The sequence below is a fragment of the Suncus etruscus genome, chromosome X, assembly GCF_024139225.1.
Source record: "Suncus etruscus isolate mSunEtr1 chromosome X, mSunEtr1.pri.cur, whole genome shotgun sequence".
Classification (NCBI taxonomy): domain Eukaryota; kingdom Metazoa; phylum Chordata; class Mammalia; order Eulipotyphla; family Soricidae; genus Suncus; species Suncus etruscus.
Window position 1 is genome coordinate 109,368,297 of NC_064868.1, and position 72,089 is coordinate 109,440,385.

General features: G+C 36.9%; 1 protein-coding gene across 1 annotated transcript; it reads left to right on the forward strand.

Moving 5' to 3' along the window:
* The first annotated feature begins 35,330 nt into the window (after positions 1-35,330).
* LOC125999003 (DDB1- and CUL4-associated factor 12-like protein 2) lies at positions 35,331-36,692 on the forward strand. The gene has a single exon (XM_049767011.1). It carries the CDS (start codon positions 35,331-35,333, stop codon positions 36,690-36,692), a length of 1,362 nt encoding a protein of 453 aa, XP_049622968.1.
* Positions 36,693-72,089: the final 35,397 nt, after the last annotated feature.

Genomic DNA, 72,089 nt, shown 5'->3' on the forward strand with positions numbered 1-72,089 from the left:
TAATCAATTCTAGAAAAAAGAAGAAGATAGAAAAAAGAATTTTCAACTTTAAATTATACTATAATGGTATAGTAATCAAGAAAACTTGCTAATGAAATAAAGAGAGACGCCCAGATCAATAGAATAGAATTAATAGTCTAGATGTAAACTATGGTGTCCCTGGGTTGACTTATGTGAAGTAGGGGGAGAGAGGCAATGGCCCACAGAAGGGAACTGATCACTTTCTATCAATCTCTGCCACCCTGGGGAGAACTGGGTAGATCTAGAGCTGATGAAATCTGTGATGCTCCTCATCATAGCGTAGGTACAAAGTACCACGATTCCAACTAGGCAATTTCAAGCCACACCTGAATTCAACTTATTATTCTTTTTGCTTGTCTCTTTTTTAATAATCTTTATTTAAACACCATGATTACAAACATGTCTATAGTTGGGTTTCAGTTATAAAAAAAAGAACACCCTCCCTTCACCAGTGCAACATTCCCATCATTAATGTCCCCCATCTCTCCCTCATCTCCCACCCTCTGCCTTAGTGCTGGTCTTAATCCTCATTGCGTGAGATATTTCCAGAGAACCAAGGATTCATGTTGAAGAGAGGAATTGCTATTTGCAGAAGGAAACTCCGACTAAAACTTACCCAGGTCTTTTAGGCCTAATGACTTGCCTTCTAGAAAAGAATTTCAGGAAAAGATGAGCAGAGAAGTAAAAATAGGTTTTATTCTGAGGTACTGAAAATGGGGAGGGGGAGGATAAGGAAGAGAGAGAAAGAATATAGCTCAAGAAAGACTGCAGGGTTCTCAGAAGAGAGAGAGTCCTGTACATGCCTGAGTTAAAGCATGAAATTGCACATCTCGAGAGAGGAGATGTAGGCAATATGTGCTTGCAGACACAATTTTCATGAGCTGACAACACTCATAAGCCCCACTCCTTTGTTTCAGTTTACTTTTTTAATTTATTTAAATACTGTGATTACAAATATGATTGTACTTGGGTTTCAGTCATGTAAAGAACACCCCCCCCCTTCACTGGTGCAACATTTCCACCATCAATGCCCCTTTTATAGAATTTCCCCCAACCATCTTACTTAGGTTGGCCTTCCCACCTAGGTAAGAATCCTGTCGCTAGAAGGGTTGCCAGGGTAGATGTAAGGTAGTTGATGCTCTTATTTGATATTTCTTTCTTGGCCTTTGTTCTTACTGGAGCTTCTCTCAGTAGGGGGTCCAGTCTTCTCTGGGTCTGTAAAGGTGCCCAGAAAGATCCTTATCAAAGATATGGTAACTTCTCCAAATGCTTTCTCTTGGTTTTATTACATCATAAGAATTCCTTGCCATAGGACAAAGTCCCTTCTCTACTTGTCTACCTTAGTATATTTTGGCAGTTTATCTTCAACAATATACATTAAAACTGAACTGAGATTCCTTTTGCATGTTATAAAACACAAATATTGATTAAAATTTGATTAATATGTTATAAACTATATTAAAAACATTTCATGGCATTAAACTAGAGGCATTTTCAAAGATGTAATGCCACTGTGTTTCAGACAGGAATATAGTGTAGCCCTGGTAAAAAGAATCAAAATGGAGGGGACAATCTCTGAATCTTGAAACACCCCGGAGGTCTTTGAGATAAAGAACCCATTTCAGGGACCTGTAAATGTATTGCGGAATTTCAAGCCAAGTAAAAATCACTTTCATAGACAGAGAACCTCTAGAGGTTCCTGCCATTGCTAAAAAGGAGAAACAAAAATTTTCAAAAGAAGACCATTGATAGCTCATAGCTCTCCCCAATGACAACCACCTTACCATCAATGGATGTGGGGCACGGGGTGACAATCTGGGAAAAGTGTATAAAACTAACTTGGCAGAAGGAAAGTACATATGTGTTACCAACATGCATGTTTCTGGTATCCATGCTGCTCACGCACATTGCCACTCTCACCTCTTCTCTCTCTCTCTTGTTTTTTCAGTTTTTTGGTCATACCTTACAGGGCTCAGGGGTTACTCCTGGCTCTGTATTCAAATTACTCATGGTAGACCATATGTGGTGCCTGGGATTGAACCCAGGTCAGTGGCATGCATGGCAAATGCCCTAATCACTGAGCTATCGCTTTGGCCTCTCATCTCCCCTCTAGAAATGTGTAATTTTATACTTTAATATTGGGATGAGTACTGGCACCCACTCTCACCTCTGGTGAAACCCATGATCTCTTTTGGGCTTGTATCTGAAGTTACCTCTTTCCTTCTCTTCCTTTATTTCACAATAAATAAATATATATTACTATATACTATTATATATATTATATATATTACTATATATAGTAATATATATTTACATATATATTACTAGTCCTGTCTGTCACCCTTTGCAATTCTATTCTGTGAAGGAAAAGCAATGAACACAAAATCCTGAGTCATATTAGACTTTCCTTTCTCAAAAACAATTCCTCCTCCAAGTCTGAGTCAGTGGCTTCCTGAGCAATCAGATGGCACAAGTGATCTTCTACTTATGCATAACAACTAAATTTTAGGGCAGCTTAGTGGCTGCCCTGTTGTACTGGTAGGACATGAGTCTTCATGGCATGTAGAGACTTAAAGGAGACCTTAATCAGTCCTAAATATTCCAGACACTTCCCTGAGTGTGAGGTGGTTAGAGGAAAGTACTAGATAACTTTTGGTGTCTCTGTCATCTCTGTCTTATCCACTTCTCAGGAGCCATAGGTTAACCTTACCAGGCAACAACTGGCAAAGCATAATAAATGTTAAATGTTTAACAAATGAACATATGGGACTAGAACAAATTAAGATGCTTCTACACACAAGAGAAATGATTATCAGAAAAAAATATATACACCACAGACTAGCAGAAGATCTTTACCCACCACTCATCCTTTGACAAAGGATTCATAACTAAGATATATAAAACACAGGTAAAAGTAGACAAGAGAAAAAGCTCTATACCCCATTAAATGGTGGAGAAAAGATGAATATAAACTTTATCAAAGAAGATAGAATTGGCTAATAATCCTCTTCATCTGTTATAATCATGGAATATGAAAGTAAAACAACATTGAGGTATTATCTCATGTTAGTGAAACAAATGCACATCACCAAAAAAGGCAAACTGTTAAGAGTATGAATACAGAAAAAGAACCCTCATCCATTAATGTAGATTAGATGAATGTTTAAAGACAATATTGACAATTTTCAAAATAATAAGATTTTAGCTTTCATATAACCCCTAAAATCAATTTTTGTCATAACTCACCTAAGAACTCAAACTTCTCTTTATGAAAAATGTCCTCACATTCATTGTAGTACTTGTCACCATAAGCAAAATCTGGAAACAAACTATTTCAAAGGACAGACAATTTTGATAAAGGATTTGTGTTATATATATATATATATATATATATATATATATATATATATATATATATATATATATATATATATATATATATATATATATATATATATATATATATCCAGTGGAATACTACGCAGCAATAAGAACAAAGTAAAGCATGGAATTTACTACTGGAGCACATGCTGAGTGAGGTCAGCAAGGATAGGCACAGACACAGAATGACTTTTTCTATGACTGTGATAAAAAGAAAATCACAGCAATAGACTTCCCTTAACACTAAGAAGACTTGACAATGACAACGACCTGCTTACAGGACAGGGTTCACTGCATTGCCCTTTAATTGTGAGGTGAAACGAGAGGACGCTCTGCACCATCCTGACTGCAATATAGGATATGCAGATTACAGGATCTTTAATACAGAAACATGATACCAACAACAGAGACTGTGTGAAAAATAAAAGTGTACTGGCACTACAGACCTGGATTGGACAAACTAGTTTGCCTGGAGCCTAGAGTTGGTCTTATGCCAGGAAACTTCAGGGGTAGGCTCTCCTAGTATTTAGGCCAAAGCTTTTCCATTCCATGTCCCTCATATTTTGGTGGGCCTATGCAAACAATAATTGCCACTCTAACACCATTTTACTGTGCTCCTTTGACTCTAATCCTTAAGAGAAACAAACCACAAAAACTTTTGAGCTTATCTTAAACTAATATACATGTGCATGGAAATGTAAAAAAGTACTTTGCCTTCAATGTTTAAGGAGTTACATAAGTGTTATGTTTTTAGATTGAGGGACAAAGAAATTGTACATAGGCTCTGTTTTATTTTTCCTAATGTTCTTTGGCTGAAAGTTCAAAGTTAAGATATCAGCAATAGGACTACTGAGAATTCTGTTTATGGGTGATTGTCCTTCCACTGTAACTTTACCTTGTCCTCTTTCTTTGCATCTTTTTTCTCATAATTAAAAATAAAAAATTAAAAAGAAGAATGCTCTAAAGGATACTTTTCTAAAAAAAGAAAATCATAGCAATAAACTTTAAGTTACATACAAAAGTATGTATACACAATACAAGAAGAGCAAATGTAAATTTTTAGTAAATAAGATAGCAAAATATTTTACCACATTGCTTTAAGTTACAGGTGCTTGATCAAATTGTTTGAAGATTGCTTTCTACTGTACCAGTTAAATGAAGAATGAAATATATCTAAAATTTCAGTCAACATTATTCCACAAATATATTTCTATAACTATTTCTATATATATATTATATATATAATTATTTCTATAACTATATGCAGTAAAGTGCATACTAAATTACCCTCAAGGAGTTTTCTTTCAATGATTTGATAGAAATATTCATTAAACAGAATATTGGACAATAATGGGAAATTTCATGAGTTGTAAATGCTGTCAAATAAAGTTACAAAGTTCTCCATGTAAAACTGTACCTTACCTTGGGAGATGGACTGTAATATCAAAGAGGGCTTCACTAAAAAAGTGACAGCTTACTAAAATATGAAATGTAAGGAGTGAACAAGGCTATACGTATTTAGGCACAAATGGAGGACAGATCCACAGCTAGAAAGCATTTCATGATAATAACAAACAAAATGCAAAAAATGGAAGCAGGAAGCATTATCTTTGGTATGTGTATTGGTGTGTTTTTGGTGTGAGGAGCATCTCACTTGTTAAGTAGTAAATTCAGGCTCTTCATTCAGGGATTATTCCTTGTACAGTTGGGAAGACCATATAAGATACTGGTAATTGAACCAAGGCCAGGTGTAAGTAAGGTAAGCACCTCACCTACTGTACTATCATCCCAGCCTCATATTGCTATATATTATAATTGAGTAAATTTTAAAAAGAAAAATTTTAAATTTTCTGGAGTAAAATGCCTGGAGTCAGTGGAACTGTGACATAATATGTGTTATATACAAATGAGTGAATATTTTACTCAAATATGCATTGCCAAGAAATAAAGGGAAGAGAAAAATTACTGAGACAAATTGTCAACTTCAGATCAGGAATTCCCACAAGGGAAGTAGGGTGGGAATTAAGGCAGAGTGATTCAATGGATAGTGGTATATTTTCAGTGCTTTTTCATGGTAAGTGTGGTAGGATAGCATGTATTTGATGACCAATTAATATTTAGTCCTAAAAAATTGTTTAAAACTTATATAAACATATATAACCTGATACTAATAGGATATGTTTTTTACCCCAATGCACAAGCATTTACTGATTTTAAAATTATAGATCATATATGTAAATATTTTATACTAGAAGTATAGCATTTAAGGCACTTGTCTTGCACACAGCCAACCCAAGTTTGTTCCTGGGTATCCTATATGGCTCCCCAAGCACTACCTGAGTACAGGTTGAGGAGTTTTCCCTTATCATTGCCAAGTGTGGTCTAAACACATATCAAAAATGATTTTGGACTTTATCCTAAGACAATAAATGTAAAGCACTTTTGTTTAATGCACTCTAGAAGCCTGGCCATATTTGTACTTTTAAATTATCATTCTGGCATCTGTGTGGGAAACAGTGAATAGAATGGAATGCAAGTATGGCTGTAGAAATATAAATTAGGACATGCCCAGAAAGGGGAAGTCGCTGAACTCTGCTGGAACTCAGCTGCCAGCACCGCTATCTGCCTGTCTTCTGTGCTGTGCTCCAATTTTGGCCTGATTTTATCCTGTGTGTGGCTCATCTGTGGACGGCTCACCTTCCCTGCCATCCCTGGAGGTGAGTTTACAAGCCCAGAAAGAGGAAGCCGCTGAACTCTGCTGGAACTCAGATGCCAGCACCCCTATCTGCCTGTCTTCTGTGCTGTGATCCATTTTTGGCCTGATTTTATCCAGAGTGTGAATCATCTGTGGACAGCTCGCCTGCCCTGGAGGTGAGCTTACATGCCCACAAAGGGGAAGCTGCTGAACTCTGCTGGAACTCAGATGACAGCACCCCTATCTGCCTGTCTTCTGTGCTGTGCTCCATTTTTGGCCTGATTTCATCCTGTGTGTGGCTCAACTGCGGACAGCTTGACTTCCCTGGAGCCTTCCCTGGAGGTGAGTTTACAAGCCCAGAAAGGGTGAGCCAGAGGAGCACTGCTGCTCCACTTTGCTTCCTGGCTGTGCTCATCATTTAGCCAATGAATACAACCACAACACGTAGAAAAACCCACAATACAAGTGTGACAATGAAGAAACAAAACAGGCCAGCGCCAGACATAGAGAATGATGATAGCAACTCTGATGCCATGAACATGACCAACCAACTAGTCAGTCTCTCAGATAAGGAGTTTAGAGTCGCAATATGGAAGATGTTCAAAGAAATCAAAGAAAATATAGAAGAGAACACTAATAAGAATCAAGAGAATATAAAGATAGAAATCAGAAAACTCCAAACTGAAATTTCAGGTCAAATAAAAGGTCTGAAAAACTCAGTAGATTAAATTGAAGAAAAACATGGTTGAGCTTTCCGACGGGTTAACAGCAGCTGAGGATAGAATTAGTACAATGGAAGATGAGATGAATAACAATTCCATACAGCAGAAGAAATTGGAAAAAAGGCTTAAAGCAAATGATCAAACAATTGAAATATTACTCAAAGAATGGGAACAGATGAAAATAAAAGTCTATGATAAGCTCAACAGAAACAACTTAAGAATCATTGGAGTCCCAGAGACCCAGGAAGAAAATCTCCAGGAAGAATCAACAGTCAAGAACATAATTAAAGAGAAACTACCAGAGGTAATGAATACATGCAATCAAATTCTGCATGCCCGAAGAATACCAACTAAAAGAGACCCCAGAAAAAACACCCCAAGACTCATCTAGTCACAATGACGAATCCCACAGATAGAGACAGAATTCTGAAAGCAGAAAGATCAAAAAGGGAGATTACATTCAAGGGAACATCCTTGAGATTTACAGAAGACCTGTTACCAGAAACACTCAAGGCCAGAAAGCAGTGGTGGGACATAGGGACAAAACTCAATGAAATAAATGCTTCGCCTAGAATACTACACCCAGCAAAACTCACTTTCAGGTTTAAAGGAACAATACATGGATTCACAGACAAACAATAGCTCAGAAACTTTATAGACTCAAAACCATTTTTTTCTTTTTTTTCTTTTTCTTTTTCTTTTTTTTTTTTTTTTTTTGGTTTTTGGGCCACACCCGGCGGTGCTCAGGGGTTACTCCTGGCTGTCTGCTCAGAAATAGCTCCTGGCAGGCACCATATGGGACACCGGGATTTGAACCAACCACCTTTGGTCCTGGATCAGCTGCTTGCAAGGCAAACGCCACTGTGCTATCTCTCTGGGCCCTCAAAACCATTCTTAAAAAAAAACTGAGATGTCCTGCGCGACTTGGGTGAGAGCTTTGCTCCCTTGTGCGGCTTGGGGGAAACTTTATGTCCTGCACGGCTTGGGTGAGAGTTTTGCTCCCTTGTGCGGCTTGGGGGAAACTTTGTTTCCTGCGCGGCTTGGGTGAGAGCTTTGCTCCCTTGTGCGGCTTGGGGGAAACTTTATGTCCTGTGCGGCTTGGGTGAGAGCTTTGTTCCCTTGTGCGGCTTGGGGGAAACTTTGTTTCCTGCGCGGCTTGGGTGAGAGCTTTGCTCCCCTGTGCGGCTTGGGGGAAACTTTGTTTCCTGCTCCCTTGTGCGGCTTGGGGGAAACTTTGTTTCCTGCGCGGCTTGGGTGAGAGCTTTGCTCCCTTGTGCGGCTTGGGGGAAACTTTATGTCCTGCGCGGCTTGGGTGAGAGCTTTGTTCCCCTGTGCGGCTTGGGGGAAACTTTGTTTCCTGCGCGGCTTGGGTGAGAGCTTTGCTCCCCTGTGCGGCTTGGGGGAAACTTTGTTTCCTGCGCGGCTTGGGTGAGAGTTTTGCTCCCTTGTGCGGCTTGGGGGAAACTTTGTTTCCTGCTCCCTTGTGCAGCTTGGGGGAAACTTTATTTCCTGTGCGGCTTGGGTGAGAGTTTTGCTCCCTTGTGCGGCTTGGGGGAAACTTTATTTCCTGCGCGGCTTGGGTGAGAGTTTTGCTCCCTTGTGCGGCTTGGGGGAAACTTTATTTCCTGCGCGGCTTGGGTGAGAGTTTTGCTCCCTTGTGCGGCTTGGGGGAAACTTTATTTCCTGCGCGGCTTGGGTGAGAGCTTTGCTCCCCTGTGCGGCTTGGGGGAAACTTTGTTTCCTGCGCGGCTTGGGTGAGAGTTTTGCTCCCTTGTGCGGCTTGGGGGAAACTTTGTTTCCTGCTCCCTTGTGCGGCTTGGGGGAAACTTTGTTTCCTGCGCGGCTTGGGTGAGAGCTTTGCTCCCTTGTGCGGCTTGGGGGAAACTTTGTTTCCTGCGCGGCTTGGGTGAGAGCTTTGCTCCCTTGTGCGGCTTGGGGGAAACTTTATGTCCTGCGCGGCTTGGGTGAGAGCTTTGTTCCCTTGTGCGGCTTGGGGGAAACTTTGTTTCCTGCGCGGCTTGGGTGAGAGCTTTGCTCCCTTGTGCAGCTTGGGGGAAACTTTGTTTCCTGCGCGGCTTGGGTGAGAGCTTTGCTCCCTTGTGCGGCTTGGGGGAAACTTTGTTTCCTGCGCGGCTTGGGTGAGAGCTTTGCTCCCCTGTGCGGCTTGGGGGAAACTTTGTTTCCTGCGCGGCTTGGGTGAGAGTTTTGCTCCCTTGTGCGGCTTGGGGGAAACTTTGTTTCCTGCTCCCTTGTGCAGCTTGGGGGAAACTTTATTTCCTGTGCGGCTTGGGTGAGAGTTTTGCTCCCTTGTGCGGCTTGGGGGAAACTTTATTTCCTGCGCGGCTTGGGTGAGAGCTTTGCTCCCCTGTGCGGCTTGGGGGAAACTTTGTTTCCTGCGTGGCTTGGGTGAGAGTTTTGCTCCCTTGTGCGACTTGGGGGAAACTTTGTTTCCTGCTCCCTTGTGCGGCTTGGGGGAAACTTTGTTTCCTGTGCGGCTTGGGTGAGAGTTTTGCTCCCTCCTGCGACTTGGGGGAGACTGTGTTTCCTGTGCGGCTTGGGTGAGAGTTTGCTCCCTTGTGCGGCTTGGGGGAAACTCTGTTTCCTGTGCGGCTTGGGTGAGAGTTTCCTCCCTAGTGCGGCCTTGGGGAGACTGTGTTTCCTGTGCGGCTTGGGGGAGACTTTGTTTCCTTGTCATCAGAGCCGGCTCCCCCCGCCCAAGTGAGTCCCTTCCCCCGGGTGGGCACCTGGAAAGGCAAGTTGAGCAACCCAAATAGTCGGGGGAGACAGGGCCAGCCATCTGGACTCTCAGGTGACCTAGAGCAGTCCAGCCCCTTGGGCCCTGGAGCGGACCAGGGACTCCCCAAGGGCGAGGGCAGAGCCTCAAGGGTTGGACTGAGGGAACTCCTTCAAGGGAGGCTTGGAGGGGGCGGAGCTCCATTGACTCCCAGAGAAAGGAGGGGGGATTGAGAGCTAGGCTCAACAGCGCCAGCAACCATTGTGGCCAGGAGTGGAACTGCACCGCTGACAGAAATAAGGAGTAGAAAAGCTAGAATAACCACTGCAGGAAGGCTGAACTCTAGGTAGCAAAGGGGAGGACAAAGAGCTAGGTTCAACAAGCCCACCCAAGAGCACCCTCTAGAAACACCTTCAGGAAGAGGACCAAAGCAGGCCGAAATTAGAAGCCACAGCACTCCAAAACACACCATTAAATACAAAGAATTATGCATAAATCAAGGAGATCCCTAATAACTGGAAACAACATGAAAAACCCTATCACGTTTCCAAGTCCACCAAAACGCACAGATCCACGGGAAGAAGACCTAAAAGCGGTCATGAGAAAGGAAATGCAAGAATTACTAAAAGAAATGAAAGAATCCCTAACAACCGAGTATAAGAAAACCATGGATGAATGAATCAGCCAAATTACAGAAGAAATGTCAAAGAACATGAGAGATTCCATACAAAAAGAAGTGAAGGACTTAAAAGACAAAGTAACAAGCCTTACGAGCAGAAACACAGAGTTGGAGAAGCACATCGAAGAACTCGAAGGAAAACTACAATCAAAAAATGATCAAGAAACCGGGGCCGGGCGGTGGCGCTGGAGGTAAGGTGCCTGCCTTACCTGCGCTAGCCTAGGAGACGGACCGCGGTTCGATCCCCCGGCGTCCCATATGGTCCCCCAAGCCAGGAGCGACTTCTGAGCACATAGCCAGGAGTAACCCCTGAGCGTTACCGGGTGTGGCCCAAAAACCAAAAAAAAAAAAAAAAATGATCAAGAAACCAACAAAGAAATAAAAGGCAAAGCACTAGAAGGAAAAATCCAATATCTAATGAACAAGGACAAAAGAAACAACCTAAGAATTGTGGGTATACCAGAAGGGGAGGAAATAGGGAAGGGGGAAGAACAGGTAGTCAGGGAGATAATAACAGAGAAATTCCCCACACTCTGGAAAGACACTTCAGGACAAATCCAGGAAGTCAAGAGAGTCCCTAATAAAATAGACCCTAATAAACCCACACCAAGACACATAATAATCCAAATGGCAAAAAACAAAGAGAAAGAGGAACTCCTGAAAGCAATAAGGGAGAAAAAAACCCTCAAGTACAAAGGAAAGGACATAAGAATCAAACCGGATCTTCCATTTGAAATAATTCAAGCAAGAAGACAGTGGAATGACATATTTACACGACTGAATGAAAGAAATTTCCAACCTAGGGTCCAATACCCAGCAAAACTATCATTCATATGGGAGGACAGACTAAAAACATTCTCAAACATGAACGAACTTGAACTATTTGTGCAAACTAAGCCGATCCTAAACGACTTACTCAGAGATGAATTACACAATCCAAACCCCCGATTGTAACAACAACCACTCCACACAATACAACTGCACACCAGTACTCTCTATCAATAATTTCCCTAAATGTGAACGGACTAAACTCTCCATTTAAAAGACACATAGTAGAGAACTGGGTTAGGAAAAATAAACCGGACTTCTGCTGTCTGCAAGAAACACACCTACAGTTACAGGATAAGCACAGGCTTAGAATAAAAGGATGGAAAGTAATTATTCAGGCCAATGGAAAACAAAAAAGAGCAGGGACAGCCATTCTTATATCAGACCAAATTGTATTCAACCTCAAGAAAGTGATCAGAGACAAAGAGGGACACTACTTACTAATCAGGGGAACATTAGATCAAGAAACACTAACCCTGGTCAATATCTATGCACCTAATGTAGAGTCAGCAAAATATGTGAGGCAACTACTGGCAAACCTGGAGAAACACATGAAGGGAAATGTGATAATAGTAGGGGACCTCAATACTCCACAATCACCACTGGACAGATCCACCAAACAGAAAAATAGCAAAGAAATAAGAGCTCTAAATGAAAAATTAGAAGATTTAGGGCTAATAGATTTATATAGAGCCCTCCATCCCCAGAAAGCAGAATACACATTCTTCTCAAACCCACATGGAACCTTCTCCAGAATAGACCATGTATTAGGATACAAAGCCAACCTATATAAGATCACAAAGGTAAGGATCATTAGAAGTACCCTTTCAGATCACTATGCAACAGAGGTTAAAATTGATGTCAAGAAGAAGCAATGGAGAAAAACTAGTACCTGGAGATTAAACAACATGCTGCTCAACAACAGCTGGATCAAAGAACAACTCAAGGAAGAAATAAAAAGATTCCTTGAGACAAATGACAATGATGAGACAACATGTCAAAATTTATGGGACACAGCAAAAGCAGTAATTAGGGGGAAACTCATAGCAATACAGGCCTATGTCAAGAAACAGGAAAATAACAAAACCAACAGTTTAAAAGATCACCTCAAATAATTGGAACAACAGCAACAGAGAAATCCAACCACAACCAGAAGGCAAGAAATAATAAAAACCAGAGCAGAAATAAACAACATTGAAACCAAGAAAACAATACAAAAAATCAATGAGACCAGGAGTTGGTTTTTCGAAAAAATAAACAAGATAGACAAACCATTGGCAAAACTCACCAAAAAAAAGAGGGAAAACACCCAAATCAGTAGGATCACAAATGAAAGGGGAGAGATTACAACAGAACCCCAAGAAATACAACATATCATGAGATCATACTATGAACAACTATACTCAACTAGGCTAGAGAACCCAGTAGAAATCGACAGATTCTTAGACAAACACCCTCTTCCAAGACTGGAAAAGGAAGATCTAGAAAGCCTAAACAGACCAATCACCTCAGAGGAAATTGAAGATGTAATTAAAAAACTCCCTAAGAATAAAAGCCCAGGCCCAGATGGATTTACAGGTGAATTCTATCAAACATTTCAAGAAGACTTACTACCACTTTTCCATAGGCTTCTCCAAACCATAGAAAAAACAGGAATCCTCCCCAACTCCTTTTATGAGGCTAATATCACACTCATTCCCAAAGAAGGCAAAGACACCACCAAAAAAGAAAACTACAGACCAATCTCACTAATGAACATAGATGCAAAGATACTTAACAAAATCTTAGCAAACCGAATCCAACACTTCATCAAAAAGAATCATACATCACGACCAAGTGGGATTCATACCAGGAATGCAAGGTTGGTTCAACATACGCAAATCAATCAATTTGATACATCACATCAACAACACGAAAGACAAAAACCACATGATCATATCAATCGATGCAGAGAAGGCGTTTGACAAAATCCAACATCCTTTCATGTTAAAGACACTCAGCAAAATAGGGTTAGAAGGAACTTTCCTCAAGATAGTTACAGCTATATATGAAAAGCCAACAGCCAACATTATACTTAATGGCGAGAAACTAGAAGCATTCCCACTAAGGTCAGGAACTAGGCAAGGCTGTCCACTCTCTCCACTCTTATTCAATATAACCTTAGAAGTTCTAGCAATAGCAATCCGACAAGAGAAGGGAATCAAAGGAATTCAAATAGGGAAAGAGGAACACAAGCTATCTCTATTTGCCGACGATATGATGATATACATTAAAAACCCTAAAGAGTCCACAGTAAAACTCCTAGAAACAATCAACCAATACAGCAAAGTGGCTGGATACAAAGTCAATACACAAAAGACAGTAGCGTTTCTATATACAAAAAATGAAGTTGAGGAGAGAGAGATTAAAAATACAATTCCATTTAAGATAGTATCAAAAAATATCAGGTATCTAGGAATCAACCTTACAAGAGAAGTGAAAGACCTATACCAGGGAAACTTCAAAACACTCCAGAAAGAAATTGAAGACGATCTAAAGAAATGGAAGAACATCCCATGCTCATGGATAGGTAGAATTAACATAATGAAAATGACTATCCTACCCAAACTCCTATATAGATTTAATGCAATCCCTATCCAAATCCAGACACAATTCTTTAAAGAATTAGAACAATCATTTACAAAATTCATCTGGAACCACAAAAGACCCAGGATAGCCAAACACATACTGAAAAACAAGAAGCTGGGTGGAATCTCCTTACCTAACTTGAAACTATACTATAAAGCCATAGTAATCAAAACAGCATGGTACTGGAACAGAGACAGGACCCCAGACCAGTGGGTCAGAACAGAATTCCCAGACATAAACCCCCAGATATACAGCCAACTAATATTTGATAAAAGAGGCAAGAATCTGAAATGGAACAAAGAAAGCCTATTCAACAAATGGTGTTGGCACAACTGGAAAACCACATGTACGAAAGTGAAAATCAACCCATACCTCACTCCTTATACAAAAGTCAACTCAAAATTGATCAAAGACCTTGAAATCAGACCCGAATCTATAAAGTTTATTGAGAATAAAATAGGGAGAACACTCGAAGACCTATATATCAAAAAGGTCTTCGAGAATGGAGCACCAATGGCAAGAACCTTAGCAGCAAACATAAACAAATGGGACTACATCAAACTAAAAAGCTTCTGCATGGCGAAAGAAACCTTACTTAATGCAAGAAGACAGTTAACAGAATGGGAAAAAATCTTTTCACTAGACATATCAGATAAAGGGCTGATATCTAGAACTTACAAAGCACTCAGAAAACTGAGCCCCTCAAAACCAAATAAAGCCATAAAAAATGGGGAGAAGAAATGAATAGACACTTCTCTGAGGATGACAGAAAGATGGCTAACAAACACATGAAAACATGCTCACCTTCACTCATCATCAGAGAGATCCAAATCAAGACAACAATGAGATACCACCTTACACCAGTGAGGATGGCTCACATCAAAAATACTGAGAACAATCTTTGTTGGCGGGGATGCGGTATGAAGGGAACTCTCATCCACTGCTGGTGGGAATGCCCCCTAGTCCAACATCTATGGAGAACAGTCTGGAGAGTACTCAAAGAACTCAGAATTGAGCTCCCTTTTGACCCAGCAATTGCACTCCTAGGTATATACCCCCAAGTTGGAAGAACATTCATTCCAAAATACGTGTGCACCCCACTATTTATCGCAGCACTCAGTATAATAGCCAAATCTTGGAACCAACTGTGATGTCCAACAACAGATGAATGGATCATTAAGATGTGGTATCTATACTCAATGGAATATTACATGGCAGTCAGAAATGATACAATCACAGATTTTGCAGCAACGTGGATGGACTTAGAGCATGTTATGTTAAACGAAGTAAGTCAGAAGACAAAAGATAAACACAGAATGGTAGCACTATTCTGAATCACATATAACATGCATCTCAATCACAACTAATACTTAACAATCAAATAACAGGGACTAACAGGGTAGAAACTCCAATCACTGTAATAGTCAACATATACCTGGGAACAATGCCCAAAACACATGAAAAAGGAACAACACAAACTCTCGACTACACATTATACCACAAAGAAAACAGCAACACCAGAACAGCAGCATAGAGAGAACAGGTACGTAATCAACCTCCCACAATAATGGCCCATAATAATCCTGTAGAGATTGTATACAGGAACACAGGTAAAGAATACCAAGGCAAACCACTGACTCCAATGGAAACATCCCATAAAACTACGTATTAATGCCTCTATCTTGCTATATTTAAAATAACCTCTCAGCTTTTCTGTCCACAGGCGTTCTTGGATACAAAGGGTGGACAAGCTAAGATGGCAACTCGGGATACCACACGAGATACCATACCCAGTTTGCACTACGAGATGGCCCTGAGAAAACTCTTTAACATACACTTTATCTCTAGGTTTACCTTCTTTTAGGGTTTCAAGCACGTGACCAGTCAGACCACCGAAGCAGTAACAGCGACGTACAGACCCAACCTACATGCTCTATTCACTGAACACATTCAAGCAAACCAGCATTCCCTTGCTATTTTCTCCTCTCTTCTCACCACTTTCTTGGTTATTTTTTCTTTTCTATTCTTTTCTTTACTTTCTATCCTTTCTCTTCTCCCTTTCTTTCTAAAGTATTTTTCTCTTTTCTCCCTCCCTACCCCTTCCATACACCTTACCCTTTCCCCCCTCTGGAAATCTAACTATCCCTCTACCCCTCAATCCCATCCAGACCTCCCTCTATATTAAAACACTTCACCCTCAGTCCTTAATCTATTAGGCAACAAGATCGACCTCCTACCCCAACGAACCAGTACCCAGCATCCAAGAGAAGGGACACCCAGTCAAACCCACACCTCGTCCTGGGCAAGAAAAGACAGCCAACTCCCCTGCGGACTCATGCGGCGAGGCACTCCCTACCAACTCCCCCTAACGTGGACTGTTTCTTGAAACTGGACCTAGGTCCAAAAGTATCCCCAATGCAAGAACTCTTCCAAGACCTCCCTGCCGCAAATTTTTACCTACCTGAAGAAGGTCAGGGGGTGTGATAGGAAGATGCCTGGGAACCCACACATCACAAGAAAAACCCAAAAGACAATGGGAAAAACTGTACTTCCAACATAGGCATAAGACCTGTAATACACCACCTCGTTACCTGCTCTCCCCCAAATGTAAGGTAGTCTTTTGCACCACTTTGGTCCTTTAAAAACTTCGCTAACTCATTTTAGTTCTTTTTTTTCCCTTCTCTTAAATTTATTTATTTATTTTTTTTAAATGTTGGTCCTATATATACATTTGCGAGCACATACATTTTTATTTATTTTATTTTATTTTATCATTATTATTTTTTTTAATTTTTATCATTTTCGGGTATGTGACCTGTGTCTATTATCCCCTCTGTCCACCCCCAACCACACCGACAATACAATGTAGCTCCACCTCCCCATGCAAAGACACACTAAATAATGGGGAAATCTTACATAAAAAAAAGAGCTCTTATCTACTAGAGATAGGAACTCATAGTTGTTTACAATACAGGGGTATCTCCTACCTTGAAAATATGTCATGTGGAATCACTTAGACCTCAGATGATTAGATGCCAGTCATCCAGCCTTGAACCCTGGATCCCAGACATAGAATCGGCACAGCTCTTCACAACAGCTGCAGGAAACAAACTCCATCCGGGACAGCCTTAATACTGCGGGGTCAACAACAAGGGCCAGCGCTAACATGATATCCTGACAAAGAGGAAAATGTGAACAACTTGACCTTAGAACAGATTAGCCTACCTTACCAGCTAACGACAGGACAAAACCAGAAGACTCGGCACCCTTTGGTAGGTCCAAAAGCCAAGATCGTGACTTACAGATGACTGTCTACTAGAACCACGACCAGACAGTATACATCTTGGGACCAATAAAAAAGCCCTAGTTTAGGGATTGAACTATGACTTGCACAATTAGCATGATCCCCAGTCCCAAAGGTCTGACAGAGACAACTGCAACAGAATGGGCCTTCTGGAAGCACAAAGAAAGACGCTAACCTAGGTGCCATCCTAGGTTCAGTGCAAAGACCAAGGTCACCGACCACAGAAGATGGACTAAAACGACACTGAGGTAACAGAACCTCTAGAACCACAAAGGCTGACTTCACCATAAGTCCTACCTCAGGATCTGTGCAGATACTGAGACCTCGAAACACAGAGCTCTGAGTGTATCACCCTGGATAGAACAGAAGTCTTCCACACACCAAAAAACACCACCGGGAGAATAAATGATCCTGAGCAAAGTCTAGAGCTGATCCCATGACAGTATACTCCAAGGACGGAGAAACCCCATATTTCTTAGGCCATGTGAATTCCTTTTCGAATGACCCCAATATTTACTGTGCCAGGGCAGGAGGGGAAAAAACAAAAATGCAAAAAGCACAAAACCTTGGTATTTTATGTATATATATACATATATATATCTTTTACCTTCATTTATTATTGTTATTATTATTTTTATTTACCTATCTATTTTGGTCGATTTCTCTGTTTGGGTGTGATTATTGAAATCGTTGTCCCCAATTATACTTACTTTTTTCTATTCTTTTCTTTTCCTTCGTTATGTGCTATGCCATGTTTCTTATTTCAAGACCATGGCGTGTTTTTGGTTTGTTTGTTTGTTTTTGTTTTGTTTTTTGTTTGTTTGTTTGTTTTGCTTTGTTTCTTGTCTGTTTTTTTGTGGTGCTTATCAATATAGCTGGAGTCCTCACTGGATAATTGACACTTTTTTTTTGGTACTGGTGGAGTGTTTCACCTTCTTTCTCTCCTTCATCTCCCCAATCGATGATGAGAGCCTCTAGAAGGATTCCACCCATTTTGGGAGTATTAGACTCTTACCCCAGTTTATTTATCTCCTCCTTTTCAGGCAAAACCACGGAAATTGAACTAGCTAGTCCTGCCTACAGTTTGAGGGGGAGATAAGGGAGGCATCAAGACCAAACAGGTGCAAGACTACTAAGTAGTGGTTTGGATACAGAGGGGACCACATATTCTAGCCGCCCTGGGGGTGAGGGAAGAGGAAATGGGAGGTAGGACAAAAACGGAGGGATAGGGAGGGCAATTTGGGGATGGGAATCCCCCCTGATTTTATGTAAATATGTACCTAAAATGTTATTGTCAACAATATGTAAGACACTATGATCAAAATAAAAATTATATTTAAAAAAAAAAGAATAAAAAAAACTGAACAGCCTATTTTAAGACAAGACTGACCAACAAACAAACCAAACTTTGATATAAAGATGGCACTAATTCCCAGGACAATTATTTCTCTTATTGTCAATGGACTAAATGCATCAGTTAAGAGACATAGACTGGCTAAATTTATCAAAAAAACTCAATCCAACCTTCTGCTTCCTACAAGAAATGCACCCGAATAGTCAGAACAAGTACAGACTCACAATAAAAGGCTGGAGGAAAATCATCCAAGCAAACAGCACCCATATAAAAGCTGGAGTGGCCATACTAATATCAGATGATGCAAACTTTATACTTAGGAAATTTGTAAAAGACAAAAATGGACACTTAGTATTAATAAGGGGATATGTACAGCAGGAAGAAATCACTCTCCTAAACATATATGCACCAAATGAGGGGCCAGCAAAATATTTAATACAATTGTTGACAAATCTGAAAAATAATATCAATAATAACACAATAATTGTGGGAGACCTCAAAACGGCATTGTCAATCCTTGACAGGTCAACCTGACTGAAACCCAACAAGAATATACTAGGCCTGAAAAGAGGAATGGAAGAAAGAGGCCTACTAGATATATACAGGACACTCCGCCCCCAGAAGCCTGGATACACATTCTTCTCTAATGTACATGGGACAATCTCCAGGATAGACTACATGATCACACATAAAACAAACCTCCATAATATCAAGAGGATAGAAATTTTGCAGGCTACCTTCACTGACCACAAGGCCCTGAAATTATATGTGAACTACAAAGGGACACAGAAGAAAAACTTTAATACCTGGAAGTTAAACAGCCTAATACCGAATAACCAGTGGGTCCGAGATGAAATCAAAGAGGAAATCAAAACCTTCCTAGAAACAAATGACAATGGAGACACAAACTATCAGAACCTGTGGGACACAGTAAAAGCAGTACTGAGAGGAAAATTTATAGCTTTTCAAGCACACATCAGGAACAAAAAAAGGGGCATACCTGAATAGCTTAATGATGCAGCTAATAGAATTAGACCAATTCTACCAATCCTGGCAAGACTCTTCATGAAATCGAAAAAACAGGAACAGTTCCAAATAACTTTTATGAAGCCAGCATCACCTTGATACCTAAACCAGACAGAGATGCTACCAAAAAAGAAAATTACAGACCAATATCCCTGATGAATACAGATACAAAGATCCTCACAAAATCCTGGTAAATAGGATTCAATGCCTCATTAAGAAGATCATCCACTACAATAAAGTAGGTTTCATCCCAGGAATGCAAGAATGGTTTAACATCCGTAAATCTATCAACATAATACACTACATCAACAAAAAAATCACATGATCATATCAATAGATGCAGAGAAAGCATTTGATAAGGTCCAACACCCATTCTTGATCAAAACTTTCAGCAAGACAAAATGGAAGGAATCTTTCTCAATATAGATAAGGCTATCTACCACAATCCAGAGGCAAATATCCTCAATTGAGAAAAACTGAAAGCCTTTCCTCTAAATTCTGGCACAAGACAAGACTGTCCTCTCTCACCACTCCTATTCAACATAGCACTGGAAGTACTTGCTGTAGCGATTAGGCAAGAAAAAGATATCAAGGGCATCCAGATAGGAAAGGAGAAGTCAAGCTCTCGCTGTTTGCAGATGACATGATCCTCTACCTAGAAAACCCTAAAGTCTCTACCAAATAGCTTCTAGAAACAATAGACTGATATAGCAAGGTGGCAGGCTACAAAATTAACACACAAAAATCAATGGCCTTTCTATACACCAATAGTAATAAGGAAGAAATGGACATTAAGAAAACAACCCCATTCACAATAGTGCCACACAAACTCAAATATCTTGGAATCAACTTGACTAAAAATGTGAAGAACCTATACAAAGAAACTATAAAACTCTGCTCCAAGAAATAAGAGAGGACACGCAGAAATGGAAGCACATACCCTGTTCATGGATTGGCAGGATTAAAATAAACAAAATGGCAATATCCCCAAAGCATTGTACAGATTTAATGTGATCCTTCTAAAGATACCCATGACATTCTTCAAAGAAGTGGATCAGGCACTTTTGAAATTCATTTGGAACAATAAACACCCTAGACTAGCTAATGCAATATTGGGAAAAAATATGGGAGAAATTATTTTCCCCAACTTTAAACTGTACTACAAAGCAATAGTTATCAAAACAGCATGATATTGGAATAAATACAGGCCCTCAGATCAGTGGAATAGGTGTGAATACTCAGAGAACATTCCCAAGACCTACAATCACTTAATTTTTGATAAAGGAGCAAGAAATCATAAATGGAGCAAAGAAAGCCTCTTCAACAAGTGGTGTTGGCACAACTGCCTAGCCACTTGAAAAAATTGAACTTAGACCCCCAGCTGACATAATTTATGAAGGTTAAATCCAAATGGGTGAAAGACCTCGATATCAGACCCTAAACCATAAGATATATAGAACAACATGTAGATAAAACACTCCAGGACATTGAGACTAAAGGCATCTTCAAGGAGGAAAGTGCACTCTTCAAGCAAGTGAAAGCAGAGATTAGCAGATGGGAATATAGTAAACTGAGAAGCTTCTGCACCTCAAAAGAAATAGCGCCCAGGATACAAGAGCCCCACACTGAGTGGGAGAAACTATTCACCCAATACCCATCAGACAAGGGGCTAATCTCTAAAATATACAAGGCACTGACAGAAATTTACAAGAAAAAACAACTAATCGCATCAAAAAATGGGGAGAAGAAATGGACAGACTTTGACAAAGAAGAAATACAAATGGCCAAAGACACATGAAAAAATGCTCCACATCAGTAATCATCAGGGAGATGCAAATCAAAACAACTATGAGGTACCACCTCACACCCCAGAGATTGGCACACATCACAAAGTATGAGAACAAGCAGTGTTGGCGGGGATGTGGTGGGAAAGGAACTCTTATCCACTGCTGGTGGGAATGCTGTCTAGTTAAACCTTTATGGAAAGCAATATGGAGATTCCTCCAAAAAGTGGAAATTGAGCTCCCATACGACCCAGCTATACCTCTCCTAGAAATTTACCCTAGGAACACAAAAATACAATACAAAAATCCCTTCCTTACACCTATATTCATTGCAGCACTATTTACCATAGCAAGACTCCGGAAACAGCCAAGTTACCCTTCAACAGACGAATGGCTAAAGAAACTGTGGTACATATACACAATGTAATATTATGCATCTGTCAGGAGAGATGAAGTCATGAAATTTTCCTATACATGGGTGTACATGGAATCTATTATGCTGAGTGAAATAAGTCAGAGAGAGAGAGAAAAAAAAACGCAGAATGGTCTCACTCATCTATGGGTTTTAAGAAAAATGAAAGACATTCTTGCAATAATAACTTTTAGACACAAAAGAGAAAAGAGCTAGAAGTTACAGCTCACCTCATGAAGCTCACCACAAACAGGGATGAGTTTAGAGAAATAACTACATTTTGAACTATCCTAATAATGAGAATGTATGAGGGGAAATAGAAAGCTTGTCTAGAGTGCAGGCGGGGGTTCGTTGGGGAGGAGGGAGATTTTGGACATTGGTGATGGGAATGTTGCACTGGTGATGGGTGGTGTTCTTTACATTATTGAAACCCAAACACAATCATGTATGTAATAAAGTTGTTTAAATAAAGAAATTTAAAAAATTTAAAAAAAGAACGAAATATAAATTAAGATTTTATTGCTATTTTCCTCAGCCAAGACAAAATGGTGACTTAGGAGACAATAGTAGCAGTAGACAGAATTTAATGGATTTTAAAATGTTAGAAATTTAATATTGATTCTAAAAATAAGGAGCATTGTGTAAAAAGTTATTCTTAGAACTATACTTGCCATTGGTGGCAAATAGTGATTCTATTCTTTAAGAAAAGAAACAAAAATTCATGTGTACAAGGGTCTATATGAAGACTGTGAGTGTATATGTTATATTGGAAATACTTTGCTTTATACAATAGCAAGTAAGAAGTTGGGTATATTATATTCCATGGAAACTGATATCATTAGCATATTTATTATAATTAAAGTTGAATTTAAGCGTCTACATTATGGAAAATAATAGCTAGTTATCTGTGCAATTTCAGACCATGCAATAGAATCAGTATACTTAATATACAGCATTGCATTTACAGAATTTGGGGGGGGGGATTTTGGGCTACACCCGATGACTCACAGGGGTTACTCCTGGTTATGCACTCAGAAATAGCCCCTGGCTTGGAGGACCATATGGGACGCCGCGGATTGAACCGCCATCCTCCTAGGCTGGCTGCATGCAAGGCAAATTCTTTACCACTTGCGCTACTTCTCTGGCACATAATTTATGTTTTATTGTACGTAGATAGCTAATATTATAACAATACATATATTGTGTCTATATAAAACATGGTTTTTTCTAGTGCATGTTAAATTTTTGATAGGTTTATGACAATCCCACAATGAATAATTCTATCAGGACCATTTCAAAGCATCATGTGCATGCAGAGTTTTTCTATCACATTCATTAGACATTCATTCATTCTGTCATTAAAAAAAGTTTGCTATATGGGACCAAATCATAGCACAGAAGTAGGGCGATTGCCTTGCAAGTGGACGACCTGGATGGGAACTGGGTTTGATCCCAGGCATCCCATATGGTCCCCTGAACTCTGCCTGAGAGCAGAGCTAGAAGTAACTCCTGCTGGCTGTGGTCCAAAACAGAACAAAACAAAAATAGAGTTTGCTATATTGATAACCATGTAATAATGTACAAAACATGTACACACAAGGAAGCATATTTTATTGATAAATATTGTTTGAAACTTCACTCTTTGTTAAACAGTATTTCTTCTACAAAATTCCTCTACCCTGAAACAAAATATTGAAATTATGCTAATTGATAATCCTATAATGGCTTTCAGTATTCAAAGTTAAAGTAGAAACATGTGTCTCTGTACACCCAATCTAGATAGCATTAAGCTTATAGAGAAAGGCATGTCAAAAGCTGACATAAGGTAATAGCTGGGACTCTTGTGCCAAATATCTATGCTGTCCATGCCAAAAAATAGGACTTTTGTTCTACTATAGAGAATAAAAGCATTATATGAAAGTGAAACTTGGGCCAGAGCGATAGCACAGCGATATAGTATTTGCTAGTATGAGGCCAACCCTGGATGGACTCCGTTTCGATTCCCTACATCTCATATGGTCCCCCGTGCCTGCCAGGAGCGATTTCTGAATGCAAAACCAGGAGTAACCCCCAAGTGCCTCCGCTGTGCCCCCCAAAAGAAAGTGAAACACATATACACATATGTCTGTATATCTGAAAAATATAGGACCCTGAGGTTAAACTTCTTCACTATATGGCTCATCAAGTACCACCAGAGTAGTCGTGGTTATTCACAGCATCTTAATCAAGATATCAAATCTGTATAATTCAAACATAATTGTTATTAATATTGTTACTTATTTATGTCTTTTGCTTATTGTAAAAATAGTTTTTTAAGCATACTGAACACCTGTTTAACTTTGTATACCTTTCTGTAATCTCAATAAAGAATATTGTTTTCAATGTATTATCATTAATATAAGCTTAGATATCAAATATAATATGTTTTTGAAAAATATTAAACACTAAATATGGTCCAAAACAAACAAAAAATGTATGTAACAATAAATGTAGGTCAGCCATAAACTGTTTCAAGTAGTATTCAGTTTTTAAATTTTATTTTGAACACAATTTTATTCAAAAATAGATTTTATAGATAATGGGTTTACATACTGAAGCATATTTTCAACAATAAATATGAAATGTTATTTACTAATTTTTCTAACGTGGTATATACACATTTAAAATAAAATTGTGTATAATATATCCTTTAATTTTTATGAGACAAAAATATGGTAAGTAGATTAGACTTCTCTTGAAAAATATGAATGCATTTTATAATTTATAATAGGTAAATGAAATTGCATTCTTAAATTTTTAATTTTTATGAATCATGTAATAATTATCTGCATTAACAACACTCCATTGCTGATATATTGAGTAATAATTCAATTAATCATGAATTATTAAATTGAATATAATTTTTACTTATTTTATATTTATTTTAGTGATTCTGTTTTATTCTGGAACATTGCCAAGCTACTTAAAATAAGTAATGAAGTAATTGTGTATCTGTTTTATTGCCACCTATAAAAATTCCTCCGTATTTAATGATTTAGGAACTGGTAGACATAATTCAAAATTTATGTGTACACACACAAACACAAAGGTACTTACCAAAGAAGTATGATGCCGGATATGAGAACAGGCATACAACAAATAGGACTACATAAAATAAAAAATGTGTGATTGGAAGTTTCTATTTATGCATATCAATTACCATAATGCATCAAATACACAAAAGTTAATGCATAGGAAGCATTTGACAAAAGGCAACATCCATTCACCATGAACACACTTCAAAAATAGTAATTACAAACACATACATTTAAGTAGTAAAGACAATCGGCAACAGACCCACAGCAAATATCCTTTTCTATTTATTTTTATTTTTATTATTAATTAATATCTTTTTAAGTACCCTGTTTAGAAACATGTTTGTAGTTGGGTTTCAGTCATTAAAAGTACACCCCCTTTACCAGTGCAGCCTTCCCACCACCAAAGCCCCCAACTTCCTCCCCCACCCCCTGCTTGTCTTTGAGACAAGCATTCTATTTCTTTTTGTTTTGTTTTGGTTTTTGGGCCGCACCCGTTTGATGCTCAGGAGTTACTCTTGGCTATGCACTCAGAAATCACCCCTGGCTTGGGGGGACCATATGGGACACCGGGGGATCGAACCACGGTCCGTCCACTTGCAAGGCAGACACCTTACCTCTAGCGCCACCTTCCTGGCCCCAAGCATTCTATTTCTATCACTACAAATGTCATGATAGTTGTTGATGTAATTATTTCTATAACTTAACTCACCAATCTTTGTGATAAGTTTCATATCATGGGCTAGTCCTTTAAAGCTTCATCTCTATCATTTCTGGATATTATTATCATATTATCTTTATTTTTCTTAAATCCCACAGATGAATGAGACTATTATGTGTCTATCTCTCTCCTGACTCATTTCACTGAGCATAATAGTTTCCATGTTCATCCATATATAAGAACATTTCATGATTTCATTTTTCCTGACAGTTGTATAGTATACTATTGTGCATATGTGCCATAGTTTCTTCAGTCACTCGTCTGTTGTTGGGCATTTGGATTGTTTCCAGATTCAGGCTATTGTAAATAGAGCTGTAATTAACATGGACATGCAGAGGAATTGTGTTTTTGTGTTCCTAGGTATATCCTTAGGAGTGGTATAGCTGGATCATATGAAAGCTTCATTTCCAGTTTTTGAGTAAAATAAATATTGTTTTTCCAAAAATGCAGGACTATATGGCCTACCCATGAGCTGTGAATGAGAGTTCCTTTCTCCCCAGATCCCCACTAGCACTGATTGTTCTTGTTCTTTTTGATGTGCAGCAGTCTCTGTGGTGTGAGATGATACCTACTTGTTGTTTTCATTTGCATCTCCCTTATGATTAGTGATTTGGAACATTTTTTCATGTGCCTTTTGGCCATCTGTATTTCTTCTTTGAGGAAGTGTCTATTTATTTCTTCTTCCCATTTTTGATGGGATTAGATGTGTCTTTATTGCTAAGTTCTGTCAGTATGTTGTGTATATTAGATGTTAGCCCTCTATCTGATGGGTATTAGGTGAATAGTTTCTCCCATTCTGTGGGTTTTTTTTTGTATCCTAGTCACTGTTTCTTTGAGGAGCATAAGCTTCTTAGTATAATATAGTCCCATTTGATTATCTCTGTTTCCACTTGTTTGGACAGTGGTGAATATGTGTTCTTTTAAATAAAAACTATATGATCATATCAATAAGTACAAAGAAAGCTTCTGCTAATTTCCAACATCAATTCATGATAAAAACTCTCAAAAAATGGGAATGGAAGGAAGTTTACTCAATTTAGTCAAGGGCATTTACCACAAGCATATGGCAAGTATTATATTTAATGGAGACAAAATAAAATTCTTTCCTCTAAAATATGGTACAAGACAAGGTTGCCCCCTCTCTCCACTCCTATTTAACCTGGTACTGGAATTACTTGCCATAGCAATTAGGCAAGAAAAAGATATCGAGGGCGTCCAGATAGAAAAGAAATAAGTCAAGCTCTCACTGATTGCAAATGACAATGATATTCTATTTAGAAAATCCTGGGGCTGGGCGGTGGCACTAAAGGTAAGGTGCCTGCCTTGCCTGCGCTAGCCTTGGACGGACCGCGGTTCGATCCCCCGGTGTCCCATATGGTCCCCCGAGCCAGGAGCAACTTCTGAGCACATAGCCAGGAGTAACCCCTGAGCATTACCGGGTGTGGCCCAAAAATCAAAAAAAAAAAAAGAAAAAAAAAGAAAATCCTAAAGACTCCATCATAAAGCTTCTAGAAACAATATAATAATATGGCAAAGTGGCAGTATACAAAATTAGCACTCAAAAATAAATGGCCTTCTTCTGCACAAATAATTATAGAGAAGAAGTGGACCTTAAAAACAAACCCATTCACAGCAGTGCCACAGAAACCCAAATACCTTGGAATCAACTTAACTAAAGAGGTGAAGGATCTATACAAAGAACACTACAAAACCTTGCTTCAAGAAATAAAAGAGGACACAAGGAAATGGAGATATATACCCTCCTCATGGATTGGAGGATTAATATCATTCAAATTTTAATACTTCCCAAAGCATTGTATAGATTTAAAGTAATCCCTCTAAATATACCCATGACATTCTTCAAATAAGTGGATCAAACACTCTTGTAATTCATTTGGAAAAATAAACACCCACGAATAACTAGAGAAATCCTTGAAAAAGGAATATAGGAGGTATCACTTTCCCCAACTTTAAATTGTATTACAAAGCAGCAGTCATTAAAACAGCATGGTATTGGAATAAAGACAGACTCTCATATCAGTGGAATAGACTTGAGTACTCAGAGAATATTCCCCAGACATAGAATCAACTAATCTTTGATAAAGGGGCAAAAATGCAAAATGAAGCAAGAAAAGCCTCTTCAACAAGTGGTTTTGTCACAACTGGTTAACCACTTGCAAAAAAGCAAATTCAGATGAAGGTAAAAATTTGCTTTTTTGCTTGTTGGACCAGTTGTACTTTCATCTAACACCATGTATAAAAGTCAAATTGAAATAGTATAAAAACCTTGATGGCAAATATCCTTTTTAATGGGGAAAAACTGAAAATCTTCTGCCCTCATATCAGGCACAAGACAAAAATGTTCATTGCCATCACTCTTTTTAACATTGTTTGGCGAGTCTTCACTATTATCATGAGGAAAATATGAAGTGAATCCGAATTTTAAACAAGTCAAATTAATCGCTATTTAAAAATGACATGATATTATGTATGGAAAATTCTAAAGATTACACAAAGAAGAAAATCTCCTAGATGTAATAAGCAAATATAGTAAAGCAACAGGATACAGCATTAACACAGAAAATTAATTGATTTCTATGCATAACAAATGAAAAAGAAGAAAAAGAAATAAAAACCTCTTCCTTCTTCAGTGACAAAACATTAAATATCAATAAATTAAAAGGTATATTATATATTATAGAGTGAAAACTATTAATCACTACCAACAGAAATGGAGAAGAGAAAAATGAAGAATATTCCCTGTTCTTGCAATGGAAGAATCAAATAAAAAAATGATCAGTCTGTGGGGCCGGAGAGATAGCACAGAGATAAGGCATTTCCCTTGCATGCAGAAGGATGGTGGTTCGAATCCCTGCATCCCATATAGTCCCCCGAGCTTGTGGGGGCGATTTCTGAGTGTAGATCCAGGAGTAACCCCTGAGCACTGCCAGGTGTGACCCAAAAAACAAAAAAATATTGATCAGTCTATCAAAATTCTATATAGATTCAATGTAATTATAATTAAAATTATGTGGCTTTCTTTAGACATGGTATAGATTCTACTAAAATTTATATAGAATCATATAACTTGTTGAATATTCAAAACATCTTAAAATAGCAAACATAAATGGAGAGTCTTAACGCCCCCCGAAATTTAAATATACTACAAAGGTTTAATACTCAAAATCAATTGATTTCTGAAAGAAAGATTGACATACTGAACTATGAAACAGATTGGAGAATTTTAAATCAAGCCCCCAGATTTACAGTGAATTAATCTATGACAAAAGAATAAAATGTACAAATTGGAGCAAAATCTTTATTATTAAATGTATTTAAAGAAAATGCATCACATAGTTGACATAACTGTTCATAATACATTTTTTCAAGATGACAGAAAGCAAAGTTATTTAAAAATTAGAAAATAGAAAGACTAAAGCAGGGGTCTCAAACTCAATTTACCTGCGGGCTGCAGGAGGCAAAGTCGGGGTGATCCTTGAGTGCAAAGTCAGTAGTAAACCTTGAACATTGGGGGGTGTGACCCAAACAACTAAAACAAAACAAAACAAAACAAATAAAGATTCCTCTAGGGCAGGGCCACAAAATGTTGTACGGATGGTCACAAATGGCCCGCGGGCCACTTGTTTGAGACCCCTGGACTAAAGAGATGGAAGAGAAAGGAAAGAAGAAAACATTAAGTAACAAGTATGTTTTTGAAAATCATTGATTCACCAATGAACTCATTAAAGCACTAGCAAAAGGTTTAGTAAGCTCTTCTTCTTTTTTCTTTTTTAAAGGATAAGGGTTAAAGAAATACAGTAAAAATGGTGTAGAATGGCAATAGTTTGCATAGGCCCAGCAAAATATGGGGGAAATAAAAAGTTCCGTATTTGACAGCGTATAAGATGACCCCCTAGCTTTGCAGTTAAAACATAGGTTTAGGTCTATATTCGCTGTATTAGACAGAACGTTCCTGTGCTGCAACTGTATGTATCACAGTGAGCCAATCACAACAAGCAAAGGTTCAAAGGTTATACTGTAATAGACTTACTCTCTGACTCTGGCCAATCTTAGCAGGCTTTTTACAGTGAAGATTCGGGTCCAGAACATTGTCTAATTTGCATGCATAAAAATCCTGCTTGGATTGGCGGTCTGCACAGCCTTGCAGTGATTGGTGCAGGATCGAGTTGGAAAATTCGTTTTGTGGCAATATTCATATTTTGTTTCAAAAGTCATGTTATACGCCGGAAAATATGGTAAAAGCCTTGACCTAAATACAAGGAGACCTTACCCCTGAAGTATTCTGGCAGAAGACCAGCTCTGGGCTCCAGGCATACTAGGTTGTCCAACCTCTGAGTCATTTTTAGTGGTCCCAATAAAATTTTTTCACATAATTGCTATTGTTGGTGTAAGGTTTCTGTAGTTAGAGATCCTGGTTTCTGTGCATATCCTACATCGAAGTTAGGATGATGTGGAGCATCCTCTAGTTTCACCTCTCATTACAGGGCAATACAGAGAGCCTGCCCTGAAAGCAGGTTGTTGCTATTGCTAAGTCATCTGGGTGTTAAAAGGACCCTCTTTGGAGTAAGTCGATGAATAAGAAAACTGGATAGATATATGTTAAAAAGTAAAGTCAGTAGCATACCTCACACTCTTCACAAAAATAAATTCAAAGATGTTAAGATATTGATACTAGAACAAAAACCATATAAGTTGGATAAATCTTCAGCAGAAATTTCCAAGAAATTGAATGCAATATACACTGATAAAGAAGACAAAACAGGAAATGCATAATTAATACTATATCAATTTAAAAAGCTTCTCCAGTGAAAGAAACTCAAGCTCCAAGAAAGGTACCCTATGAAATGAGATAAAATATTTGCATAAAACATTTCTGATAAAAAGCTTATAGCTCAAGCATATTAGGCACTCACTAAATTTATCAAAAATAATTCAATGACTCTATTCATAAATGTGATGAAGAGATGAGCAAATTCTGCAAGGAAAACCATCCTGAACATTAAGCAAATGATAAGTGCTTATCATCACACACAATTAGAGAAGTGCAAATTGAAACAACAAGGAGATACAATCTCACACCTGTGAGAATGTCACATATCAAAAATATCTTGAAATAGCCAATGTTGATTGGACTCTAGTAAGAAAGGAACCCTATGCATTGCTTGTTGGAATGTCATTTAATTCAACCACTATTAACAAGCAATATGAAGACATCTTTAAAATGTATCATCCAGCAATACCACTTCTTCCTATCTCCAAACACAAAACATTAATATGAAAGAATATACACATACATGTTTATCACTGCAACCCAAATGTCCAACTACAAATTAATATATAAATTAGCAATGGTATATATACACAATTGAATACATGTATTTCCAAGAAAGAACAAGATTTTGCCATTTGCAGTGACAAGGCTAGAAGTAGAATATATCTTGCTGAAATCAAAGTGAAAGCAATTGATACAGATTTCACTAATATGTGGTACTTAAATATAAACAGACAGCAACAAATATAAAAATCAATATAATGGGGGAACTGATGAACACATTTATTTAAGGGGTGGGTGACAGGGAGGATATGGTAGAGGATGAGGTAGGGGATAGGTACAATGGTGATCTCTGTGGTGTTGGAATTGTGTTCATTAGAAGCAATTAAAATGGTATTATAAACCCAAAATAAATAAATGCAATTTTCATATAAATGAATAAAAAGGTTTTGGATGGTTAAATAAATGCATGCATAAATAAAGATACCCTACTGAATGGTTGAAGATATTTACACAACGTTCAGATAATGGACTAATGTTCCAGATATTTTAAGTAATTGCAAATTTCAACAGGAAACAAATTAATAACTTCAAAAGTAAATGGGCCCAAAAATGAATAGAAATTTGCTAATAAAATGGGCAGTAGGCATTTGAAACATGCTCATCATCACTTTTTCTAGGTAGATAAAAATTAATACAACAATGATATGCAATCTCACATCAATCTCACATCATCTCACATCACTTACTATGGAAAGCAGCAAGGACTTTTCTTGGAAAGTAATATGGATATTTCTGATAAATTTAGCACTATAACTTCAATATACTCCACTGGTTCCACTTCTTGGCAACTACTCCCAAATATAAAGTATACACTTGAAAGATTAATGCACACCTATGTTCACTGAAGTGCTTTGTACAACTAGGAAATGAAAATAACACAAGTGACCCAAAATGTGAGTGATTAAAGTTGTGGTGCATATGTTTGCATATATATAGATTTATATATATGATATTTACACTATACAGGCTTCGTAAAATACATACAGCTGTAAAATTATGAAATCATGTTCACTTCAGCAGTATTAGAAGTGGAGGGAATTATACTGAGAAGTCAGAAGAAGGACAAATACTAAATAATCTCATTTATGTGTGGAATATACTAAGAAATAAAGCTAATAGAAAACACTAAACAATGACCAGCTCTTGGTCTTCAATTGGAAAACTTTTTAAGGTAAAAACAGGATTATACTGGAGATGGCATGGGAACATAAAAATACAAGCTGTCCTATTAAATGTGAGAATATATTCATATATAATACATCTGACAGGTTGATCATCTATTTTTGGGGGAGGGTCACACTAGAAATGCTTAGGGATTATTCCTGACTGTACTCAGGGATCACTTCTCGTAGTGCTCAGGGAAACATGTGGGTCCTGGGTAGGCAAATACTATCTAGCGCTTGCTTTTCTCATAGCCAACCCAGTTTGATCTGTGATACCACATATGGTTACCTGAGACTGTCCAGGAATGATCCATGAAAACACATTCCAGAGTCAACCCAAAGTATTACTAGGTGTAGCTAAAACAACAGAACAATGTGATACAGACACACATATTAATAATATATAGGGGCTGGAACAGTGGTGCAAGCAGTAAGGCATTGACCTTGCATGTGGCTAAACTAGGACGAACCGTAGTTGGATCCCCTGGCAGTCCATATGGTCCCCAAGCCAGGAGCGATTTCTGAGTGAATAGCCAGGAGTAACCCCTGAGCATCACCAGGTGTGGCCCAAAAATAAACAAACAAAATATTATCCATTAAAAATATAAAATAGGGGCTGGAGTGGTGGCGCTAGAGGTAAGGCATCTGTCTTTCAAACGCTAGCCCCTGGAATTCCATATGATCCTCCCAAGATAAGAGCGGATTTGTGAGCACATAGCCAGGAGTAACCCCTGAGTGTCAGTGGGTGTGGCCCAAAAAACAATAAAAGAAAAAAAAGATAAAACACATTTAAAAAAAGGTGAAACATAGCCTTTTGCTGCAACGTTGTGGAAATGGAAAGGTCATGTTAAGTGTACTAAGTATGTCTGAAGGAGAAAATGTTGAATCATTTCACTCTTTTGGGATAGGAGATAAAAAGCAAAGGGACAAAAAAACTCAATGTAATAAATCTGTGTTATGACTTCAGATCTGTTATTACAAGATTGAGAGTGAGGAGAGAATTATTATACTCTAAACATTTCAGGAGTAAAGATTCATATCTCTATATGTTCATAAACCATACTCCATCACCAATCTTATACTGTTATTCTTTATTATTTGCTTGACCGTCTTTATCCTTCTACTTCCTAACCTTTATAGTAGCCAACATCTGTTTTGCCAAGTTTAATTATACCAATAATTTTATTTGATTTTTACTTTTTGAAATTTTTTATTTTATATGCAAAAATTTATCTTTTATTATATATCTTTTATATTTTATACCCAGAACTATTCATTGATGTCAAATATATAAATTACCTAAGCTCTGGAAAAGTTTATAATAAATATGATAAGAAAAGAGCATTTCAACTTGTAAAGTAATTAAAGAACATGATAACACTATGTCCTGAAACTACAAATATAAACCTGCATCCTGAACAGATTGTGGGATAGGGGATATTTGTAAGGCCATACAAAATCATTGTGTCGGGGGGAGTAGGGTAAAATTGTATACTAGTAGCAAAAAGCTGTGATGAGTAAGAGTGAATTAGTTGCAATTGGCAAGTTATTTAGATATGAATTTGATATCCTTCTAGGAAACAAAAGTACCTTTTGCAGACCATAACACTTAGAATATTTTACAGATGCAAAATTCTATTAACATTTTATTGTACTTAGTATTTCTACAATAAAGGTGCTGTGTATTATTAACGTTATATATTAAGAGACGCTGAATTTTCTTTAAAATCTAAGAACTCGTGCAAATAAAGACTCAAATTTACAAGCTGATAAAAAGAATTGTAAATCTCTCAAAATTATTGAGCCTGGGAATTTGATATTTTAAGTAAAAAGTTCAAAGAAATTTAAAGTTTTTCACATAAATAAATAGGTTTCATGTATTTTAATTCCAAATGAAATTAACACATTTTATTTATCAATAAAAAATTAACACATTCACATAATTGTTTCATACTCATGACACTAGAAACTGATAGTATATTATTACCTTTCACAAGTATTAATTAAGATAATTTTATATTTAACATGGGTCATGTTGATAAATATAATATGAAATGGGTTATAAAGAATCCATATGTAGTAGTTCCTATTTTCGTAGTTATGGATATTTTTCCAAATTGCACAATTAATATCTATAAAATTTTCATGATAGAAGTAACTTAAATAATTTTTAAACATAAAAAACAGACTGAAACTCAATCATGAAACCCTTATGAAAAATCATGGAGTGAGAAAAAAAAACTGTTTTATGAACTACCTTGTAACCATGGTGTTTAAAGTAAGTAAAAAATAAATTTAAAAAGAAAACATAAGTAATATGGAGTAATCCTTAGTTGCAAATGCTTCAGAATCATTAACATTCTGATTTTACCAATTAATAGCAATGAGAACATTGAGAAAGTTGCTCCACTTCACAGTTTATTCACTGTAAAATATAGTAGGCTGCTCAGAAAGAATTTGGAATGTTTAGCAGAGCCATTCAGTTCATAATACAAACAGGCACTAAATAAATAATAAATATCATAAGAGCTAGTTATGTTTACAGTTGAAATACACACATATAAACATGTATAGATATTTATATATGCATAGATATATTTTGTTGTGCCACAAAAATCAATGTGTGCCATGAATATTTACTATATAATAAATTTCGGGATGTAGAACAGAGGCAAAGAATTATTATAGTACATCAAGTTAAAGCGAGTTGCAATCAGTTTGTATCTAGCAATGTCAATTTCAATTATGAAGTCACCAGTACTTTTTCATTGTCGGATCACTTCTTATGCACGCCCATCCTTGATAATAGCATTGCACAGAGAGCAAGAACTATGAGCGAGGAATAGACAGACTGTGGGATGCAGCAGATGGATTGAGTGGTAGGAAGGACCTATGCGTGCTCAGGATTGGGGGTGGGAATGTCCCTCATTCATTGTCACTATGTACCTTAAATACTACTGTGAATGATTTATAATTCACTTTGGCCACAATAAGAATTTAAAAAAATTTTAATGTTGCAGTACAAGGCTGGGGAAGAGGGAAATAAGGAATGGCAAAGAAACTCCCCCAGTTCTACCCCTTCATTTCTGAGCATTTAGCCTGGAGTTGGCTCCATCATCCTGGGTTCCCCTGAACTGACTCTGTCCCTTACTTCTGACGTCATCCAGGTTCCATTCTGAGTTGGCTGCTGTTACCTTACCAACCACTATTCCCACCTTCAGCCAGAGAGCTTCCACCTCTCTCACTGCCCCTGTCCTCTCACCTCCGGCTTCTCAGCTCTAGCTTCTTATGAAATCTTGTAGACTCTGAGCTTTGAGAACTCTCCACCTGCCGGACACTAGAAATCGAGCCTTCACGCACGCTTCTCTAAAGGTGTAGCGCTGCTTGTCCACCAGCACCATAGTCAACCCAGGGAACTATTGTCAAAGCCCCTTCTCTACCACGCACTATGGCTGAACAGCTATCACAGAGCAGAAAGGGCAAAGGATTAACCTTTGAGGGGAATGCAGCGGGCACCTCAAGTCAGGTTTCCCTAGTATCCCAAAAGCGGCCATTGTGGCGATCTCTGGTCCACTATCTCAAGGGCCGTGAGGTGGGCATGCATCTGGCTTGTCCCAATCTGAAGGACACAGAAGACAAGCTCCATTATTTCGCTGTGCAGAAGCTGCCAGAACGGCTGCAAGAGCGTGAGCTGTCTCTGGGCACCCTGAATAAGGTGTTTGCATCGCAGTGGCTGAATGCCAGGCAGGTGGTGTGTGGCACGAAGTGTAACACACTCTTTGTGCTGGATGTACTCACTGGCCAGATCACAAACATCCCAGTGATGGAGGACCGCAGATCCAGGCCGACCCGTATGCATTCAAATTGTGGCATCCATGCCATTGAGCTGAATCCCTCCAAAACCCTCCTGGCCACAGGGGGACGGAATCCCAACAGTCTGGCCGTCTACCAGTTACCGACCCTGGATCCCTTGTGCCTAGGTGACCGTCATGGTCACAAGGACTGGATCTTTGCCATCGCTTGGGTGAGTGACACAGTGGTTGTGAGCGGCTCCCGTGATGGCACTTTGGCTTTGTGGCAGATGGATCCTGAATTATACAACAGCAGCAGCTCCCGGTGCTACGATGAAGACTTCCCCGTGTATTCCCACATCTGCCCTAAAGATAGAGAGATCATCCCTAGAGCCACTTGCAGCCCCAATAACCGAAAGGTGAGGGCTCTAGCCTATAGTGGCAAAAATCAGGAACTAGGAGCTGTGTCCCTCGATGGCTATTTCCACCTGTGGAGAGCCCGGAACAACTTGTCCAGGCTGCTGTCAGTGAGGTTATCCTACTGCAGAGATAATTTGTGCCTGACCTACTGTGATGAGCCTTCGCTGTTTGCTGTGGGCTCCCAGGCCCACGTCTCCTTCCTGGATCCCCGTCAACATCAGCAGAACCTGAGACCTCTATGCTCTAGGGATGAAGGCACAGGAGTGCGTTCACTGAGTTTCCACCAGAACCTTGTCACCATCGGCACAGGCCATGGGTCCCTACTATTCTATGACATCCGTGCCCAGAATTTCCTGGAGGAGGTGACTCCGACCTACTGGAGCTGCTGTGCAGGACCCTTGGGCAGGAAGGCTAAGCTCACCTGTGGCAGAGGCTGGCTCAACCATGATAACCTATGGATAAATAACTTTGGTGGCTTTGGGGAGTTTCGCAATGCGCTCTACACACACTGTTATAACTGGCCAGAGATGAAACTTTTTGTGGCTGGGGGACCACTTCCATCTGGTCTCCAAGGAAACTATGCAGCCATTTGGAGCTAAAATCTGTTCTTTTCCAAGTGCCAAGGCTTACTTACATTCCACTCTTTTCATTTTCCTTCTACCAGCTGTAATAGTGTTTTAACCTAGTGATAATTACCAATAGAACTGGCCCAATTGACTTACATCGATAATTGTCATCAAAGAACAGAGAGACTGAGTTAAAGTGATCTCTTGGGCAACCAAAAAATGGCTTTAAGACATTGGTGTTAATCCCACCCACCCCCCCCCCGAACAATCAATTCCATCTTGTTTGCTGCCTATAATAAACAATTCTGGCTAATTCTGAAATTCTGTCTTCTTCAGTGTGTCACTCATGTTTTCTCCTCTAATATGGTTAGTCCCTACTACAATTGTGTAGCTTAATATTACCGGTATTTCAACAACACATTCATATCTTATGTATTTCAGATATAAGGTATTTTGATAAATCATGCTTTAAAGGTGTGCTCGGTGTTTAGGATTGATCTGAGGAACAGATCTGGGGTTGGTCATGCAATAGGAAAGATTCATAGCTCAACTCCAGTGAGAAAACTTATTTAAATTTCTAGCTTGCCCAACTTTGGAAAGAGTTTCATTGTAGTTTGAAAATTCAGTTTCCATTTTGTATTGCTCTTGCATGAGATAGCTTTAAAATATTTTCTTCTATAAGAAAATTTGCATGTCATCCATTCTACAAACCACAGGTTTGATTACTCAGTAAAAATTAACATCAATATTTTAAAGTTTCTATATTATGGTCCAATCTGGAGATATGTATAATATAGATTTTCAAAACTATTCAACACTGGACTATATATGATAGGACAATCACAGAGAAACATTTTGGGATATGCATTTTTTTAAGTTTAGGTCCCATTATGCTAGGTTGCTATTTATAGTATGGATGCTAAATTTTTTTGTGTATAATTTCTATTGCATACATAGATTATTATCTACATGGATATGTTTTAATTTCAGAAAAATTCAGTATTTTAGCAATTAATTGCTTGAAAAATTTACAGGTATTTAAATATGTATGCTTATGCATATGCTTTTATAGAGAAATTCCTTAATATTATTTATTAAAGCTAAAATTTTCCAGGAGTGAAGCAGAAATATCTACTATGCAAACATTACTTTATGTACATTTGTTTCTTAAAGTCAAACTTATGCTTCTAACAGTTTATCTGATAAAATAACATCTTCAATGCCATATCTAATCTTGTTATAAATTAAAGCATTTTGTTATTTTCTTTTTAAGGGGATTTGAAAAGTATTTTAGATGTTCAAAAATGAATATGTTTTATTTATGCTCAACTATACTATACATTTGTGTATATTTGTTAATACTATTTTTGCTATAAGGAAAACTTACATAGATATATACCAGTTTAATTATCAACTATATTGAATGTTTCAAACTTCTAACGAGGCTTCCTACATGGTTTTGATACTTTTTTATGTTTTAAACCAAACCCTATGATTTATAAAGTTGTTTATAATACAGTTTTTTTCGGGTATCCTACATTTCAAATCTGGTCCCATTATCTGTGTGGCCTTTCCTCTGCCAAAGTCTCAAGTTTCCAATTCCCTCCTCAAATCTTGATCCCTTGCCAAGCACACAATACTTTACTTTATATTACATTGTACCAATATATCTCTTAGTGTTTTTAGTAAAGTTATTATCTAAAGATTTACTGAGCTGTTTAGTTCAATGTTCTCTATTATTATTTTCTTTCATTGACCTTAGTGAGCTTAAACATAACTTTCTCATCAATATGCTGTAGTCCTAGACCATCAGTACTGTGAAATTAGTGCTATGAAATTGGGTTGTATATGAAGCCATGCACTGCAGGAGGTATGCAATTGGAATGACTCATTTGCTTGGTGTCTGAGTTATCAAGCTGTGAAGCTGAACTCTTCATATGCTGGAAGATGTTGAGTGTAGTTGGGGTGCATGGTAGACACACTATCACCTCCATCCTAAGAAAGTCCAAAGATCTCAGTCTTGAGATCAGGCCACCTGAGAGTATCTCCTTGAGATTAGTCCAATTTTAGCTTAGTTTCATTAGTTAATACATGCACGTGACTATAAAAAAGATACTTAGAAAAAAATAGACATTGTCAGTAAACCTCATTCCCCAGAATCCCTGATCTCCTTCCTGTAGATCACAAGTTGTACAATATTTGTGTGTATTAATTTAGTACTGTCTATTAATAAATAATATGTGCATGTGCACATATAATCTTAGAAAAATAGTAGCATCTATTATTGATTTTTTCATAAAATTTAAACAATTTTATTTTATAAAATATTCTCCATTCAAATGAATTGCATTGAATAAACCTGTATGGTTTGTATGATTATGTATGTTTTAATCATTACAATTTTCATGAACATATATAATACTTTTGAATATTTTGATCATTCTATCCATTTTGGTGAACTTGTATTAATTATACTTTTATATTAGCATTAGCTATTTTATGTTATGACCTAAGTATGCACATGTATATATATATATGTATGCAGAAATGATTATAAAGAACTGAGATGTCAAATTTATATTTAATGGTCACTGCTAAATTAATCCCCAAAGAGTCACTAAAATTTTAACCTCCTGTAAATAAAGCATGCATCCCTTTTTTGCCAGCCTTATTATCACTGTTGGCAAACTCAGTGTGCTTTGCTAACCAGATATTCACTTGATTTCACTAATTTGTTTCCAAGAAAATAAGGTTTAATTTATTATATTTGTAGTAAGAATACCTACTGGTTCTAAGACAAAGTTAAAAATTATTTAAGGAAACGAGAGCAAGCAATCAAAATACTGTCAAGTTCAAGGCAAAGAACATCTACAATTAATACATATTTGGGTTTGGATTAGAAGAGCATTACTTGAGATCGTCAGTTTGAGCCAGTAGTGCTTCTGGTTCATTTCACCTTGATTTTGTTTGTATTCAATGCATCACTTCATTGAATGGTTCAAATTTTACTTTCTTCAGATATCATTGAAGAAAATACAGAAGATGGTGAAAACCAGAACTATATTTGAGATAAGTGTAAACAAAAAAAAACATTGAGAAATGTGAGAAAATTAGTTGAATAATCAATATTTTGTACTTCATGGGGTACATAATATGTACACATTTTTAATATTTTAGGCATCTTTATACTGTATTTGATAGATCCTGAAACTGGTTACAATCCCATGAAAAATAACTGAAGGTTCCCTTTACACTGTATAACACTCACAGTATTTTAAGATGGATTACTTAGATGGAGATTATTGTCACAGGTAAGTGACATCTCACTACCTTTCTGATTTCATTTTGCCTGATTACTGAGAATTATTTTTCTTGAAACTGTTGGCTTCTTCAATGAAGTTCAACAATTTTTCTGCCCCATTTATTTGCGCTGCAAATGGTGCTCAGATATCACTCCTGGATCTGAACACAGGAATCGTTTCTGATGAAGCTCAGTGGATCATTCAGACTGTGGGGTAAAGAATATAGGCCTATATTCTGTACTAACCCTTTGGCCCATCTGCACAGATTTTGTTAGGTTATTTTTGTCATTTCAGAGGTGTTGTGTGATTTCCTAGCTTATTTTATATGTAAGAATTTTGTCAGGTGGATGGTGAGCAAATATGCTCTCCTATTTAGTAGAACTTTATTTTCAGTGAGAGGATGATTTTGGACCATACGTGGTGATGTATCGGGGTTATTTCCATCTCTATCCTTAGGTTTTATCCCTGTAATGTTTAGGCTATTATGTGTTTCTTGGAATTGAAACTATGTGGCTCACGTGTAAGACAAATGCTTGCAATCAGACAGTAAGACTTTACTATCTCTATACTATAGATGTCATTGTCTTTAATGACAACTTATTTTTTTTCCTGTGAGGTGGAAGATTTGGTTACCAGGTGATAGTGCTTAGGGATTGCTCCTGAAATTGATCAGCAGATTTTTTTGTACCAAGGATGAGATTACAATTGATAGCAAGCAAGGAAAATATTTAATCCCCTGTACTTTTCTTCAACTCCTTAATGAAACTTCTTTTTGCTGTGCAAAGCTTTATAGCTGTATAAAAATTTATTTATCAATTTTTGTTTCTGTTTCACTTTCTTTTGAACTAATATACCTGAATACATGAAGTAAGTTAATAAACTAGGCAGTATTTCTTAAGTTTTAGTCGTGCATTTTTAGGTTTCAGATGTAACATTCCAACACTTAATCTTTTTGAATTTTCTTTGTGTGTGCATGCTATGAAAAAGTACACCAATTTCATTCCTTTACCTGTGAATACCTTGTTCTCATAGTGTCATTTTCCAAAACTTTCCTTTATACTTTTAAGATCTCTATACTTATTATTGCCAATATGAGAGATTTACTTAGAGTTACAAATTTCATTCCACTGATCTATGTTTCTACTTGATTCCAGCTCCATACTGCCTCAATAACTATAACTTTTGAATATATATTATAGCCACATAACTAAAAGAATGTTTCACAATATATTCTGTTCTAAATATAAGTGTAAAAACAGATATAATATATGGAAAATATTTATTCCTCATTTCTCCCTAACATTAATCAAAGAATTTCTGAATCTATGTGATCTGACTTTAAAAGTTTATAGTCCCTGTTCAAGTATTCAATAAAATTTCACAATATTTAGCTTTGATAATAATAAGTAAAACAAATTACTTGTATTACCTTGTATGACATTTTTCTTTTTATATTATTTTTGCCATGCTTATCCCTCAACTGCTCATAATGTTGACACTTGTAATATTAACTAATTGATATAATATAAAGGCATAAGTTCATATATTATAAAATAATTATTCAAAGGAGTGATTTAGATTAATATAAGCAAAAGTATCAACTCAATGACTGTAATATTTCTTTCACTGAAATAATCTTTGTCTTAAATTTGTCAACTTATAGGTATAATATTAGGGAAGGAAAAATAATAGAGTGCGTAGGTAGTACTTGTTTGGGGCACTGCTACCTGGGTTTTATTCTCAGCACCCATATAGTCAGCCCCTTATTGCTGCCAGGGTTATCCCTGAGTTCAGAATTAGAACGTCAGAAATAACCTGTGTGTGGGCTAAAATAAAACAAAAATAAGAAAAGAAAATATATAATTACTTGTGACTGAGGTCATGAAGTACTAAATATTTCCCCTTTTAAAAGCCAACTTCCATAAACAGAGGAATAAACATATGATAATAGTGTAAGAACATTCTACTAAAAGGGACATTAGACAAGGGCATTTATTTGACCTTTTAAAAACTCGGTAGAATATATTATTTTTCTACCATGACTACAAGTAAAGTAGATATTTTCTTTTTCTGTTTGTTTTTTGTTTTTGGGTCACATCTGGCGGTGCTCAGGGGTTACTCCTGGCTGTCTGCTCAGAAATAGCTCCTGGCAGGCACGGGGGGGGGGGACCATATGGGACACCGGGATTCGAACCAACCACCTTTGGTCCTGGATCGGCTGCTTGCAAGGCAAACACTGCTGTGCTATCTCTTAGGGCCCCAAGTAGATATTTTCTAAATCTTTGCTGTAAAAAAGATTTTTACTACTCTGCCTATTTATTGGGATCTCTATATTTGCATAAATTTTCAGATATATAAATATTTATATTTAGACAGAGATAAATTTCCTTCAATGTTTGGAGCTCAGGTAATTTCTTATTAAAATCCTGAATCTTCTTTGTTTTACTTTATAACTCTCTGTGGGTGACTCACCCAGTTTCAAAATGAAAAACACAAGTCAAACTAATGGCTGAGCATTTCAGTCTCCTACAGTATTTGTTATTGTTGTGTATGCTTTCCAATTTTTCTGCCTGAATATTGAGTAATGGATGATAATTTGCCACTATCATTTTGTGAGAATATATACACATTATAATATCTGAGAAATCCAAATCTTTAAAACAAATACACATTCATTTATTTACTACTTTAAACAGTTGTTTGGGTAATAACTATTACCTTTGGAACTTTAAATGCACAGACATCAAGAAACAACGTATATACCATGTATTATGTGAACTTTAAAGAAAAGTGAGGTAGAAGAAGGGTGCACCTACCTTCCTGAAGCTATACTTCCTGAAGCTATACTATCAGTTAAATTCATATGCTACAATTATAGAGAAAAACAAAAATTGAGTATAATGATTTGTTCATTTACTAGTTAGCATATGTCTGCATAATAAACAATCAAGAGGAAAATTAATTATTGGCTCAATATATACAGGTCTGAGGCTGGAGTGACATTATAAGGTGTAGCATGCTTTCATTGCATGTGGCCAAAATATTTTTGATTCCTGGAAAGCTATATGACCCTCCAAGTAACATTAGGAGTAATTCTTGAGCACAGATCAAGGAGGAAGCCCTGATAACCATCAGGTATGGCTCAAAACCCTCTCCATAATGTACAGGTATATAAAAATGCTAAAGATCAAGTAGTGTGACACTTACTGCAGAGGGTCAAGATGTCTTTACCATGATTTTAATTAGTTTTTGACTTAAAATAATAAAATGTACATGTAATGCAATAAAAAACAAATGTTTTCACAACCTAGAATTAAAGCAAAATTATAACAATGTAGCTTATCTTATTAGCAAAATAGTAATTAGACTGAGATAACATTGTATATATCCTATAACATAGGCTAAGATTTTTATTGCATCCTCATAAAAGATTACTTATTTTGTTATGTCTACTGCTTTTAACATACAGAATTGTGAGGTAATAGGGAATGCTAAGATTATGGTAATTTGTTAGGTAACAATAGAATACTGACATGGTCTTGTCAATTTCACTTTCACGGAATATCAAATTTTTTGTCAAATATTTTCACCAACATGTAATATTTTATTTTCTGCTTAATATTTTAAGTAGTATAATTTTTTCATTTGAATTTCCTGGGGATTTACTAGGAATAGATTTATAGTACAGTGGGTTGAAAACTTACTTTACATGTGGCCAAACCAGGTTTTTTTTGAGGTCAAATACTAATTTATAGTCGTCACTATTTGTACTGATCATGGGACATTTTTCATAAGCATTTGGACTCATAAAACAATTCAACGTGTTGGTTATATAATAAGCAATTGTTGCTTTGTTTACATAATGCTAAAGGTTTGATTATTCTTTTTATAAAGAAATATTTTTTATTTTGACCAAAGTAATTTACAAATCTTTCACAGTAATATTTTAGGCACATAGTGGCATTGAATCAGGGGCATTTCCACAGCCAGTGTTGTCCTCTCTCCACCCCTGTTCCCAGCATGCATCCCATATCTCCCTCCTTTGACCCCGGGCTGCTAATATAAGTGTTGCCCTCTGTGTCTATCTTGTAGATTGGGTTTCAATTCTGTTGTCATTCCCAGCACCAAATATAATTCCCTGAGCCCATCAGAATTGACTGAACAACAACAAAAAAGGTGTAATCCCTGATCACTGTAGAATGTGATCAAAAACCAAAAAGAAAAAATTAATTTCCTATTGTTATAAGGTTTTTCATAATACAGTTGTTTTTTTCAGTTACAAAGTTGTTTATGATTGAATTTTAGTCATATAGTGTACAATACCCTTAACCAGTACACATTTCCCACCACCAGTGTTCAGTTTCCCTCATGCCAATAATTTCCCCCAAGGTCCCCAGGTTTCCTCCCACCCTCTGCTTGCCTCTGTGGCAGACCTCTTCCTCCTCCTTCTTCTTCTCTCTATCTTTATCTCCCACTGTTTCTCCATGTTTTCTTTTATGACACTGTGGTTGACACTACTGTAAATGAAGAAATGCCATGCACATCCCATTCATAGTAGTCCCTTCTCTACTCTAACTGTGCTCTCCGATCTTTGTGGCAAGCTTTCTGCCATGAACTGGTCCTCCTAATCCTCATTTTATAGTCTGTGGATATAAATGCAATTTTTATATATTTATTAAATATTGTATATATATAAATATATATCCCACAAATGAGTGAAATAATTGTGTCTGTACCACTCCTCCCGACACATTCAACATAATACTCTCCATATCATCCACATATAAGCAAATTAGATGACTTCATTTTCCCTAACAGCTGCATAGAATTCCATTGTGTAAATGTACCACAGTTTCTTTTTCTATTCCTCTTTCACAGACACATGGATTGCTTTTAGATCCGGGCTGCTGTGAATAGTGCTGCAATGAACATAGGAGTTCAGAAGGCTTTTCTGCATTGTGTTCTTAGGCTTCTAAGGTATAGTCCTAGGAGTGGTATTGCTGGGTCTTATAAAAAGCTCATTTCAAGTTTTGTTGGTTCAACCATGGGAGGTTATAGGAGTTCAAGAATCTGTCCACTTCTAGATTCTCTCGTTTTTCGTGTAAATATTATTAAAACTGTGTTTCTAGGCAAAGTCCATCTAATGTAGCTGGAAAACCCATCTTTCCCCCTACCCCACAGGTTATTGATTCACTGACCTGGGATGAAAATTGCTATTTCATATTTATATCTTTATTTGAAACACCTTAATTACAAATATGATTGTAGTTGTATTTCAGTCATGTAAAGAACACCCCCTTCACAATTGCAACATTCCCATCACCAATGTCCCAATTCTCCCTCCTCCCACCCACAACCCCCGCCTGTACTCTAGACAGGCTTTCTACTTCCCTCATTTAATCACATTGTTATGATAGTTCTCAATGTACTTATTTCTCTAACTGCACTCTTTACTCTTTGTGGTCAGCTTCATGTTGTGAGCTAGACCTTCCATCCATCCTCTCTTTTGTCTCTGAGAATTATTGCAAAATGTCCTTTATTTTCTATAAAACCTATAGATGAGTGAGACTATTTTGTGTCTCTCCATCCCTCTGATTTATTTCACTCAGCATAATAGATTCCATGTACATTTATGTATAAGAAAATTTCATGATTTCATCTCTCCTGATGGCTGCATAATATTCCATTGTGTATATATATACCACAGTTCCTTTAGCCATTCATATGTTGAAGAGAATCTTGGTTGTTTCCAGAGTCTGGCGATTATAAATAGTCCTGCAATAAATATAGGTGTGAGAAAGGGATTTTTGTACTGTATATTTGTGTTCCTAGGGTATATCCCTAGATATGGTATAGCTGGATTGTATGGCAGATCAATTTACAGTTTTTGGAGAAATCTCCAAAAACTCCAAAGTTTACTTTGTATAGGTCCTTCAGATCTTGAATCAAGTTGACTGCAAGAAATTTGAGTTTGTGTGACACTAATGTGAATGGGGTTGTTTACTTAATGTCCATATCTTCCTATCATTATTGGTATATAAAAAGGCCATTGATTAATGTGTGTTAACACATTAATTAGTGTGTTAATTTTGTAGCCTGCCACATTGTATATGCATCTAATATTTCTAGAAGCTTTTTGGTAGAGTTTTTAAGGTCTATGTAGAGTATCATTTCATCTGCAAACAGTGGTAGCTTGAATTCTTCCTTTTCTATCTGGATTCATTTGATAACTTTTTCTTGCCTAATAGCTATAGCAAGTAATTCCAGTATTATGTTGAATACTAGTTGTGAGAGAAGACAGCCTTGTCTTGTACCGGAATTTAGAGGAAAGGCTTTTAGTTTTTCTTCATTGAGGATAATATTTGCCATTGGCTTGTGGTAGATGGCCATACTGTATTGAGAAATGTTCTTTTCATTCCCATTTTGCTGAGAGTTTTTATCAAGAATGGGTGTTGGGCATTATAAAATATTTTCTCTGTGTCTATTGACATAATCATGTGGTTTTTATTTTTGTTGTTGATGTTGTGTAGTATGTTGATACATTTATGGATGTTAAACCATCCTTGCATTGCTGGGATGAAACCTTCTTGATCATAGTGATTGATCTTCTTGATGAGGCATTTTATCCTATTTACCAGGATTTTGTTGAGGATCTTTGCATCTGTGTTCATCAGGGCTATTGGTATATAATATTTTTGGTAGCATCGTTATCTGGTTTTGGTATCAAGATGATGTTGGTTTCATAAAAGCTACTTAGAAGGGTTCCTGTTATTTCAATTTCATAAAAGAGCTTGGCCAGGATTGGTAGTAGTTTTTCTTGAAAAATTTGAAAGAATCCATTATTGAATACATATGTACCTGGGTTTTTTGTTTGGGGGCAGACATTTGAATACAGTGTTAATTTCCTTAGCAATGATGGTGGTGTTTAGATATGTTACATCCTCCTTATTCAACCGTGGAATGTGACAATAGTCCAAGAATGTATCCTTTCTTCCAGGTAATCATGTTTTGTAGCATAAAGTTTCTCCAAGTAGTCCCTGATTCCCCTTTGAATCTCTTCAATATCTGTAGTGATCCCCCCTTTTGATTTCTAATAAGAGTTATCAGGTTTCTCTCTGTCTCTTTCTATGTGAGTTTTTTTTTGCTAATGATGTATCAATCTTGTTATTTTTTCAATGAAGCAACTTATGCTTTCACTGATCTTTCAGATTGTTTTTTGGGTTTCCACTTCATTGATTTCTACTCAAAGCTTTATTATTTCCTACTGTCTCCATATTTTTAGTTCCTTTTGTTGATCATATTCTAATTTTATAAGCTTCATTTTAAGCTATTCAGTATGGCCCTTATTCCTTCCTGATGCAAGCTTGCAAAACTATAAATTTTCTTCTCAATACTGCTTTTGCTGTGTCCCATAGATTCTGATAGTTTGTGTCTTCATTGTCAATCATTTCCAGGAAAGTTTTGATATTCTCTTTGATTTCATCTCAGACCCACTGGTTGACCAATAGTAGGCTGTTTAATTTTCAGTTGTTAATGTTTTTCTTCTGTGTCCTTTGGTAGTTCACATCTAACTTCAGAGCCTTGTGGTCAGAGATGGTAGCCTGCAAAATTTCTATCCTCTTGCTTTAATGGAGGTATGTTTTATATGCCAGCATGTGGTCTATCCTCAAGTATTACCCATGTACATTGGAGAAGAATGTGTATTTAGGTTTCTGGGATGGAGTGTTCTATATATATCTATGAGGCCTCTTTCTTCCCTTTCTCGTTTCAGCTATAGTATATTTTTTTGGGTTTCCGTCTGGTTATCCTGTCAAGTGCTGATAGGTCAGTGTTGATGTCTCCCACAATTATTGTGTTACCATTGATGTCCTCTTTCAAATTTGTCAATAATTGTATTAACATTTTACTGGTCTCTCATGTGTGCATATATTTTATGTAGTATGATTTCTCCCTGTTGTGCATATCCCTTGATTATTATGAAGTGCCCATCTTTGTTCCTTATAGTTTTTCTGAGTCTAATGTTTGTGTTGTCTGATATGAATATGGTCACCCCAGCTTCTTTGAAGGTATTGTTTGCTTGGATGATTTGCATATTCAGGTGTGTTTCTTGTAGGCAGCAGATTGTTGGATTCATCTTTTTGATTCATTCAGCCACTCTGTGTAATTAGTACATTTAGTCCATTGACTTTGAGGGAAAGGATTGTCATAGGATTTAATGTCATCTTTGTGTATAAGTTTGGCGTGTCTGTTGGTCTGTCTTGTCTTTAAGTAGACCTTTCAGTTTTTCCTTTAAGGCTGGTTTTGCATCCGTAAAATTTTTGAGCTGTTGCTTATCTGTGAAGCTATGTATCCTTCCATCAAAACTAATGTGAGTTGGGATGGATGAAGTATTCTAGGTGAAGCATCTATTTCATTCAATCTTGTCACAATTTCCCAGCACTGTCTTCTGGCCTTGAGAATTTCTTGTGACAGGTCTGCTGTAGAGCTTAAGGATGCTCCTTTGAATGTAATTTCCCTTTATGATCTTGCTGCTTTCAGTATTCTATCCCTATCTTTGGGATTCGCCATTGTGACTAAGATGTGTCTTGGGGTGTTTTCTTCGGATCTCTTTTAGCTGGTACTCTTTGGGCAAGCAGGATTTGATTGCATGTAGTCTTTAGCTCTAGGACTTTCTCTGTGTTGATATCTTTAACTCTTAGTTCTTCCTGGGGATCCCCTTCCTGGGCTTCTGGGACACCAATGATTCTTATGTTGTTTCTGTTGAGTTTATCAAAGACTTCTATTTTATTCTGTTAACATTCTTTGAGTATTTTTTCCATTGTATGATCTTTTGTCTTAAGGTTAGTTTCCAATCTCTTCTGCTATAAGGAATTGTTCTGCATTTTATCTTCGAGTTTACTGATTCTGTCCTTGGCTATAGTTACCCTGTTGGAGAGGCTTTCTATTGAGTTTTTCATATCTGTTATTTTAGTTTGAAGTTTTCTGATTTCTATCTTTGTGTTATTTTCAGCTAGAACTATGTTTTCTTTTATTTCCATGAGGATCCTCCATATTTCTATTCTAAACTCCTTATCTGAAAGATTAATTCAATGGTTGGTATTTTTTGGGTCATCAGAGCTATCATCTTCATTCTCTGTGCATGCTATTTTCCTGTGAGGTTTTCCCATTGTCATGCTTGTAGTGTGATTTTTTTCTGCATATTATGGTGTAGTTCATTAGTTAGAAAGAGTGCATTGCCGTGTTCTTTTGAATACTCTAGGAGAGAGTTTTATCTGGGCCCTTCTTGGCCCTCTTAGGAGAGGTTTTAGAAAACAGAAGAGTAGAGAAACATGCAAAGGTGACAGGTCCCCTCAGTCTCTCCCATTTGGAAATCTCACAGCAGGGCAGACCCCTCCTGCCTGTCTTCACATAAAAAGGATCTGCCTTTCTGCTGGGGCACCTTTCTTAGCCAGTTTTTTGCTCACTCAGTCTTTCTTGGCCTTTCAGCTTGGGCGCCTCTACGAGAGGGTTTTTGCTGGGTCCTTCTTAGTCCTCTCAGGAGAGGTTCAGGGGACAGAAAAGTAGAGGAACATGCAAAGACATCAGGTCTCCACAGTCTCTCCCAGTTGGAAATCTCACAGCAGAGCAGACCCCTCTTGCCTTTTTTCATGGACAAAGGATCTACCTTTCTGCTGGGGCACCTGTGGTCTTAATTTCCAGTTTTATTAAAACATGTTTAATAACTGATTAAAGTTAAACAAGAACAAATGTGTTCACTTGTAAGCATCTATTAAGGCAGATTAAGTTTTCTTTAATGAAATTATATATCACTCTTATTTAAAAACTCATAAAAAGATCTTTTCTATCATTTCTGTTAAATATATGTAAAGGGAATGAATATTTAATATGTGCATATATTTTATCTTTATACTATGAATTTATACACACCTACAGGACAACCTGAAAAAATATTATTGAGAAGATGAAATAAATTTTGTGAATTTTATTGATTTTCCATAAAATATTTTTATTAACTCAATTTTACTAATCAGCAATATTGATTATTAGTAACTAATTTCTTCCTACCAATAACTAAACAACAAAACGGAATAACCTTGGGGCTGGAGTGATAGTACAGCAGTATGGCATTTGCCTGGGAAGCTGCCTACACAGGACTGACCCGGGTTTGATTCCCAGCATCCCATATGGTCCCCCAAGTCTGCCAAGAATGATTTCCGAGCACAGGCAAGGAGTATCCCTAGCACCACCGGTGTGGCCCAAAAACAACAACAATAACAATAAAACTGGTATAACCTGAACGAAGTAAATTTAATAGTGTATTTATTGTATTTGGTATTAAATGCTTCCCAAATTCCTGCTATGCCTTGAAAATAAATAGTATATGAATATCAATTTTTAAAATCATTCTTGGAAGATATATATATAGTTTACAAATTTACCTGCTGAAATCAGTCTATTTTCCTTGGTTATTCATTTATTATAAAATAACAACTATTGTATGTCAGCATATGCTTTCTATATAAAAATGACTATGAAAACATGTAATAAACAAAAAATAGAATTAAAGTCACTTAAACATTAAAATAGTTATTACTCTGTTCTATAGTGAGTTTACATTTTTTGTCAATGACTTCCAAATTTTCACTAAATATTGACAGTGTTTAGAAAAACATATGATAATGTACAGATAACAAGATAAGCTCTAGATATATAGCAGGGCATATGCCATCTTATACTACACTCTGTTAACTCTAATTCATCAATATAGCCATGCCTATGGTAAGATTTCTGAGTACCTCTTCAGGTTACATAAATTATGAACCTAAATCCAAGTCTGATCTTCTCAAAGTGGAATTTTATTTATCTTACTTTTTAAAATTGTATGCTATTTTCCCCTTTTGCTCTTTGCTCCACACCCAGTGATGCACAGTGCTTAATTCTGCTCTTCACTTGGGGATCATCCTGGCTGTGCTCCGGGGACCATATGGATTACCAGGGATTTAATCTGAGTTGGCTGCATGCAAGAAGGTGCCATAATTAGTATACTATGATAACTCTGGTCATAAAATTATCTTATTTTAAAACAACCAAAGAAATAAAACTTCCCAGAAATTTCTATGTTCTTTTAACTACTTCCCAATTTTGATTTGCGTTCCTATGAAAACAGAGCCTGAAATATGTGCTGATACTTCAGAAGTGATTTCATGAAACTTTCATAAGCTAAGGGGAAATGATGATATATAAATAGAACATGATCAACAAATTAGGGCCTTATAAGTAAATTTAACATTTTTAAGAACATTGTGGAAATACAAACAGGGATGAGTTTAGTTAGAGAAATAACTAGATTTTGAACTATCCTAATAATGAGAATGTATGAGGGAAATAGAAAGCCTGTCTAGAGTACAGGCGGGGGTTGGGTGCGGAGGAGGGAGATTTTGGACATTGGTGATGGGAATGTTGCACTGGTGATGGGTGGTGTTCTTTACATGATTGAAACCCAAACACAATCATGTATGTAATAAATTTGTTTAAATAAAAAAATAGAAAAACATTGTGAAAATAACTTTGAGTACATATATACCAACTTTGGTATGCCTGCTATGATTTACCTTTCCTGAAGAAACTAACTCCCTAAATCATCTGAAGTCCAGTGTCCTACTTATACACCTAGCAGAAAAGTCGGTGAGTTCTTCTAAGTTGGAGGGAAGGTTTAGGACATAAATCTGAGTACAACAGCATAACTTTTGATTTGGAATCTGCTATTATTTATTCAATAAGCTTCAAGATGGCTTAAAAATATAAGTGTAGTAGCATTGTGTGAGTGAAAAAAAACCCTCAAAGTTTATTGGCAGTCTCCAACATTGACAGAAATGCAGCAATAATGGTTTATGAAATTATAATGTGGCTTATTCTGAGTTGTTTAACCTTTTTAATAATATTAGGTTCACTTTTCCTTTATTTATTGAAAATACAAATTCTCATTTTTAAGTCATATAATATTTATAAAGCTTCCTCTAATTTTATTTTCTATTGTTTAGAATTTGTCACTCATTTCTATTACACATTAGTAGGACACAATTTTATTTTAGTACTCAATTTAATTATCTCAAAATTCAGTTGTAAGATGTTCTGCTCCTCATATTCCATTATCTCATATAATTTTATCTTATTTGTGTTTTGAAAATTTAAGTTATGATATAGTTAGTATACCATATAATTCATTTATCATCTTTTTTAAACCCTCCTTATCCTTTAGGTGTCTTAATTTTGTTACTTTTCATTTCAATTTCTTACCAGTGATTGTGCTGAATTATATGCTAGATCTTTAGAATCTTCAAATTTTCAAAGAATTTTTTTTTAGATTCTTCAAATTTATTATCTATGTTCTTTATGTTGAAATATCCGATGCTGAAGTTCAATGCCATTTTCAAAATGTTTGCACCAATTTAACTTTCTATTATGATTGGATGAGAATTCCTTTTGTTATGCACTATATCCAACACTTGTTATTATAGTTATTAAGGAATGCATTGTCATAAGTGTGAAAATGTATGTCATTGTGGTATTAATTTGTAATTCCCTAATGATCAGTGATGATGTACCTCTTTTTTATTTAATTGTATTTTATTGAAACTATCGTGATTTACAATGTCCTTTATAGTAGGGTTTTAGACATACAATGAATCAAGGCCAATCCCACCACCAGGGTCGACTTCCTTTCATGAATGTTCCCAGAGTCTATCCCATATCACCAAACTTTGCTCCTTAACCTGCCAGTATAACAGGATCATTTAAAGTTTAGATCGTTAGTGTTTGAGTGCACCTTTTTATATGCCTATAGACCTATGGAGGAGTGTCCATTCTGTTTTTTATGTATTTTTGTTGTGATATTTGATTTATGTTATTAATTTGTAATAATTTTTATATATCTTACATATTAACACCTTGTTTTATATATAATATACAAATAGTTTCTCCCATTAAATAGCATGTATTTTGGTTTATATTTGCTTTGCTTTACAAAATTTTCCAATTTAATATTATCCCAGTTATTTATATTAACTTTAATTTCTTATACTGTTGGTTTTCCCAAAAACATTTCTGAAAATAAATTCATGCAAATTTCATCAATATTACCTATGTCCTTTATGGTGTAATATCCAATGCTGAGATTTATATTCCTTTTTGAGGGATTTTTTTTGTTAGTCAGATATAGTTTCATTTTTTTGTCATTCAAGTTTTACCATCACCATTAATTGAAGACTCTTATATTTCTATTGTGTAGTCTTATTTAATTTGTTATAAAGTTCTTATAAATATGGATCTAAATTTTCCACAGTGTTCAATTATATTCATCTATGTGACTAGTCTTATTCTAATACCATATAGTTATAATTACAGTCACTTTGAAGTATAGTTTTAAAACAAATAACACAATGACTCAATTTATTTCCTCTTGATTTCCTATTATAGGGCTTATATGATTTCATTTAAAATAAAATAATTTAGACTGTTTCTTGAAAAACAATAATTTTGGGAATGGAGCAATAGGGCAGTGAATAGGGTGCTTGCTTTGAAAAGAGCTGACTCATGTTTGTTCAATCTTTAGCATCCTATATGGTCCCCTTAGTCTGTCATGAGTAATTTCTGAGCACAGAGCCAAGAGTAAACCTTGAGCACTGCTTTGTGGTCCCAAAAAATCAAAAACAAAGTAAATTTTCTTTATAATGAATTTAATCTATATTTCTGTAAAATAGGCATTTGACCACATTGATTCTGATTTATATGCATATTGAAAATATTTCGGGCCATCTTGGGTCATGCTGTTTTCAGCTGCCTGAGACTGGATTTCATCAGCATTCAGCCGGTGATCCTGCCTGCTTCAGAGGTGGGTCGGGACATACATACCTGCTGATTTCTGCCGGGAGTTAGAAGGGTGCAGAAGCCATCTTGGGCCACATGATTTCCAGCTGCCAGAGACTGAATTTCATTGGCATTCCTGCCGGTGATTCTGCCTGCTTCAGAGCTGCCTGAGACTGGATTTCATCAGTGTTCGTGCCGGTGATCCTGCCTGCTTCAGAGGTGGGTCGGGACAAACACACACTGATTCCTGCTGGTTTCTGCCAGGAGTCAGAAGGGTGCAGAAGCCATCTTGGGTCATGCTGTTTTCAGCTGCCTGAGACTGGATTTCATCAGCATTCCTGCTGGTGACCCTGTCTGCTTCAGAGGTGAATGTCAATTTTCTGGGTGACACTGAAGACCACAGTGAAGGTTTTGGAGGATTCAAGCTCTTTCACCTTTGTCAGTAAGAGGATGGGAAGCCCCAACCATCTGAGCGGATTACCCATTTCATACCAGCATTAAAGTTCTGAAGGATTTCTGGGAACTCAGCTGCCAGCACCGCTATCTGCCTGTCTTCTGTGCTGTGCAGCATTTTCGGCCTGATTTCATCCTGTGTGTGGCTCATCTGTGGATGGCTCGCCTTCCCTGGAGCCTTCCCTGAAGGTGAGTTAACACGCCCAAAAAAGGGAAGCCGCTGAACTCTGCTGGAACTCAGATGCCAGCACCCCTATCTGCCTGTCTTCTGTGCTGTGCTCCATTTTCAGCCTGATTTTATCTTGTGTGTGGCTCATCTGCAGATGGCTCTCCTTTCCTGGAGCCTTCCCTGGAGGTGAGTTTACATGCCCAGAAAGGGAGGAGCCAGAGGAGCACTGCCGCTCTGCTTCCCGGCCGTGCTCATCATTTAGCCAATTCACAACCACAACACGTAGAAAACCCCACAATACAAGTGTGACAATGGGGAAACAATGAAGGCCGGTGCCAGACATAGAGAATGATGATGGTGGGCCCGGAGAGATAGTACAGTGGCGTTTGCCTAGCAAGCAGCCGATCCAGGACCAAAGGCGGTTGGTTCAAATCCCGGTGTGCCATATAGTCCCCCATGCCTGCCAGTAGCTATTTCTGAGCAGACAGCCAGGAGTAACCCCTGAGCACTGCTGGGTGTGGCCCAAAAACCAAAAAATAAAAAATAAAAGAGAATGACGATGGCAACTCTGATGACTTGAACATGACCAACCAAATAGTCAGTCTCTCAGATAAGGAGTTTAGAGTCGCAATATGGAAGATGTTCAAAGAACTCAAAGAAAGTATAGAAGAGAACAATAATAAGAATCAAGAGAATATGAAGATAGAAATCAGAAAACTCCAAACGAAATTTCAGGTCAAATATCAGGTCTTAAAAACTCAGTAGATGAATTAAAGAAAAACATGGTTGAGTTTCCCATGGGTTAACAGCAGCTGAGGATAGAATTAGTACACTGAAAGATAAGATGAATAACAATTCCATAAAGCAGAAGAAATTGGAAAAAAGTCTTAAAGCAAATGATCATCAATGGAAAAATTACTCAAAGAATGGGAACAGATGAAAATAGAAGTCCATGATAAGCTCAACAGAAACAACTTAAGAATCATTGGAGTCCCAAGACTGAGGAAGAAAATCTCCAGGAAGAATCAACGGTCAAGAACATCATTAAAGAGAAACTTCCAGAGCTAAAGAATACATGCGATCAAATCCTGCATGTCTGAAGAGTACCAAGTAAAAGAGACCCCAGAAAAAACACCCCAAAACACATCCTAGTCACAATGATGAATCCCACAGATAAAGACAGAATTCTGAAAGCAGCAAGATCAAAAAGAGAAATTATATTCAAGGGAACATCCTTGAGATTTACTGCAGACCTGTCAAAAGAGACAATCAAGATCAGAAGGCAGTGGTGGGACATAGTAACAAAACTCAATGAAATGAATGCTTTGCCTCAAATACTGCACCCAGAAAAACTCACTTTCAGGTTTGAAGGAACAATACATAGTTTCACAGATGAACAACAGCTCAGAAACTTTACAGACTCAAAACCATTCTTTTTTTTTTGTTGTTTTTTTGGGCCACACCTGGCATTGCTCAGGGGTTACTCCTGGCTGTCTGCTCAGAAATAGCTCCTGCAGACACGGGGGACCATATGGGACACCGGGATTTGAACCAACCACCGTTGGTCCTGGATCGGTTGCTTGCAAGGCAAACGCCGCTGTGCTAACTCTCCAGGCCCCCAAAACCATTCCAAAAAGAAAAACTGAACGGCCTAATTTAAGACAAGACTGACCAACAGACACACCAAACTTCAATATAAAGATGGCACTAACTCCCAGGACAATTCTTTCTCTCAATGTCAGTGGACTAAATGCACCAGTTAAGAGACACAGAGTGGCTAAATGGATCAAAACACTCAATCCAAATTTCTGCTGACTACAAGAAACACACCTGAATAGTCAGAACAAACATAGACTCAAAATAAAAGGCTGGATAAAAATCATCCAAGCAAACAACACCCATAAAAAGCTGGACTGGCCATACTAATATCAGATGCTGCAAACTTTATAGTCAGGAAATTTGTAAGGGACAAAGACGGACATTTTGTATTAATCAAGGGATACGTACAGCAGGAAGAAATCACTCTCCTAAACATCTATGCACCGAATGAGGGGCCAGCAAAATCTTTAATAAAAATTCTTGACAAATCTGAAAAATAATATCAATAACAACACAATAATTGTGGGAGAACTCAACACGGCATTGTCAACACTTGACAGGTCAAGCAGACTGAAACCAACAAGAATATACTAGACCTGAAAAAGAGAAATGGAAGAAAGAGGCCTAGTGGATATTTACAGGACACTACATCCCCAGTAGCCTGGAGACACTTTCTTCTCTAATGTACATGGGACATTCTCCAGGATAAACTACATGCAAGCACATAAAACATACCTCCATAATATCAAGTAGATAGAAATATTACGGGCTATCTTCGCTGACAACAAGGACCTGAAATTATATGTGAAACACAAAGGGACACAGAAGAATACCTGGAAGTAAAAAAGCCTAATACTGAATAACCAGTGGGTCCAAGATGAAATCAAAGAGGAAATCGAAACCTTCCTAGAAACAAATGACAATGGAGACACAAACTATCAGAACCTATGGGACACAGCAAAAGTGGTACTGAGAGGAAAATTTATAGCTTTGCAAGCACACATTAGGAAAGAAGAAGGGGCATACCTGAATAGCTTAATGATGCAGCTCATAGAATTAGAAATTACTCAACAAAAGGACCCAAAAATAAAGAGACAGCAGGAAATAACAAAGCTGAGAGCAGAAATCAATGAAGTGGAAACCCGAAAAACAATCCAAAGATCAATGAAAACAGAAGTTGGTTCTTTGAAAAAATAAAAAAGATTGATAGACCACTGGCAAACTAACAAAGAAAGAGAGAGAATCTTGATAACTCTTATTAGGAATGAAAAAGGAGGAATCACTACTGATATGGTAGAGATACAAAGGGTAATCAGAAACTACTTTGAGAAACTCTATGCCACTAAAAATGAAAACCTGGAAGAAATGGATAAATTTTTGGACTCTTATAATCTTCCACAGTTTAATGGAGAGGATGTAGCATATATAAACACACCCATCACTATTAAGCAAATTAAGACAGTAATCAAATGTCTGCCCAAAAACAAAACCTAGGCGCAGATGGATTTACTAATAAATTCTCTCAAACTTTCCAAGAGGAACTACTACCAATACTGGCAAGACTCTTTTATGAAATTGAAAAAACGGGAACACTTCCAAATAGCTTTTATGAAGCCAACATCACCTTGATACCTAAACCAGACAGAGATGCTACCAAAAAAAGAAAATTACAGACCAATATCGCTGATGAAAACAGATGCAAAGATTCTCAAAAAAATCCTGTCTAATAGGATTCAATGCCTCATTAAAAGATCATCCACTATGATCAAGTAGGTTTCATCCCAGGAATGCAAGGCTGGTTTAACATCTGTAAATCTATCAACATAATACACAACATCAACAACAAGAAAAATAGAAATCACATGATTATATCAATAGATGCAGAGAAAGCATTTGACAAGGTCCAACACCCATTCTTGATCAAAACTCTCAGCAAGATGGGAATGGAAGGAACATTTCTCAATAGAGTTAAGGCCATCCACCACAATCCAGAGGCAAATATTGTCCTCAATGGAGAAAAAAAAAAAGCCTTTCCTCTACATTCTGGCACAAGACAAGACTGTCCTCTCTCACCACTCCAATTCTGCAGAGCACTTGACGTACTTGCTGTAGCGATTAGGCAAGAAAAATATATAAAGGGAATCCACATAGGAAAGGAAGAAGTCAAGCTCTCGCTGTTTGCAGATGACTTCATACTCTGCTTAGAAAACCCTAACGTCTCTACGAAAAAGCTTCTAGAAACAATCGTCTCATATAGCAAGGTGGCAGGGTATAAAATTAACACACAAAAATCAATGGCCTTTCTATACACCAATAGTAATAAGAAATAAATGGACATTAAGAAAAAAACCCATTCACAAAAGTGCCACACAAACTCAAATATCTTGGAATCAACTTGACTAAAAATGTGAAGGAACTATACAAAGAAAACTATAAAACTGTGCTCCAAGAAATAAAAGAGGACACTCGGAAATGGAAGCACATATGGTGCTCATGGTTTGGCAGGATTAACATCACTAAAATGGCAATACTCCCCAAAGCATTGTATAGATTTAATACAATCCCTCTAAAGATACCCATGACATTCTTCAAAGAAGTGGATCAGGCACTTTTGAAATTCATTTGGAACAATAAACATCTTAGCATAGCTAAAGCAATCATTGGGAAAATAATATAGGAGGAATTACTTTCCCCAAATTTAAACTGTACTACAAAGCAATAGTTATCAAAACAGCATGGTATTGGAATAAAGACAGGCCCTCAGATAAGTGGAATAGGCTTGAATACTCAGAGAATGTTCCCCAGACATACAAACACCTAATTTTTGATAAAGGAGCAAGAAATCATAAATGGAGCAAAGAAAGCCTCTTCAACAAGTGGTGTTGGCACTACTGGCTAGCCGCTTGCAAAAAATTGAACTTAGACCCCCACCTAACATCACGTACAAAGGTTAAATCCAAATGGATGAATGACCTTGATATCAGACCCAAAACCATAAGATATATAGAACACCACGTAGGTAAAGCACTCCAGGACATTGAGACTAAAGGCATATTCAAGGAGGAAACTGCACTCTCCAAGCAAGTGAAAGCAGAGATTAACAGATGGGAATATATTAAATTGAGAAGCTACTGCACCTCAAAAAAAATAGTGCCCAGGATACAAGTGCCCCCCACTTAGTGGGAGAAACTATTCACCCAATACCCATCAGATAAGGGGCTAATCTCCAAAATATACAATGCACTGACAGATATTTACAAGAAAAAAACACCTAATCCCATCAAAAAATGGGGAGAAAAAATGGACAGACACTTTGACAAAGAAGAAATACAAATGGCCAAAAGACAATTGAAAAAATGCTCCACATCACTAATCATCAGGGAGATGCGAATCGAAACAACTATGAGGTACCACCTCACACCCCAGAGATTGGCACACATCACAAAGAATGAGAACAAGCAGTGTTGGGGGGGATGTGGAGAAAAACAAACTCTTATCCACTGCTGGTGGAAATGCTGTCTAGTTCAACCTTTATGAAAAGCAACATGGAGATTTCTCCCAAAACTGGAAATCGAGCTCCCATACGACCCAACTATACCACTCCTAGGAATATACCTTAGGAACACAAAAATACAATACAAAAATCCCTTCCTTACACGTATATTCATTGCAGCACTAATTTACCATAGCCAGACTCTGGAAACAGCCAAGATACCCTTCAACAGATGAATGGCTGAAGAAACTGTGGTACATATACACAATGGAATATTATGCAGCTGTCAGGAGAGATGAAGTCATGAACGTTTCCTATACATGGATGTACATGGAATCTATTATGCTTAGTGAAATAAGTCAGAGAGAGAGAAAGACGCAGAATGTTCTCACTGATCTATGGGTTTTAAGAAAAATGAAAGACATTCTTGCAATAATAACTTTCAGACACAAAAGAGAAAAGGGCTAGAAGTTACAGCTCACCTCATGAAGCTAACCACAAACAGGTATGAGTTTAGTTAGAGAAATTACTACATTTTAAACTATCTTAATAATGAGAATGTACTAGGGAAATAGAAAGCCTGTTTAGAGTACAGGCGGGGGTTGGGTGGGGAGGAGGGAGATTTGGGACATTGGTGATGGGAATGTTTTACTGGTGATGGGTGGTGCTCTTTTCATGACTATAACCCAAACACAATCATGTATGTAATATAGTTCTTTATATAAAATATTAAAAGAAAAAAAGAAAAAAGAAAGAAAAAGAAAATATTCCCACTCTTGATTACTTTTTTATGTTGTTAAAGTGTCATACATTTTTGTTACAGCTATTCACCTACTTTGTAAAGGATAGTTTTACTTATTTTTTGTCCTGGATTGTTTTGTTTTCTTTTTATGGTATAAAAAGGAGCATCAGTATTAATTAGAACATTCTCCTAATTATATGCTCAGGGATCTTTCCTAGTGAAGACTTAAGAGACTATATGGGAGGCTCAGTACTTATTGGAGTCTTCTGTGTGCATGGCAAGAGCCTTAACCCCTATACTACTAACTCTCTGGCTCCTGAATATAATTAATAAAATAATTAATTAATTTATATAGTATTTGTCTAATTGGTCTAGATAAGTTCTCTGATTTTGAGTCAAATGTGTTGTGATAGTGCACAGAATAGGAAAATGAAGTCATGAAATCGACTTCTACGTGGAAAATAGAGAAAGTATTTTGCTGAGTGAAATGAGTGAGAGAGAGGCAGATATCAAATAATCTCACTCGATGGACGAATATGAAAAATATAAAAGCTAATATGATAATAATACCCAGATACAATAGAGATGTGCACCTGTAAAACCAGTCAGTTGTTGGAAATTGCCATAAAGGAAAGTGAATGAATTTATGCTATTAAAGAGTTCACTATGACAATAATTGTTGGAATTCATTACTCTGGGCAAGCAATGAGTGCTACCTGGTACTCCTGCAAGAAAAATAATGAAAACCACATGGAAAAACATATTTAAAAAGTAATAAAGGAATAAAAAGAGAATTAAAATGTTTGCCCTAGTGACAGACAGTGGGCAGAAATTGGGGACACTGATGGGTGGATGTGGGGAGCTGATGCCTAGTAAGTCCCTCGCAGACGATTGAGGCCTACCCGTCTCTAGCAGTCTCTCAAGAGGCCTGAACAATGATGCAGCCTGCCTTTACTAAGGTCAATCTAAAAGACTCCGTGAGGCAATGTGACAAGCCAAAGAAAGTAGCCTTGGAAGAAAAACATATTTTAAACAGAACATATTCTAGACACATCACGTGGGTTGGGAGAAGCAATATTTGTTATCTATGTAGCCAGGTTAGGGGGGGGGAGTTATGTTAGAGGATCTTTACTTATTATGTAGCTAGATGACTTGAGAAATTTTAGGGAAAAAATTATGCTGTTATCTGTGTAATCACAAGCCTTGAGAAGCTGCTCAAAGTGTTTTTGCTATATACTTCTTTTTACTGCTCTTTGTTTGCCCCCCCAACCCACCATGAATAATATATAATGATTTGCCCTCTTTACAATAAATGGAAGCTACTTGTTTCTCACTAGTTTTCCCATTTTCTTTGTCTGTGTGTGTTCTTTGTTTATATGTTTAAAACCCACATTCCCTCCAAGAAATTAACCCACGTTTGTGGTTTCCCTGCAGGGGCAAGGGAGCCCACATTTTGGCACTCAACATAATGGAAAAGTGCCCTAGTGAAGGGTGGTATAAAGTGTTTGACTGAAACTTAATAGTGAACAATTTTGAAACCATGGTTCTTAAATAAAGTAATTATCAAAAAAAGCTCAACTGCTGCTTTATGTTTTATTGCAGTCTTCCCCTTGGTTAGCCATGTTGATAATTCTACCAAATTTGCTAGATAAAATTTGGCCTGCTTTTCTAAATGTTTTTCTAAATCTTTAGTAATCTCTCAGATAGTTGTACTACGTAATTACTTCAATTTAATGATGAATTACTTCTATATTATGAAAGAAGCAATAACTATCTTTATACAGTATTTTGGACATCAAAAGTTTATATTTAGTAGAGATATTAAAAGTCATGATGACCAAAAATAGTATATAAAATATTTTCAATTTAGAAAATGTTAAACTTTGCTGTGCCTTTTCTGACCAGTATAATAAAAAATAAGACTTATACATTTTTAAATCTATGATGCTGTTATTTTGTGTCACTTTTGGAAAATATAAGTTGAATGAAAGATCCAAGTCATGACAGTATAGCAGCAAGATTTTTTCCTCTGAATATGTACCACTTAAGGAAGTGATCTCAGTTATACTATTATATTAGATTCAACCTTGTAAAAAGACACATTAATCTAACCTAAGTTTTATTTTTTTAGCTGAGTGACAAATGGAAGTTTGGGTTTTTTTTCCATTTCTCATCATTGGGGATGACATGATGTAGTTATATATGACTTAAATTCACCATATAAATTTGGTATAGTACACTTTATTATACAAACAACTAACAATTGAATAAATTCTAGCTTATTTTCCCTATGGTACAGCATCTCAGCTTATTAATGTATTTGTATTTCATAACTCATTCTCAAGAGCAAGAAAAATAGGAATTAATTTTATTTGGACCCCATGAGTCTTCATTGAATTTTTAATAAAATAGGGAAGATCAATTATCAATGGCAACAATAAAATAGTTTCAAATTTTAGTTTTACATAAAGCCATATTGAAAATGTCAAAGACTTTTCAAAAATTGTATGTTTGTAAAGAAAGCAGGGGTGAGGGAGAAAGATATTATGGTGATGATATTTAACTCTGCAAATTAGAGAATCATCAAAATTTAACTATGTATGGTAGCAAAACGAACACTTTTATTACAGCATAAATAAAGAATTTTTGATATTTAAAAAGACAGATTGGGGATCAGAGAGATAGCACAGAAGTAGGGCATTTTCCTTGCATGTAGCTGATCCAAGACAGATGGTGGTTCGAATCCCGGCATCCCATATGGTCCCCCAAGCCTGCCATGAGCGACTTCTGAACACAGAGCCAAGAGTAACTCCTGAGCATCACCAGGTGTGACCCAAAAACAAAACCAAACAAATAAATAAAAATTGTCTTTCTGGGGGCTGAAGATGTACCCGTGTTTAGGGGCTGTCCTTGCACATAGTATACACAAGTTCCCTCCCTGTCATTTATGTAGCCAACTGATCCCCTCCAAGAGTAAGCCCTAAATCCAGAGCAGGAGTGGTTCAATCTCCTCAGCTCTAAATAAGCAAATTAAAATAAAATTAAAATCCTCTTTATAGAGAGCTGAAAGAATATTGTGAGTCTCTAAAAATCTAGAAGGATATGACCCTTTTTCCTCCTCATTGAGAAATTTCCTTAGCATTTCTAATTGCCGTGCACTCAGTCAACCCAAGTTTTACCCTTTGCACCATCTAGGCTCCCCTCAACTCCTGCAAGAGTGAACTTGAGTGCTGAGACAGGATTAGCCCCTGAGCACTGCCGGGTGTTACCCAAAAATCAAAACAAACAAAAAATAAACAAACAAAAAGACAAATTGATTTGCTGAAGCAGATTACTATCAATATGCCACAATATTTTCCAAGGGATTAGTTACTTGAAGCTATTCTTTGATATAGAATTTTACCTCACTGATACATATATAAAGTGGTTTATCTTGCAAATTGTAGCAAAAAAAAGAGAAAAAATTCTATTAACTTGCAGCATTTTTGACACAATGAACACATTTGTCCTTGTTTTGCTTTTGATCTCTTTCACTCTTTTGTACCTATTCATCTCAATTTGCAATTTTACAATTTTGTATTACCCTCTTCTGGTTTAGGAATCAAGATAATGTTTGTTGTTCTTACAAATGCAATTTGGGTATTTTTTAGAAGAATTTGTTATGAATTATATTTCCTTTGAATGTTTGATAGAATTCTCTGGTAACAACAATTGGTCCTGGACTTTCATACTCAAAAGAATTTTTCTTGGAGCCATAGCCATAGCACAGAGGTAGAGCATCTGCCTTCCATGTGGCTGACCAAGGACAGTCCTAGGTTAAATATCCCCAGCGTCCCATATGGTCCCCCAAAGCCAGGAGTGATTTCTGAGCACATAACGAAAAAGGGGGGGGGCGGTGAAGTGGCGCTAGAGGTAAGGTGTCTGCCTTGCAAGCACTAGCCAAGGAAGAACCGCAGTTCGATCCCCCAGTGTCCCATATGGTCTCCCTAAGCCAGGGGCAATTTCTGAGCACTTATCCAGGAGTAACCCCTGAGCATCAAACGGGTGTGGCCTAACCCACCAAAAAAAAAAAAAAAAGAGAGCATTTTTCTCTTATTGTAAATTTCTGGATTGATTCACCTCCCCAAACTATTTACTTTTTTCCCATTTCTGTCTTGGATGTGTTTATATTTCAAAAAAAAGTGTGTATTTTTGTTGGTTGATTTGTTTATCTATCTATATTCTGTATTTTTATGGTTCTGTGTTTTATATATATATATATATATATATATATATATATATATATGTGTGTGTGTGTGTCACTTTTTTTTAGCTATGATATTAGGGTTTTTTCTTTTTCTTAGTGAGCATAGCTAATAGTTTATTAACTTTTGAAAGTTTATTTGAAAAACCAAGTCATATATTATTAATTGGAGTTTTCTGTTTTTTTCTTCTACTTTATTTGTTTATACTTTAAAATTCACTATACCTGTACTGACATTTTTGTACTGTTTTTTTCTGTTTTCAGTTCTTTTATATGTGATATTAGATTACTCAAGATTCTTCTCATTTGACAATTTTTGTCTATGTAATCTTTGTATTTCATAGTAGCAAAGTAGCATTTTATTTAGTATTATGTTGCTGTCAATGTATCAAGATAGATCTATTGATACTTGTTTCATATATTTATATTCACATGTGGTTGATATTTTATATACACATAGATATGCATTAATCAGTGTGTCTTACTCATGGATTGGCCATTACATATCTACATTTTTCACCTTTATGTCTCATTTTTTTTTTGCTGAAAGATTAATTGATCAGCAATAACATAAACAGTGTCTGCATTTTTCTTATTATTATTGGCTTTGAATAGCTTACTATAGCCATTTAAGTGAGTATAATAGTATATATAATTGTAAAGAATTCATATAAAATATAAATGTATCTTTATTTTTATTCCAGCCTATTCTCTACATTTTGTTTGTTGAGTTCAAAGTATGATTATTATTTATGTGACTTAATTGCTACCATTCTATATATTCTGTGTTCCATTTGTCATACACATATTGCTTTTGTTGGCATATATCTCCTGTGATTATTGCAAATTTCACAATAAAATGGATTAATCACAGTTCTTTCTTTAGGCCCTATTAAAAAAGATACAGAGAATCACTCAGAAGATGAGAGTTCCGGTACTCCCTTGCCAGGAGAGAAATCCAACCACAAAGCAACAAACTACTGGGGATAATTTCTTTCATTGGTTCCATCAGTTTCTCTTCAACTTTATTGATTCTCTGCTTGAATGTCATTTCCAACCCATTTAGCATGATACAACAATTCTCCTAAGTACTTCTTCAGACAGATCACAGCGATTATATACTTTTAGAGATCTCCTGGGGGGTTGTAGTCCTCTGTTGGCACTTGTGTGTTCTTTTACATTCTTAGCGCCTTAGGTGCTACGTTCATCATTTAAAAGGGTTGGTCTGGGTCTGTGTTATCTATATTCAGATCACACACTTCCTCTGGTCCTGAAAATGAGCAGTTGAGTAGAAAAATCTGGAAGGAACCTTTGCTATGTAAACTAGTGTGCTTCTCTCCCACATTTGGACAATGAATTTTCATTTGGGTTATTAAAGTTAGACCTGAACATTTACAATAGGAACTTAAGAATTTCAGCAGGGGGAAGTACATTTATGATCATCTTTACAATTGAGAGCTTTTTGGATAAATGATTTGTGTTCAAAAACTGGAGTTGTCCATTTTCTGCCTAAATATGGGTTGTAGTCCAGTAGGACCCACAGAAGAAATACAACACGTATCAACTAGGAGAAGGATTGCAGTTACCCTTGCTAGGTGAATTTTAGCTACAGTTATGTGATATGCTTACTAGAAGTTAGCTGAAGATTATAAAGATCTGATAAGTATGTTTAGGTTTTTGAAGAATCACTGTCAAGAAATTGCTCTATTATTATTGGGTGGATAAAGTTTACCTCAATTTTCCCTCAAGATCAGTTTTTAAGAGATCCAAAACTTTAATATTTCCTAAAAATATTGCTGTTTATTATAGTAATTTTAACTTCATTTTCATCAGAATCAGTATGGGTAAAGCTGAAATCAAATTGGTAAATTTTAAAATATAATAAACGGGAGTAGCAAAAAGGAGAAAATTAAAAAGTGAATGTGAAAAAAAGAGTACAAAATATATTATTGGTAACACCAAGAAGAATAACTTCAGAATCACAGAAAGTTGTGATCACAGAATCACAGAAGACAGTGAGGTTGAGAGAAATAAAGTCTACTTAAATACATAATTGGTGAGAAAATATCCAACCAAAAACAACTATGAGTGCATTTGTCTAAGAGACTCAGAAAGTAAATTAAAATAAAGCAACATCAAGGAAAGAAAGATAGAAATAATGAAAGATTACAGGACAATGGCCTCAGATATATTATTTGTTTAGATGTATACTATATTTATACATATGAACTACAGGAAAAAAACAAATCATCAGATCCATACTATAGTAACCAAACTTAAAAATGTGCTTATCAAAAAGGTTGGCTGGGATTGGTAGGAGAAAAACTAGGATATAGGAGTAGTGAAGTTAACAATGAAGAATAATTGGTGTTGAAAAATTGTATGACCAGGTTGTTCAGCTGTCCAGTGGAGCCTCATTCCCACTTGTAGCAACCACCTGCTAAGTAATGAGAGAGAGAGAGAGAGAGAGAGAGAGAGAGAGAGAGAGAGAGAGAGAGAGAGAGAGAGAGAGAGAGAAACTATCTTTTTTTTTGCCCTGGAGTCTGAGGCCTGCTGCTACCAACTAAGGGTTTCTGAGACAGGGAGATGTAAATTTACCAGCCAACAGTGGCCAGGAGAGGCTCATAATCTAACGTTCAGTAGAGCAAGATAAAGGGATAGATAAAAACAAGCAGCATCTCTCCTGTGCTTTATACCTGGTCGCTCAGAGAAGCAGCACTGCTATTCTGGTCACTATCCTGCACCCTTATTGGCCCCAAATTTCCTTTTTATACCCAGTATGACAGTGGTTGTGTCCAGGTTCAACTTTCATTACAGTGGGGTTATCCAAGAGGCGTGTTCAAGTCCAACTCCCATTATTTCAACAGAAGCAATTTTTGAAGCAATAAAAAGAATCAACTAAACTTCTTATAAATGAGAAAATACATCTCTTTATATTAATAATTTCTTGAAGTATCAATAACTATCCCTTGAAATGCCAGAGGAAAAGAATGAATCAGAAAATAAATATAGAGAGCTTTGTGAATGTGGTAGGGTTTTGCCACTGCTTTGAGATCCGCAACTCGTAGAGTCTGAAGGGACCTGTTGGCTTTGCGTGTTGCTCTTCTCTTCTGTCCCCTGAAGCTCTCCTGGGAGAGGCAGGAAGGACCCAGAAAAACTATCTCCTAGAGAGGCACCAGGACAAAAGGCCTAGAAAGACTGAGTGAGTAAAAACCGGCTACCAAAGTGCCTGGTAGAGAGGTGATATCTTTGTCTGTGAATGTGGGAGGGGTCAGTCCTGTTGAAAGATTCGCAAATGGGTGAGTCTAGGGGATGTGTCACCTTAGCGTGTTTCTCTTCTGTAGGTGTACCTATCTGAGACCCACCCATTTCTGGGAGGGGTCTTGGGAACCGGATAGTAGGTATAACCTTACCTGCAAGACCCCGCCCATTCCTGGGAGGGGTCTTGGAAAAGTTAGATAAGCCTTGAACAGAGGGGATTCGGCCCCTTTCTGCACTGCTGGGCACTCTGGCTTTTGGGCCTCTGTGTTCTGGTCTTTGACCAGCATGGAGCCCAAAGGGAAGATGACTAACAGGAGATAAGACGCAGGGCTAGCAAAGTATTGCTGTGTTTGAAAGGTTATGAGATAGGCCACACACATGTGGTGAATAGGGCATGAATAAAGCTGATGGTTCCTGATGCCTGCCTGTGAGTGAGTTCTATACCTGTCGCTTTCCTGGACCCCAGACCCGCCGGTTGATGGGGGTTGCAGAGCCACGTGGCCTGGGATGGCAGAGAAAGATCCATCTATCCTTCACCATCCATCGTTAATTATTTGATTCTACACTCTTCTTTTCCATCTCCTGATAAAAGAAAGGCCCGGCAGAAACAGTCTCCTAGAGGCTTTGCTTTGCTTCATGACTGTATGCTCTTTCAAACTAATGAACCCAACCATAACACACAGAAAAAAATCACACTATAAGTGTGAAAATGGGGAAATATCACAGGAAAACACCATGCACAGAGAATGAAGATGATAGCTCTGATGACCCAAAATATACAAAATATCTGATTAATTTATCAGATAAGAAGTTTATAATAGAAATATTGAAGATCCTCATGGAAGTCAAAAAAAACATAGCTCTAGCTGAACAGAACACAAAGATAGAAATCAGAAAACTCAAAACTGAAATAACAGATCTGAAAAACATGGTGCCTGAATCAAAAATCTCAATGAAAAGCATCTCCAACAGGGTAACAACAGCTGAGGGCAGAATCAGTGAATTCTAAAATGAAATGCAGAACAACTCCAGAACAACAGCAGAACAACAGCAGAAGAGATTGGAAAAGAACCTGAAGACAAATGACCATACAATGGAAAAAGTACTCAAAGAATGTGAACAGATAAAAATAGAAGTCTATTTATAAACTCAACAGAAACAAGATTAGAATCATTGGAGTCCCAGAGGCCCAGGAAGGATCAACAGTCAAAGATATCATCACAGAGAAACTCCCAGAGCTAAAGACTACATGCAATCAAATCCTACATGCCCAAAGAGTACCAGGTAAAAGAGACCCGAAGAAAACACTCCGAGACACATCTTAGTCACAATGATGAATCCCTCAAATAGGAATTGAATACTGAAAGCAACAAGATCAAAAAGGGAAATTACATTTAAAGGAGCATCCATAAGATTTACAGCAGACATGTCACAAGAAACTCTCAAGGCCAGAAGACAATGGTAGGATATTGTGACAAGACTGAATGAAATGGACGATTCACCTAGAATATTGCACCCAGCCCAACACACATTCAGGTTTGAAGGAAGGATAAATAGCTTCATGGATAAGCAACAGCTCAGAAACTTTACAGATGCAAAAACAGCCTAATGGAAAAACTGAAAGGTCTACTTTAAGACAAGACAGACCAACAGACACACCAAACTTATACACAAACATGACATTTAATAACATGACAATCATCTCAATGTCAATGGACTAAATTCACCAATTAAAAGACACAGAGTGGCAAAATGAGTAAAATAGATGAACCCAACCTTCTTTGCCTACAAGAAACCCACCTGACTATTCAGAACAAACATAGACTCAAAAATACAAGGCTGTTGGAGGAAAATCATCCAAGCAAACAACACCCTTAAGAAAAAGCTGAGGTAGCCATGTTAATATCAGATACACAAACTTTAGAGTCAGGAAAGCTGTAAGGGACAAAGATGGACACTTTGTACTAATCAAGGGATAAGTGCAACAGGAAGAAATCACACAACTAAATATATATACACCCAATGAGAAACCAGAAAATATCTAATATAATTATTGACAAATTTTAAAGGGGACATCATTAATAACACAATAATTTTGGGAGACATCAGCATTGCCCTGTCACCACTTGATAGGTCAACCAGACTGAAACCCAACAAAAAATACTAGCCCCAAAAAGAAAAATGGAAGAAAGAGGTGTAGTAGATATATATAGGACACATCATCCCCAGAAACCTGAATTGTTTGCCAGAAGACAAGGGACATTCTCGAGGACAGACCATATGCTGGCACATAAAACATACTCCCATAAAATCAAGAGGATGAAATATTGCAGACTATCTTAACTGATCACATAGCTCTAAAATAGGATGTGAACTACAAAGGGACACAGAGGGAAAACTTTAAAAATGGAAATTAAACAGCCTACTATTGGTCAACATGTGGGTCCAAGATGAAATCAAAGAGGAAATCAAAACTTTTCTAGAAACAATTGACAATGAAGACACAAACTATCAGAATCTATGGGACACAGCAAACGCAGTACTGAGAGAAAAATTTATAGCTTTGCAAGCACACACCAGGAGAGAAGAGGAGCATACCCGAATAGCTTAACGAAGCAGAGAATAAAATTAGAACATGATCAACAAAAGGAACTAAAAATAGTGAGACAGAGGAAAAAAACAAAGCTTATAGTAGAAATCAATAAAATGGAAACCCCCAAAAATATGAAATATCAACAAAAGCAGAAGTTGGTTCCTTGAATAAAATAAATAAGATTGATAGACCACTGGCAAAACTCACAAAGAAAAAAGTGAGAGAAACTTGATAACCCATATTAGAAATGAAAATGGGGAGATCACTACAGATATTCTAGAGATTCAAAGGGTAATCAGAGACTACTTGGAGAAACTCTATGCCATTAAACATAATAACCTGAAAGAAATAGATAAATTCTTGGACTCTTATAACCTTCCACTGTTGAATAAGAATTATGTAAAATATCTAAACACCCCCATCAGTATTGTGAAAACTAAAACAGTAATCAATTGTCTGTCCAAAAACAAAAGTCCAGGCTCATATGGATTCACTAATGAATTCTTTCAAACATTTCAAGAGGAAGTACCATGCTCTTTTATAAAATTAAAAAACAGGAACAGTCCCGAATAGCTTTTATGAAGACAAAATCACCTTGATATCAAAACCAGACAGAGATGCTGCCAAAAAAATACAGACCAATATCCCTGATGAAGACAGATGCAAAGATCCTCAAAAAAATCCTGGCAAATAGCATCCAATGCCTCATCAAGAAGAACATTCATTATGATCAAGTAGGTTTCATCCCAGGAATGCAAGTATGGTTTATCATCCATAAATCTATCAACATAAAACACAACATCAATAGCAAGAAAAATAAAAATTACATGATCATATCAATAGATGCAGAGAAATATTTGATAAGGTCCAACACCCATTCTTGATAAAAAAAATCTCTCAGCAAGTTGGAATGAAAGGAACCTTTTCAATACAGTTAAGGCCATCTACCACAAGCCAATGACAAATATTATCCTCAAAGGAAAAAAACCAAAATCCTTCCCTCTAAATTCTAGTACAAGACAAGGCTGTTCTCTCTCACTACTACTTTTCAACATAGTAATGGAAGTACTTTATATAGTGATTAGGCAAGAAAATAATCAAGTGAATCCAGATAGGAAAGGAAGAATTAAACCTACCCCTGTTTGCAGATGACATGATTCTCAACATAGAAAACCCTACAGACTCTACCAAAAAGCTTTTTGAAACAATAGATGCATTTAGCAATATGGCAGGCTACAAAATTAGCACACAAAAATCAGTGGCCTTTTTATACACCAATAATGATAGGGAAGAAATGGACATTAATAAAACAACCCCATTGATATTAGTGTCATACAAACACAAATATCTTGCAGTGAACTTGACTCAAGATGTGAAGGACCTATACAAAGAAAACTATAAAACCCTGCTCCAAGAAATAAGAGAGGACATGCGGAAATGGAAACATATACCCTGCTTATAGATTGGCAGGATTAACATTATTAAAATGGCAATACTCCCCAAAGCTATGCACAGATTTAATGCGATCCCTCTAAAGATAACCATGACATTCTTCAAAGAAGTGGATCATACACTTCTGAAATTTATTTGGAACAATAAGTACCCATGAATAGCTAAAGCAATCCTTGGGGAAAAGAATATGGGATGCATTACTTTAACCAATTTTAAAATGTATTAAAAAGCAATAGTTATCAAACCAGCATGGTATT

Bases quoted from the DNA above. Each gene is read 5' to 3' on its own strand.
- LOC125999003 (XM_049767011.1), top strand. From the start codon at position 35,331: ATGGCTGAACAGCTATCACAGAGCAGAAAGGGCAAAGGATTAACCTTT.